General features: G+C 43.9%; 1 non-coding gene across 1 annotated transcript; it reads left to right on the top strand.

The window, feature by feature from the left end:
- The first annotated feature begins 21,478 nt into the window (after nt 1-21,478).
- On the top strand, nt 21,479-21,551 carry Trnat-ggu (transfer RNA threonine (anticodon GGU)). Its single transcript has one exon. It is a non-coding gene; the product is annotated as a tRNA-Thr (tRNA).
- Nucleotides 21,552-55,799: the final 34,248 nt, after the last annotated feature.

The raw sequence follows: 55,799 nt of genomic DNA, 5'->3' as shown, positions 1-55,799 counted from the left end.
ATGAAACCTGCGCTGACATGCTCGGGCAGTGTGCAGCGGTCGAAAGTGAGAATTAGATGTTTGGTGGGTATTTCTTTGTTATCTCTCCTAATGACGATGCGCCTTACTGCTGTCACGCCTTGATCTTTTAGGCCTTCGAGCAGATCGGTCTCTGTCTCGGTTAGGAGGTCTGGCTCAGATATCACACCCTGGGAGCTGTTGAGGCTGCGGTGGGGTGTGACTCTGATATCCAGGTCTGCCATGCGGGTTTGGCTCATGAGAGTATTGGCTTGCTTCTGTGAGTTAACCTCAACTAGGACCTCGCCTGTTCTTAGTTTTTTAGCATTGTATGTCTTGCCAAGGATGGATTCAACAAACTTGGATACAAGGAATACAGATTGTGAGGAAAGAGGCTTGGATTTGTCAACCGATTCAACTATCAAAAAACGTGGGTAATTGTCAGGTTTCGGTGAGTTGATGGCAGGAAGAGGTGGAAAGGATTCTTCGGTGTGGACCCTTTTCAGGGTCCGATCATGTTTGGAGGGGGTTTTTCGATTTACCATATGGCATAGGAAAAAGCAGGGGACGGGGGTACTTTCTTCACTCGGTTTACCCTGTTGCCGAGAGAGGTCCCGGAGCTGCCTGCCTGGTAAACAGACAGGGAGCCCATCCGCCGGAGCTTGACCTGGGCTCCGACGGCCACCGTTCGTGGTTTCTAACCCTCCACCTATAAACACATCGCCACGGTTGGATCCAGCTTATGTTTGGGGGCTCGGGGTCCGCGGTATCGCCAGTACCGTCACCATGATTGCTCAAGGTGCCCCGTGCGGGGCTCCCTTAAAATTTCAAAATATTTGTAGAACACTTTTGAAGCAGTTACTAGGTCACTAGTTAGCGCTGTATTTTAAATTGGGTGAAATATAAACACGTGCCGGCCCACCCAAAATAGGCTGAGAAAGTGCTCCTCATAGCTGACCAACTCTGTGTGATCGCTTATCTGTATTTATTTTGGAAAGCACTGCCTTAAGCTTACAATGTTTGGCATTCGGCAGATTATTGAACAATCTGCCCGCAGCACGATAAAAAAACGAGAGGTGATGAGAAATATGGATTTAATTACCCGCTATCTTCAAGGAGACAAATATAGAAACAAGATTGTTCTATTTCCCGGATTTTCCTAGTACTCAGTTGCCTATGGACAAATAGTGGTTTTCTATGTGTCGGTTTTTTTAATACTTTCGCCATTATATACTAATATTTACCTCACCACATAACTTTTTGTGCGCGGTTCATGAAGCATTCTGTGCCAGTGTTTACCCTAATCGCTGTAAAAAACAAATCTTTAAGTTGAAGAACACGTATACTCTTTTTCTCATTAAACTGCCTGATTTGTTTTATTAAAGCTCCATCAAATGTTAAGCAGTTACAGGTTTAACAGTTGCAATCGAAGCGCCATAAAGCAAAATATTGTGACAGACTTTTTCACGGCGTTGTCACGTGACAATATATAAAACTCGGGAATTTTTATTATAAAAATTCCAACTACGGTAAAATGTACGGTGATATTTTATTAAAAATGATTACTTCGCCCTTCCCTGTAGCCTCCCCTGTATTGCTTTGGGTTTGCTCCTCCGAGGAAGGAATTCTTTATGAATGAATATGGACGTGGTATTAACTCATGTAGACTCCGTTTCTTTCATTATGCAGTCGGTGACTCTCCTCTCACGTGATTGTGGCTGCACACACTGTAACAGTGTTTTCTTCGGCACCCAAGAGCACGCAATTAACCCTCTAATACTGCAGCCCCGTTGCGAGGCCCGATATTTGCCCAGCTCCGAGGGCAAATAGCCACCCAATCGATTCCTACTGCCCTCTGTGAAGATGTGACTGCTTTGCCGTTTTGATTAGGCGTGCAGATAGGTTATGCGGTGGCTGCGCATTCAATGAAGGTTGCCCTCGGATTCAGCAACGCATTGTTAGTTGCCGAAGCTCCTTTGCAGCAAGAAAACTCCAAAAGCGCTGCTGAATGCGATGCATTACAGCACCCAATCAGTGCTTACGACACAATTCGGTACTCTCCATGGATACTAGTGTATTCGACAGCCACGTATTAGGCTTTCCCGGTCACTACAATGAAGCTGGTCTAACTGGCGGTGTTTGGTTTGTTGGAACGGTCACCTTGAATCATGAAGAGGGCCTGGTACACATATATACCGGGCTTGGATATTGCAGAAATGGCAAACATCTTGGTGTAATCTCGTCTGAAAAGGAACAAAATAATTTCAATACCTGAGCCCACTCCATATGTATTCAAATGACGCAGCACAAACAGACGATGGACAGGAGACCAAAGCCCAGGACGTGCACGGACTCGTAACTGGTATTTAGTTCATTTTAAATTTTCTGTGATGAGGCTTTACCACTAAACCAACTTTCCATATTGTTACAGTGCATGCAATTTTTGCCCACATATATGGTTCTATTACTCCCTGTAATGGTGTTGAGAAACCTAACTACTCCTTGCGAAATTCGGGATATATGTAAGGTTAATATAATATAGATAGAAAAAAATAGCAAAAACAGCAATGTTGTTAAAAACTCTTCAGTCCAGGTGCACTAAAAATATTCCCTATCACCGAGTATGATAACGATATTGCTTGCTGTGTTTAAAGACGAAGCTTGAGCACCCTCCAAGATTTATTTACCTAATCTCTATTTCCTTTTCAACTGCTGTAACTACTTCCGTGTGTGTCTTACGAACTGAAGAAATTCAAAAGTGATTTTGGAACCACTACTTAAAATTCAAGCAGTAATATCAGGACTAAGTAGTAGGATCCGTGGCTCTTGTTTTTTGCCCCAAAATGGCGCAAGGAAACAGCTTAAAAACGGGTTCTTTAAAAATGCATAAAAATGTAATATAATATCGGTACCCTGCGGTATACTTTTCTGCAGTCCTTTTGTGTGAGACTTTCGAACCAGCCAGACAACTGGCTTGTGGGAAGCCGAATAAAGTAGAGCCGAGACAAGGGTCTTTGAAATATTCGGAATGTGGTACAAGCAAACAAAACCCCCCTCTCTAGAAAGCGTTTACTATGAATGACTGAATTCTCTCTGCCAAGTAGCTGCAGCTGATCGAATGCGTTCAGACGGTCGGTTGAACCATTTATGCCAGGGATAGAGACCTCCAATCACGAAAAACGCTTCAACTATACTTTATAGCTTTCTTCCCAAGATAAAAAACGCAACGCATAATTTAAAATACATTTTTTTCATGACTTGTCATGTCCAGTAGGCGGATACCGCTGCCCGCTCAGTTCTCACCAAGAGGTCCCCCTTTCCAAACGCAATCTCGGAGCTTTGCTTATCGGCCCTTTCTTTCCATTCGCTCTTTGGCTCACTGCTCTTCTTTGTGTTGGTGTCAATGGTTGCACGGCACAGAACTTTACTTCCACGAACACGTGCCCCTCCCACACAAATAATATGGCCGAAAATATATGCTTCCCAAACACTCCTTGCTGGGTACACCATAGAAAGTCGATTCCATACTACTACGCTGCAGGTGTATTCGGTGTAGGCTGCCCTGACCACAAATGTTATACGGGGGACGAGGCGTTGCCCGGACTGTTACAGATGAAAAGATATGAGCGCCTGTTCAAAAAGGGGTGGCTAGGTCTTGAAATGGTATTTGCATGTGACCTTTAAAGCAACGCCAGCGAAATACCGTAAAGCAATCTATACCTACAAAATTACCGCGTATTTGCTCCTTTTATTGCAAATGTCGCCCAATGACGATAGTCGACTGGAACTTCTGTCAAGTAAAGGCCTCCCTTCTCTTTCGCGGTTACCTCTCATGCTGTTCCCTTCCCGCCTCCTTCCTCCCAAGATAACACGCTAGAAGTTTGCTTGTCAATTTAAATTTACCACGTTCCACTGCTCCGAGGCAGGGTATCTTGATGTCAGCGCTGTCATACGATGGAGATGCGCGGGAATTGAGGCCGCCTACTACAATATCTATAGAACCACGTTGCCCTACTCCACGAGCGTTCCAAGCGGAACGTGGATCCCATTTAGTGGAGCCTTTCGTTGTTATTGCAGTTTGATTTCTTAACAGCGCCAGGATGCAGCGCCCGCAACAGCAGATGATGGTTTTCTGCCGCTGATGTAGTATTTCATTTGCTCTTGCAAAAACCAAGCGTACTCGAATTTTTTAATAAAGCAACACTGCATGTCATTTATGTATTGGTTCGCTGCCTTATATCAGGTAAGGGCTTGTTCTTGTTCAACAATGTTGACAAGTATGAACACCGACACTGGAATTACACGGTCAGATTTGGCTGCGAGTATATAAGACCACTGCGCAGCTTTTGTTTGTGTTTGGCCTGAAGGCTGAATTGAGTAAAAGACAGGCATACAGACAGACCAACATTTCTGCGTTTTCGTAGCCCAAGAAAGACTCTCGTCTTTAAAAATAAGTGTCCGACTGAATCACTGACCGGCTGGCTGAGTCATCTACGCCCCAGCCAAAACAGAGGCCTGAAATTTCGAAAGTGCATTTGCATAATAGCGTAGGGGCTCACTGAGGCAGCATTTCCGGAAATTGCACGGTTAACCTAGGCAAAAAACGAAATTGTGTTTTCAAAAATTCGTGATTATCTCGGTCACCCGTTCACATATCGAAGTGCTTTTCGCTGATATGTCTATCTTTTAAGCATATGTATAATGTAGTTTTAGGATTTAGTCCTGACCAACACTGTCAGGGCGATTCCGCATTCCTGTCACAATGGGTGGTCTAGTGTTCTAAAGATTTCTAATAAATATTCCACTGATTCATTTATCCAATTTGTTTTTCACTAACTGACGTTATTCATACAAATGCACAAAACTAATTTTAAGGATTTAGCGCCGCAGCGCCAGTAAACAGGTCATATGTTTTTTTCCCGTAAGGACACGCCTGATGAACCGAAAAGACCTAACACGTGACGCCTAGCCAGACTGCTGGTTCAAACTGCTTGAAATTTTATGAGCACCTTAGGATTAGGGTTTCGGAGATCAGTATTGCTGAAAAATTTTGAAATTACATCACGGAGAGAGTGAAAAGCGGTGAAATAATTTTTCATATATTAATTTCGTCTCGGTGGCCATTGGAGGTATTTTACGGGTTATTTTGTTATATAGGTAGCTCACTCAGCTATCTAAGCACTGTTCTCGAAAAGTTTTCCATGGCACCAACCTGATAGGAAAAATTATGATTTCGGGCAATCGGCGTGTTTTTACGCATTCCTGAATAACAACAGAGCCCTTTGATATATCCAATTCGTTTTTACTTAAAAATTCTTCCTATCTAGTTGCCTAGAAATCAGTTTCAGAATTTTGTCCTAACATGCGTATAAAATGGCCAAGAAAATTGGCCTGCGGAATGAGATTTAATGACGAAACAAGGGTATTTTCATTGGCTCTCGTGTAGCCCCAGAACTTTGCAACGTTTTCATGGCAGGTGGCGATCGTGATATGAGTGAATGGTTCAACCTGACATAGTTTTTATTTTTTTTTAGATATGTTGATGATTTTTTGGTTCTTTTGAGAAGGCAGGACCAAGTAGCTTATTCTAACACAGTCACATAAGTTTTAGGTGATTTTTATCGGCACGGGAAGGATTTAAATTTTACACATGAGCTGCCCCTTTACAGTTGACTCCGGTTTTGAGATATTAAGCTTACTTTTGCGGACGACTACTTTTGCTGGGAATATTCATCTAGAACCTCCAAGGAACTGTTTCTGTTTCATTCCGCGTATTCTAAAACTGTAAAGCGTGCCGTCGCCACTTTGTGCCTTCACTCTGCCCTGCATAAATCTTGAGAGCATGCTATGGGAAGCAGGTTTGACCATCAAATGGCCAGGCTTCCCGCTGCTGGCTTTTGGAGCTTAATCCTTACCGCCGTGCTGGAGGGTTTGCTATTCCAAACGAAAGGTGCTCCTCAAGGGGCTCCTGCTGAGCGCTTGCCAAATGAGCCGAGAACTTGCAGTCATATCGTACCCGCACCGAGTTGCGCACAACGTTAAGACGGCACCGTTCAGGCACTACGTACCAGTTGTGTTTTCAGCCCCCTTAAACCTTGCCCCGCTGTGCTCAAGAACAGCGCCAGAAATGAAGGGCAAAAATGCGAAAAGAAGCATATCAAGCCTTTAATTAAGTGTGCGAAAGGTGCTGCGTGTGAGATTCCTTTGATTTGTGGTAAAGTGTGTATCGACCAAGTCAGTCGATGCACTAATGGCCGCCTAAGGAAACATGGCCGTCGATAAAAAATGGAACTTGTTCGCACTTTTCACAAAATTGTAGGAATTGTGATTTTGTTTGTAAACACTACCTCGACAAAACTAAAATAATTGAAGAAAGCAGATATGTGAGTGCATGTGATTTTGCCGAGGCATTTTTCATAATAATAAAGGGGCCCATATGTGTCAGTGTACCTTCACTTTCCATCTATAATGAAGGAAATGCATCTCTACAACATTTTTGCTGATGTTCTCACTCTGACAAATGCCCCTGGTGTATCGTTTTTACTCCCTTTCTTTTTTATTTAGTTCAGTGCATATTTATTATTATTGTACTTTTCAAAATAAACCAAGTTGTTAGTAGCTCCTGTCGCGTCTTCCACCATCCTCGTCCTTTTTGCGCTAAGCCCCATTCAGTATGTACCAACTAGCCCGAGGGCACGTTTTATTGAAGATACACTGGTCCGGACGGATAATTCGGTAAATTATTCGTGCTGTGTAAAAACAAAAGAGGCCTCAGTCAGAACCTCGGGAATGACGAGGCATTCACTCCTGAACACTTTGGGGATGCTTGGAACCAGATTAGACACGATTAAAACTAGTTATGCAGTTCAGTCATGATTTATTAGGTGCTGCACAAAGTTACCCAAAGAGCTTTCAGTGGAAATGGCGCACAATGACAGAAAATGTAGAGGTAAAAAACGTATTTCATCCGCTATGACGCACCACTTTTATCTCATCTTCTAGGTTTCAAGTCATTTTACTTTTTCAACAGATGTCATTGAAGCAAAATACGACACTTAATACTGATTACGTTTATATCGCCTTAACAATTTACTGATAGGCTAGGTTACGATAAAATAAAGGGTCACTGGCTGAGGAAAATTTACACGAGCCGCAGGATAGTTTACACAGTAGATACCAATTGAGGTTCTTCAAAGAGTTTCACATTACCGAAGCGTGGGAGAACCTTTCTTGTAGTAAGGAGCCACTTTTTCTGTTTAACTGTTGATTTGTAGAGACTGTTTAGTATTAAGGACTGAACAGAAACATCTAAAATAAATGCTTCACTCAGTGCAGAAGAAGACACCAGAAAGTATAAGACAAACAGAAAGCATGGAACAGCGAGCTGTTTGCGTGTTCCTTCAACCAAAGGCTGCCACTGCAAAAGCGGTTTGAGCATAGCACTAAAAAGACTTCACATTCACTTACGCCATATTCTCAACAACAACGCACTCAAAAAGAAATTGACATCACGAAAAAGCATAATCATAATACATTAATCGCATAATACTATACATCTGTCCAAGGGTAAATGTTTCAACACTTAAAGCCGTCTCTCTCATGGTGTGCGCAATAAAGAGCTTCGTTTCACGCTGCTGAATATTCAGCATAACAGTGGCGGCACGTCTGAAAACAATTCCAATTCTGGCGGGGGGAACGCGGAGGCGGCGTTGAAACCATTTTTTGCAGTTTGATATTTTCCCTCGTTTGCACGTTCGACCATTATTGCCCAAAACGAAAAAAAAAAATGTATGCGTCCAACAATATGGCTGAAGTTCAACGAAATGCGTCGTATAAATTGTGAAATATTTTCCCTGCTTTGCATCACGATGTCATTGCGTTCTTCATTGCGAGAAGCGTATAAATGACGGCAAAGGGACGCGCATGGCACAGACCCCATGTAATGGGCTCGTTTGTATGGGTGGGCATTTGGTGCGTGGTCGTTTAGGCACGTTCAAAAGCGCATTGCAAAAGTGTGGCGCAAATTGCCATCTGGATAGTGCAAGCCATGCTACTGGGGAAGCCGCCGCATGTGGTATACGTTACAACGGGTTTTCGCCGCTGTTCTGCACTTGCTTGAGGCCATTTTTAGGTGTCGCGGTTTTGGCAAAAAGCAGCATTTCAGACTGAAAACGCTAGGCATGAAAGTTTAGAATTTGCTCTTGACAAGACCTCAGGCTACATAGGTCGTCATCCATTGCTCTTTTGGCAGTGACCACATAGTAAGTTCTCGGCAACGGAGTACAGTTTTCTCAAAGGTTGATTCGTTGTCTAATTGCATCGTGTGAAACTGTAACGGTTTCGCCTAAACGTAAATCAAACACCAAGTTCCACAGAAAAACTTTGTCACGGCCAGGTTCTCTATCGCAAATCACACAATGAATAAAACAAAAAAAAACACGGCGAAAAAAGTTTTGAAGATATAAATAATGTTACGTCACATTTATCAAATGGTGCTCATTATCCATCATCAAGGACAACAAATCTGCAATTCGCAATGTATGACAGGATATATCTACCCCAACATGCGCTACGCACTTGCCGGTGCACACGCAACCGCCCCGAGTTTCACACGACTGTGAACTGGGTCGTCAAGGTGAATAAGACGGCTCACGCCTTAGCACGAGCACATCTTCATGATCCGCGCACCCATTTCATCGGAAAGCCACAAATTTGGCGTGATAGGGCTGCGTATGTCTGGGGGCTCCTGGAATTTCTCCTTCTTCGTGAGTACGCAATTCAATGCGTTCAACTGCTTTTTTAATATTGTAAGTATGTGGTATTCTACTTGCAGTTATCATAACAAAAATGTCTGAGCGAAAATTTGTGCTCCTTTTATTTTGTACTAATTGTTACAGTGTCGTTTCGAACTTCCCGTACACATCTTACGTTTTGTACCTGTGTAATGACATCTATGACGGACATGGCTGCCTTGAGAAGCATATTGTGTGCAACGGGGAAAGGCCAGTTGTACACTCGCACTAGCTAATTTTACTATCCAAGGTGCGGTTGAAAGCTCTTCCGGATATTGCTGGTTAAAAGGAGTTTGCGAGCAAACCGCCCAATTGTTTCAGTCACGTGCACTTGCGGCGCGCTGATTTGTCGAGTCCTGTTCGGTAGTTGTACCATGTTAAGACTAACTGCTTTGAAGTTTTGCTGTTTCGGGAAAAGTTGTTTTAAGGCTGTGCTGTTTTTTTAGCGTGCTGTTTTCACGATGGGTTCATTTGTCGCATGCTCTTTTCACGCTGCGCTGTATTGCAGTGCTGTTTTGTCTTGCGCTGTTTTTACAATGTAGCACCCGAACTACACCCGCTAAAGCAGTAAAGGGCCACTTGAGCAGGAAGGCGGCATCGCTGCTTTTATTAGCAGTAAACCGACTTTTGGGTGTCCGTCTGCAGTGTTTGCAAGGTGTCCTGTGGGAGCCACTGCGAGTGTGTGCGTAACTAGTCGTTCTGCTGCGAGGCGCTTAGTGGCGCCGGATGAGGATATGCTTCCACCTGACGCCCCAAAGTCTTGTTCTTTTATGAACAAATACATATGTCCACTATCCTAGAAGACTAGAAGTAGCCTTCAATTTAACGAACATTTAAAAGAAGTTAAAAGAACAAAAATACTTGCGTGCGCAGAGGGTATTAGAAATATATATTGATTAGTTAGATGATGGTGATGCTGCGAATTTAGTGAGGTACTTGCACAATTAAAGTACGTTCATGTTTTCATAGTCTAAACCCAAAGTAGACAGAAGAGATACAAAACGGTACTGCGTGCAACACTTCTTAATATTCCCGCCTTTACGACCGGTATTTAATGCAGCGCAAGGTGACGATGTAAAAACCAATATTCAGTGTTTACACAAACTCCACAACACTACATTTCTCAAAGTCCTGAGTACCTTTATTTAGGCCTTCGGTCTTAAAAAACCTACCGCCAAAAGCGACTTCCCGATTGACGGCATCCTCTTTGGCGTAGAATTAGGTCAGTAGGCAGTTATTACAAAGGAAATAAAGGAAATTATACTTTATTATGATTTCATACGTTGCCGAAGTTTTAGTTTTTGTTTATTCCTGTGCGCCACGTACGGCTCCATCTCTTGTCATTGACGAATCGCGCGTGTCTACACGGCTCAAAATGACAGGAAGCAAAGCATGAGCTCCGTGCGGCGTAATAATCAAACATCTGCCTCTTTTTGGGACTGCTTGTAGTGAAATCAATTAGAAGGATTTGTTTCCTCTATTTCCATTGTCCTCTTCCCCGTTAATAGTAGTTGAACGCTTTTTATTGAATGTATTATTGAGTGTATGGTATGTATATTGGAATGTATTTGTCAAAGGAATTCCAGGCTATTTCCCTATATAACTTTGTGCACCTTCGTTTTTCTGGCATTTTTATTTCAACGTACACCTGCATCGTCGTCATCAGGGCTAATGAAAACGGTCCCTACTGCTTACTTCCTTTATTGCTCGTGGCGGCATCGATCCGTAGCCGACGCGGCTGTTTCCATTACATAATTTGACCCAAACTGTCAACACACTACTGCTGATTATCGCGGCGGGTCCAGGCTTCTCCGCTTCCAATATTTCCGCCCTCTAACCGCTCTTTTGTTGGCATAGTTCCGCACTGCAACATTTTCACCACTTTGTATTTCACGTATTATATCGACGTAGGACGCTTGTACATTTTTCCTTGCTTGTTTATGAAAAAAAACACCGGCAATAGTTGGTTCACCACTGACTTTTCCACAAGACTTCACGTAATTTTTGGGGGGCCATCTTATTATACGCATAAGCGCTGATGACTACAGCCCCCCTGACAGCGCAGAAACGCGTGAGGGGCACAAAGTGCAATATAACTCCTATCCCAAAAGAAGAGGATGCCGTCAACCGTAACTGACGCCCCATTCTGAGTGCCCAGATTACGCTAGGAAAAGGTTCCTTACATCAAGCCAACTGAATGCAAAACAGACGAAATCTTTTTCTTTCCCCCATTTTGCAGCCCAAATTTCGTTTTCGCCAAAACTGGTATGTTTTTACGGTACTGCTGTGCACTGAAATAAATATTTTTAGAGGAACAAGGAAGCTTGTAGCTGCAGCAGTGGTGACATCTAAGGGGACACCGCAACACATTTTTCAACTTCTCTTGAAATACTAAAGGCTTGCAGAATGTAGTAAATGAACACACCCAGTACATAGATTTGGGGATCGCACAGTACCCCGTCCAAAAATTACAATATGCCAATCAGAGTACTAAGCCTCCGTGTTCCGGTATTTATTTTTGGTTAAAGACTGGGGTTGCTTTTCGGAGTTTATTCTTTAACAAAATTTTGGTGTTCTTTGTCTTGTCTTTTGTCTTGTAAGTAGCCTGTTATCTTGACATTCGAAGTAAATTCCGCTTCATTTTACATACACCCAATCTTCAGTGAAATGATAGCGTCACACGAATACCTCAGATCACCTGGATGAAATGTTTCTCTCGAAGGTTCGAATTGCAAACACAAATATATGTACTGAAATCCGAATTAGTAACGGCGAAAGATTTCCGTTGCTCCTATTCCAACCTCGAAGCTCATTGTAATAGACCCTAGCATACTTTACAAGATAGGAGATTACTAGACAAGCCGATGGAAGCGCGCTGTTAGGAAAGCCCGTAGTTAGGAAAGCGTCATGCCAGCACAGCACCTTAAAATATAAAAGTCATGGGTTGTACGCAGACGTTAGTGTAGATACTGCGTTGGGGAATCGCCTGCAGAATAAAGGCGGCAAACGTACGTGGTGGTCTTACCTAAAGCGGTGCCTAGGAAGCTTTCAATGGTGCTCCAGAATGCGACGTTGGGCGTCACGTGCAAGCTACGTATAGAAAACTTCGGAATCTCATGACCCAATATTGAATTTTCTGAACGATCGAATAAGCAAACGCTATTTCGGAGGCCCTTTGTATCGTTTGGCATGCTGCCAACGTCAAGGAATAATCATTGGCGTGCACAGCTGCAAGTATCCCCATACTACTGGAGGAAAGCTGCTTCAGTTGTCAGCAGGCGTACTGCTCAAACATCCCAAATTTTCTTGGAAGTGCTGGTATTATTTCTGTTCAAAATATTTTTCTCGATAGTTTTTCATGGGCAACAGGAATACCTTGAGTTCTTCGGCCACTTGCAAATCCTCAAGATATGTGACGTAAGTGACGTACCTTTGAATTTTAGCACTAGAAGACTTTAGGGTTATCGGCACTGTTGTTTCAGTGAACTAGTGAACAATTGCTGAAAAAGGACGAAGAGGTGCTTCAACGTATGGCTTCAAAGGAGGAACTTGCGGTTGTAGTGCCAATACTGAGTCTTCCCTCATATCGAAGTACTAATTTGTCCGTTTGATTATATTGTCACGGGGCGCAGCGGTCATCCCCATAGCGCCATGACCCCCAATCAATGACGCTCACGTCGTGGAGGAAGATGTGGGGGGGGGGCGCATCCTGCGCGAGCTCTTGAATGGCCGCTACGTAAATAATGTAAAATATCGTTTCACCCCATCTCATCGTTCGTTTCACCTCTGTCCTGCCGTCGCGTCACATTTGGTGGAGTATACGGGTCGATCATCCTCATCCTGGCCAGCGCTTCGCGCTGTCTTGGCCTCGACGCGATCGTCGCTCGTACGTGGGCCATGTCGGGCAGCCCCAGCCTCACCGCGACCAGAGATCGACCAAGTTCCCCATCTCGTGCCCCCCCGCCCATGAGACGCCGATGAAGACCTGCCGAGACCAGCGTGACGAGACGAACCGACGATGTGTATCCTTATCCGTCTCATCCGACGCGGCTCTGACAACCTACGCCGTTTCGTCGCCGCTAAAGACATCCGTGTTGCGGGGCCAGGCATCACCAAACACGTCATCGTCATCCCTGGCGGCAAGCGATTCCGCAATGTATACTGCAATCGCATAGTCAATCGGCATCTCATCACCTTGCCCCGGCCTCGACCGGGACACGCCCTCGACCGGGGAGGGGGGGGGGGGGGGTAATCTCACGGGACGCGGCAGTAAATCCCCATGGCGCCATGGCCCACCATCAATGACGCTGACGACGAGAATGAAGATGGGGGCGCAGCCTGCGCGAGCTCTGGAATGACCCCTTTGCAACTTATGCAAAGGACTGCACATTTCGTCTCACCTCGGTCCTGCCGCCATGTAACAATATGATGGCATTACCCTTGGTTGCCACACACAAAGGCACGGAAAGCAACACTGAGGACGTTCTTGATGTATAGAGGTATACGAAAGAGAGAGAGGGGGAAGGCTCTTTATTAGAGGAGAAAGCGGAGATGTTTGCTGCCGGAATTTCGACACCCACATGCTACTCGGCGGGGGAAGGGGGAAAGGGGGAAAGAAAAGTCCCGGTAGATTACAGGGCAGAAGAAAGAGGAAGAAAGAGAATAAATATAACAGACAAATAACAAAAAGATTACGTTCAGTTCGTGTCAGTAGTGGGATGGAAAGTCTGTTTTTTTTTAACTCTAAATCACCGCAATGACGCCAATCCTGTCCAGATAGGCGAACAACGCCGACAGTACTTTACGTTGCGCTGGTGGTGGGGATGACCATTGACAAAGGAGTGCTTTCAAGGTAATTGGTCCTGGGATGTAGTGCTCTAGTTCTCGCTCAAGATTGCATCTTGCGTTTATATGTGCGGGGCATTCCAACAGCAGATGTTCCATGGTTTCCAACGATCCGCAGTTGTTGCAGTAAGGGTTTTTTTTACATCAATGTGAAAAAGGTATGACTTCGTAAGAGCTGCGTTGAGACGAAGTCGGTTGTACAGCGTCTCTAATAGGCGCGGAAGTACCTCTGGCAGCATCATCTTGAGCTCAGGGTCTATGTGCCACACGAAGGCATGGTGGTGATCTGGAAGGGACCAGAGACGGTTCCGTTCCATATGAGAATTAGTTGGTTTTCTATACCAAGCTAAACATGAGACCAGTTTGTTGTTGAAAGTTTTGTGCTGGGAAGAAAAATCCTTGCTACACAATAGAAATAAAACAAATTAAAGTTATAGCTGTCACCTTACAGGTTGAAGTCTGTAGTACGCCCACAACGTTTAATATCACCTGAAATATTTGTTCAGCTCAAAATGAGCAGCCGGTATCGTAGAAGTTCAACAGTTCTTAAAAGCTTTAAATTAGTCTTTTCTTCTAGTACTGCTCAAGCTACAACAGACGAATTTTGCCTCTAAAACTGGCAAGCATGTCCAGCAGCAGGGAAGTGTATCCGGAAAGGAAAGATAAAATTTTGAACTTATGGAGTAGGGGGGAGGGATATTCTTTTTAAAACCTAAATATATCACCATAATAGGGTCTGGTCAAGGGGTTATTGCTTTAAGCTACCGCGAAAGCACCAAACGTAACCTGCATGTTTTCTCCCGGGCTACTTTCCGAAATCGAAGCATAAAATAAAATGTGGTTACGAGTGAGAAAGCAACAGGGTTTTTCCTTCCAACCTAACACAACTGAAACAAGAGGCAGAACAGTGCCAAAATAAAACGTTCTCCGTAAAGGTCAAGCCCTTTGTAATTTGTGGAAACATTTTTAGACAGTCATTTCCGTATCAGAGGCTCAAGGGTTTCTATTTCAGGAAACGTAGAAGAGAAGCTTGCAAAATTATGTAAAAAAAACCTAGTTTTCTGTCCATGACTCTCGTGAGAAACTCCTTGAGTGGTAGAAACAAAATCGAAGCGCTAACGACATACGCCGAAAAGTATATGTTGCTGACGAGCCAGTGGCGAAGATTCTATAGGGCGAAGATTGTCACAACTCCGTCAAGAAAGAAACCCAGACGACATTCACTCCGACCAGTTTCTGTTGTGCCGCTGGCAGCTGTTGCCCTAGGGACTCCAGAAGGATATGAAAAGACACCGAAGCGATAAGCAAGTAAGTGAACAGATTTTGGGGGGAGATGTCTCGACGTGCCCGGAAAGTTGAACCTGTTAAGGCGTACTTTTTCTTGACTTTTCACGAGTGTCTCGATGACGGCCGCATTTTCTTGAAATTTGGTGGACTCCACTGTGAGGCTGACTCAAGCGTTCATAACTGGCGCTGACAGTGGTCTTTGTTGTCTCAATTCTGTCTGCCTTCTGATGGCGTCAGCTGGAACGCATAAACTTTACTATGAACGGTACCAAAATATAAAATGTGCCAATGTTAGTTCTGCCGAAACGTTTCCCTCCTAATTGAATCTTGTGGTCGTAAAAAGAAAAGTAAATTGCTTTTTATATTATAGTTTTAAAGCGAAGCCCTCGCGTCCTCACTGATACCGTTGTACGCCAAGACACCCTAAACAAAAGCAAATTTTCTCCGACGAAGAAGATGAACGATCGTGGCCGAAGGGAAAGAAAAACACACTACCCGTGGCCGGAATCGAACCTGTTTATGCAACCCCTTACGCGGCCGCGTTTTCCCTCGTGTTATGCAGCCGCCGTCTTTCCGACTGCTTCATTTAGACATGGTCGCAGTGGTCTGAAAAACACAAACAGCAACCAACGAACCCGCCGCGAAAAGAATGGCGTTGTTCCGGGTGCCGTAAAGCTCTTATCCACAAGAACGGCAGGGCTAATTCCTTATTTCAAAATTTAGGGAGTTAGTCCTAACGTCACATCTTGGGGTATAACACATCAAACCACCACCTACTCAAAAAAATGGTTCACCGATAGCCAAGCAGCAGGTACCGATTCGCGCTGTACACACCGTACCAAAGCGTCATGACCACGGAGTGTACCACCCAAAGTTGCTGTGGGTATTCTAGAAAAGTGGTTCTTACCTCTAACGTAGCACATTCTCGCAGTGTGAGATTGGCCTAACAAAGAATCGTTCGTAAGAAAGCTTCGCATTCAAGCATAGTCGTCATTATACGGAAGGGTACATAATTGTTTTCTTCTGTGCGATTTACGTGCACTAAACGAAATAAAGGTTCGCGGGATATTAAAAATGGTGGTTACTCTGGGACGTCCAGCGTTTACGCATTCTCGACGCGGAGGTTACTTTAGCTTGAATATGGTCTCAGACAAAGCGGTATACTGGCCCACGTAAGTCAGGTTTGTCTGAGTGAGGTGATGGATAATGCTGAGCTATGTTGGTACAGGTGAGTACGTAGAATTGAAGCCGCAAAAGAAGCGCTCTCAGATGCAACTTGACTTTGTTTGGAGTGCCGACTCCAGAATACACCATATGCTACAAAAAAGTAAGTGTAAGTGATATATTGTTTCGCAGTACCTTAATACTACTGGGAAGAAATATTAGGTGCAAGAAGCGCACGTCTTAGACCTCGCTTTATGAATTTCGTCAGCGCACCTCTAACGTAGGTAAAAAGTTTAGCCCTTTCGGGCTCAGAACGTCTGAACTACGGGCCGGACAAATCGATCGCGCAGCTGTTTGTATCTTCAAGCCGTATCGTGCGTGATGGTGAAACGGAATTTAGCAAAACGTAGCCATAGCCTTAGGAAAGGTTTTATTGCCGTATTTATTGTAAGCACCTAAGTGCCTCATCTCGGGATTCCTGCATAAAATTCTGCAACACACGTCATAGACGAATCACCTAGCATGGTGCTTACTGCGACTTCGACCAATATTTACATTAGCGTATATTTACCATAACTGTTCAAAACTAAGGTGATATATAGAGGAATTCGTTGATTATTTCAATTTTAGATTCCTCTTCAGTTTCAAGAAGGTAAACTACGGGGATTTATTGCGTTTTTTTATGGACTGCTTTTCATGCATTCTGAATTTTTCGCTTCCCGTTGTATCTTAAACCTAGCTTTTGGCCTTTCGACACTTCGCGGAATGTTTTCGCGGGGTAAGGTGGAAGAAAAAAAAATACAAAAGGGTTTTTTCTTGTGGACTTATAACGATTACAAAAGTAATCCATGACGTTAACACGAAGATTTTTTTTTCTGGTACGTTCAACCGAAACTTAGATTTTTTAATTGGTGATATTTATAAATCTTGCAAATAAAATTATTCCTGCTCTAGTACAAAACACCGACTTGACACGTTTCTCTGGAGGAAACATAAGCACAAGGCCCCTTTTAATTCGTTGTTGGGCAATCTGGCGCCTAAACATCACCGGTTCGACTGTGCAAGAAAAGGCATCGGGCGAAAGGGAAGACCGGATACCTAGGCTGTGGCCCCTCCCGTTCATCGGTTTCGTTCAGTGCCTTTTCTGGGCATTTGAAACCATGATGACCAACCTACTTGATATATTGCAATGATTAGAAAAGTTGGAGCTCGGCAACAAGGTCTGCTGAGTAGGCTGCTCCGGATGCGGCGAAAATATTTTTTACGAGACAAATTATTGACGTTAACTTGATCCATTAACGCCAAAGTACCGGAAACGTATTCCACACCCTGCACTAAGCAAATGCCACGCTTGTTTTCGAAAATTTCTGGAGGTACTGCGGAAAATATTTCAACTGATTGACCCTGTAAGCGGCTTCAAGTATTGCTGAAGAAACAGAAAACAAACGGCGAGAAAGTTTTGTGTGGTAGGTTGAGTTCTCGTTCTCGTTTCTTGTTATCGTTTTCGTTTCTCGTTCTCGTTCTCGTTCTATGAGGTCTCGTTTCAAATTTTTCGGTTGATTTTTATCGTTCCTCACCTCTTGTTTGTCATGTTAAAGCGCTTTAGGAATCGTGCTTGTGATTGCGCTTCCGACCTCGCAACACGTTTCTATGCCCGACTGTGCCTTCTAGTGCCAAAACACTGCACCAGGGCTACGCCAGCCTATTTGCTATACTCAAGCAGCAAATTCAAAGGATTGCTACATAAAATAGAATTTACCCTATGGTTAAATTGTTTTAGCAAAAGCGGCGCGAAAAAAAAACGGATCTTTTTCACTCATGCGAAGCCGGCGGAGAGGCGAAGCATGCAGTTTATAAGTGTACTCATAGATTATAAGTGTCTCTCTTTCCACACGGCACGCTGATTGGGCACCAGAGGAAGTGGAAGGAGCAATCGAGTGCTTGCTGAGGCGGTGGAGTCCTCTCTTGCGTTTAAGTGGTTTCAACAATTCGGGCGCCCCATCTGGCACAGTTTGGGGTAGCGGCATGGGCCAACCCGAGCGCAGTGCAATTCCCTCGCCTCGCGGTGGGGGCTCGTCATCAACGATCAATGAGGCCCCGGCAACACGTTAGTATGCATTTTCTTGCTCCGACGCGAATCGATCAAGCCTAGCGTCGACATCCATTCGGTACTTGGGTGTAACACAAATTATAACCCGTCTACAAAGAGCTTCTGCGTGTGCTTGAGTATTTATGAAGCGGACAGGGAGTGCTCCAGATATCTTTATATCATGCTGGTTTATTTTTAAGCGGTTATAATCATTACAAACTTTTCTCTTATTACGTGGAACGTTCTAGAGCGAGGCGTTGGAAAACGAGCGTCCCGGTGTTTTAGTACCGTGACTACAGAAGATCCCGACAGGAGACTCCGACAGCCCGAGCCCCTAACTTGCTTTGCCCCTAAAACAGATAACTGAAACAGATCACCAATAAAAAACTATCGAATATTCCCATCTAGGAACAACGGCAGTTTCAAAATGCCTTCTTATTCAATTGTCTGTCGTTTCTGCAGATAGTAAATTTATTTAGGCATTTTTCATGATTTAACCTAGAAAGCACAGACCAAAGCTTTATTTTTGTGCTGGCAAGAGAGCTTCAGATTTTTGCCTCAGCGTCTGCTTGGAGAAAAATGCCCCAGGGAAGCGCACTGCTGAGTCGTAAACCATTTTCGCTGCTGTTAAGGCGACATCTTCCTTCACCGTTGATCGTAGGTGAAGAAGTACGAGCTGAAGGCTTCCTCCAAGTACTGGCGATTGATTTTCGCAGTAAGTGCAGATTTTATTTTCCTGTTCAAGCATGTAACCATTCTCTTGCCGGCAGGGGGTAAGAGGTTGTATGCTGCAGTTTAGTGCTGAGGAGTGTAGAAAGTGCGGAAAAGAGGTTGCTCGGGAATTGCCATCTGCAGTGAGTTGTTATGCAAACAGGGCAGCCGAAGCGTGACACCCATGTCTAAGCAAATCCCGGTGGGGCAGTCTCCGCTGATATATTCGGAATAAGTATAGCCTCGTACCTCCGGCTGCATCTGTCGACACATGTGAGCAGTTATGGGAAACCTTGGCAGTGTGGTAGCGCTCTCACCAAGTCGAGGTGAACGTTGTCGAAGCGCGACTCGGACGCCCGGAATTCCTGTAGAAGAGCCCCACTGTAGCGAGTCCCATTCACCTACTGATACCTCTGACATGTACGATCTAAACTTTGCACGTGCGTGTTGACGCCGGGCCAAACGATGCGTTCTGTTGTCATCCGCTGTTTGGCGCAGAAACCTCTGCGGCTGATGGAATGGAAAGTGGTGACTTCGACTCACCGAAAACGGTGGTACGGAAGGTTGTGGGGTTGCGTGGTACGTATCTCAGGTTATTGTGCTTTGTGCGTAGGAAAGGGCAACTTCCGAAAGCACAAGTGAAGATCCCCCGCGTCTCTAGTGAGCTTAATACCCTTCCGCTCAGCCGCGGCAAGCGCGTCCAAGTCCCTGACTTCAGTGCCACAGTCGTTGATGCAAGACAAGGCGTCCGATGTCCTTTTTCTTTCGACTCTGGGATTATGACCGACTTCTTAAGGAAAACTCATAGATAAACGAGAGCTTTCGAAGTGCACGTTCGGAGTAGGAGCAATTGTTGTTGTCGAACACGCAGTTAATGGGCTTGCGGTCATTCAAGGTTTAAAACGCACGATCTTCGACGAAGTAGCAGAAATACTTTGTGGCGCAATTTGGGAAGCTGGGGAGACTATGGGGGGTTTGGTTAGACTAAAATGTGATGCTGTTTGGTAATATGGCGGTGTACAAGGGTGGATACGGGGGGTGGGAAAACCTACGCTAGGGCCAGCGGTACGTTTTCTGTAGTTCTCGGAGGATGAGTGGTTGGGTATAGCTGCAATGTTCGCTTGGAGATTGCCTCGGCTAGTTCGAGAACCAGGGCAGTACCACTGTCAGATGTTTTGAGTGTTAGAGTTCCAGGAAATTTTCCGGATTTAAGGTAGGCTGCAGCAGGTGTGAGTCGATTGGGATGTGTATACTGGTGTTGGGACCTGGTTGGGCAGCTTTGGGCTTAAGAGGGTTCAACACTGGTCGACCCCTCTCGACATGTCGTAGACACTCGAGCACGGCCCGGGGGTTAAAAAGAAGGTCCCCTTCACCCCGAATTGTCCGAGTGGCGCTGGCTACCACCCCCAAGTGCAGGAAGCAAAAAAAATTTCCCCGCATTTCTCCGAGGGGAAGAATGTGAAAGTGCGAATGCAGGAGTTGAATTTGCGCGGTTCGGTAATGTTCGCGAAAGAGAGATCACACACACACACGTTCGAATCCCACCCGGCGGGCATTTTTTCAGCACTTTCTTACTCAAAAACTTCTTCATCTGTTTCTATGACCTACCGCATTCCCGCTTTGCTTTCCAACGTTTTCTTGACTCCGAAAGCTTATTTTGTCTCAATTCACTGAGGCCATCATTTCCAATTTCTGATTCGCTACATTCATAGCAAGGGCCTCTGTTCTGGCAGTCTGGGTGCCAAAGGTAGCTTAAGAGGGATCAACGCTGGTCGACCACTCTCGACATGTCGTAGTCACTCGAGTAACGGCCCGGGGGTTAAAAAGAAGGTCCCCTTTACCCCGAGTAGTTCGAGTGGCGCTGGCTACCACCCCCAAGTGAAGGAAACAAAAAAAAATACCTTTACATAAATACCCGAGAAAGTGGTGGGGAAGCAGCCCCACCGGTGGCCGGTATTCTGGAGTTCGTAGGTTGGGATCGCACCCGGCGGGCATTTTTTCACAACTTTGTGACTCAAAAAAATTCTTCATCTGTGTCTTTAAACCTACTGCATTCTCCTATATATATATATATATATATATATATATATATATATATATATATATATATATATATATATATATATATATAAAGTAAAGGTTGGCAGTCAAGAAAACCTCGGAAAGCAAAGGGGAGGTTGTGGTGGGTCATAGAAAGAGATAAAGAATTTTTTTAGTCGAAAAGAAAGTGGTGAAAAAATGCCCGCCGGGTGGGATGCCCACCACAACCTCCCCTTTGCTTTCCGAGGTTTTCTTGACTGCCAACCCTTATTTTCTGTCTTAATTCACGGAGCCCCTCATTTCCCATTTTCTGATTCGCTACATGCTTAGCGAGGGCCTCTGTTCTGGCAGTCTTGGTGCCAAAGGGAGCTTAAGAGGATTCAACGCTGGTCGACCACTCTCGACATGTCATAGACACTCGAGTCCCGGCCCGGGGGTTAAAAGAAGGTCCCCTTCACCCCTAGAAGTCCGAGTGGAACTGGCTACCACCCCCAAGTGCAGGAAACAAAAATACCTTAACATAAATACCCGAGAAAGGGCTGGGGAAACAGCCCCGCCGGTAGCGTAGTGGTTATCGCACCAGACCGGTATTCTGGAGGTCGTGGGTTCGGATCCCACCCGGCGGGCATTTTTTCACCACTTTCTTTTCGACTAAAAAAATTCTTCATCTCTTTCTATGACCCACCACAACCTCCCCTTTCTTTCCGAGGTTTTCTTGACTGCCAACCCTTATTTTCTGTCTTAATTCACGGAGCCCCTCATTTCCCATTTTCTGATTCGCTATATATATATATATATATATATATATATATATATATATATATATATATATATATATATATATATATATATATATATATATATATATCATTGTTTCCTTGGAACCCGGGTATAAAGTGCCACCAACCTATGCCAACAATTGGGAATTTACCCCAAGTGAGCAACGAAAATTAATGGCGGCGCTCGCATTCTGCGGGCCAATTATTTCTCTGCTGATACTCTTAGCGGAAAACACTACAATAGCAGTGCCATAAGAAAAGCTCGCGGTGATAATCTCTAGACCTTGTATGATGCCCTCTCTTTGTGGTCTATAGAGGTAATGGTGATGGAGGCGAAAAGCAACAACGCCCGTGTGTAAGAGGTTTCGGCGTACTTTAAAGATCCTCAAATGGTCAAAATTAATCCAGAGCCCTCCACAACGGCGCCCCTCATTGCCTGCGTTGCGTCGGCGCGTTAAACCTCACAATCAATCAATTATAGAGGTGGTGGTTTTTGGAAGGCGCAAAGAATTCAGATACTTGCGTTATTATTCATAAATTGCAGCTCTCTCGGACATCAGCCGCACTACAGCGCAATGAAGAGCGTAACCCAGGGCAGCCTAACATCGAGCTCCTTCCCAGCCCAGGTCCTGAGCCTACACAAATAATAACCACTTCTCCCACAGCAATTATGGCGTTTTCCCCAAGACGCACAAAACAGCAAAAAAGCACGGATTGCAGCTGCGCGAATGCTTAGTGGACCAAGACCAAGGAGTTTTTTGCGGCTATAACCTAAGCCCTGCAAAGTGGAATATCTGAAGCCTCAACTAGTGCTTGCGATAAACTTTAGAGGGCACTGCGGCTGAAATAATTTGACTCTTACGGAACTTCTTCCCGAAGAATAAAATACAACGGGCGACGTTCCACAGGATTGCTTCATTATTAGAACAATAGCGGGAAAGCGAAATACGCTCCTGGTGAAAGGCAAATTTGCCCTTTTTGTTTTAACCCGCTGCGCAAACAAGGCTCTCGTTTCGATTTACCCTCTGCATTCCATCACTACTCTTCAGGGAACAAGTCACCTTAAAGTTTTTTTAGAAGCAGTTAAGGTGGTAGCAACCAGAGAGCAGTTTTCTGTTGAAAAGATCATCGTGAACCTTGAACAAAACTTTCGTTTCGAAGGCAGGTTGTATGTTTTTTTCGAGGTGGAGTTTGAGGGACTGCGACGAAGGCATGGTAGTAGATTTAGAAAAAAGGAGGAAAGTCGATTGCGGAATCTTAGCTTCACCTTGCCTCGAGCGGCTTCCTCAGGTGCACTTTGTGTGCCTTTATACTAGCAGCTCATAAGAAATGATTCAGAGGAAGGATAGCAAATAATAAGGGATGAAACTACATGAAGGAGAAATGCGCAAAAGAAACTATACAATAAATCAATACAACGATGATATTGTTTTTGTATTCCGCCTAACAACACAGAGTGAATTCCGAAATCCCAATAAATAGTCAAGTGAAACCACCAGAAGAGCACACGTACTCAGCTGGTCGACTAACAGCCCACTAATTGCAGTGGTTTTAAACTGATATATCTGTGCATAAAAAAGCAATACTCTCGGTTGCTTGTTTACGTATTTAGTAGGAAATGACTGCTTGTACGCTTTCCCCGTCTTAATATTGTGTGCTTATTCATATTGTACCCTCCTTCCTTGTGAGAGCGGGAATATTCGGTACTTGGCGTTCAATTACACTGCCATCAATAAGTCACAAGACGGTCCCATTTCCATTGGGTTCATCAACAATGTCAGAAGCCAGCAAAAGAATATTCTTTTTCGCATCCATACTTTCGTCGTAAAGGTGCTGCTGCTGATGCCAAAGCGACGATCACCGATCACAGAGGCGCTGATAAAAACTTTCTTTTTCACACCAATAACCCAGAACGCAATCCGCAGATCAATTTCAATGCGAAAGCAATGAATCGCCGATTGTGTGAAAAGGCCAGCGTCCGGCGAACACGTTTGCGTTTGGTACATTATTACAGCATCTTGAGGAGCGTTGCACAGACCGATACGTTCCGCGTTCATGCTCTGCAGTGCAATAAAACAATTTCAAGACACGCTGCTACGCAACGCGGAGCCACGTTGAAAGCGGAGAGTTGCGGCTGTGGCTGTAAGTGTGCTCTCCGGCACCATATCAAGCAAAACCCGCCAACCTGGCACAAGGGCGCAACAGTCCCCATTCTCTCGCCGCGAAAGAATGGAAGGAGCACTCAGCGGTCTACAACACAGCATCCATGCTTCCACATTCACAACTCATTACAAGTCCTTAGGTGTCTCGAAATGCATTACGGCAGCGATCGTCTCTACACTGACCTCCCACCGAGAGACAGTTTTATTGCCAACGTCATAGCAAGTGTTCGGTATCAACAATCCTCCCCAAATAGGTTTGTGCTGCAGTAACGGCAGCAGTGTAAGCATGCAGCATACGCACTAGTTCTGTTGCTGATAAAACTGGAAAATAGTTTGGGAAAGTATTCCCCTACAACGCTGTTTACCTTATTGCGCTTCTCTTATCGTGGTCTTTACTTGACGGTTATATTTGCGTAGCTAAGTGATATCGTCCAAAATGTTCATAGAGTCAGAAAGGCACATTTTTATCTATTGCTACGTTCAGTGCAAGAACTAAAGAAAATCAGATAAGTATGGGCTTTGCCGGGCTGCGTGAAACGGTACCGGGTAGAAAGAAACCCACGCAAATAGCTGGAAATTTATTACCTGTTTTTACTATAGAAATTATTTATAGCCTTCTGAGCCTAAAACGCATATCAGTTGCAACAGACAACATTTTGTTTGGGTGTTTGAGCCTTAGTGAATAAGAAAATACAAACGTTCAAAATACACAGATGGTATTGCGCACATTTAAAACTTAAAAACGGATCTTAGCCGGCAGGAATTGCAATCTCCGCATGCAAACTGCTTAAGTTTAAAAGCTAGTATCATCGCGTAACCACTGCTTCCCGCGCTTTCCAAATAGGAACTGTTGATCAGTTTCACCAAGGCCGTTAAAGGTGCCGAGGTGGTCAAAGTTAATCCGGAGCCCTCCACTACGGCACGCCTCATCGCCTTGTTGCGTCGGCGCGTTAAACCCTACAATCAACAACAGTTTCGCACAGGCATTTGTATATGATAAAAAACAATAGTAATGCATACCAGGCCAACAGCAGCTCTAAGAAATGTCGTCCCCAAGTGCATATCACTATTGCGGGTAACTTGTTTTTTGTATTTTTATGGAACATTTGACGGTTTTAAAACCTTTGCACAAAGCAGCGTTCCTGGCAATATTATTAAAAGCGGCCGAAGCTGATTGCATGGAGGTTTAATCTTCAACAGCTTTCGTGCTGTTTGTTGCCTTTGCGTCGGTGTTTTTGCAGTGTTTTTCTATAGAATATTTATTCAAAATCAGCCTTGTTTAGAACCGCTAGAGCGCCGAAGCCAAAAAAATCATTGCTCTTCTAGTAGAGCATAGTGAATACTTCACCGTAACTTATTCCCGTCCAGCCTTCGTTAACCTAAAGGGTTGAGAACCATCCCTGCAGTAAGTTTTCATTACCCATGCCTCCAGGGTGGTTCTCTAATCATATTCTCCGATATTTGAGCGAATAACATACAAGCGCAAAACTTTTGTATTTGCAACAAAAGAGTTTCCACGGGAATTCTGAACGCAGACAGCCCAGCCCGCCGGGACCCTTGTGTTATCGTTGAATTGCCTGCACTTGTTGTTCTACCGGTTTTCTTGGTAAGCGCTTGCAGGAACTTGGGAATCCTTCTTTAATTTTATGTTCACCGTACTGCTCTCCTTGGGTCGACTTTTGTTATGTTTTTGGTGTAAATGTTTTCATTATAAAATCAGGTTGCCCTGTGTGCTTCTATCGCCCTTATCGCATTATGCAGAACACACTAGCGCTATCCGGGTCTTCTGCCGGTGCCCCACACACCTTAAATTATCTTCAAGATGCTGGCTATACGAATGATTGAAGAAATAAGCTCTCTTATCAAAAAAGAGCATGATTCTGAAGTGTGCCCAACATAGGTTGAAGAAGCGACATAGGGATAAGGAGGGTGGAGTTCCAATGGCACCTTGCAATAATGTCTCGAACGGGAAGTTTCATGGCTGAAGCACCGTAGATTAGGTGTCCCACTTGTATGGTGCCCACTCGAAAACAAACATAACGAGTGGTGGTCTCTGTTCCTGTACGTATTTCAAAGCTTCGAGTGTAGCACACCACGTCTGGGATATGTGGAAGCGCCCGAGTGTAGAAGATGGTACATCTTGCGTACTACTGTGATTGTGTAATGAAACGCCCTGACACCTTTGTTGACGCATCCCTATCTCAGTTCCTTTGGTAAACCACAAGTCCCTGCAGGTGATTGCGTCGGAAATAAATTGCTGAACGTGAAAACAGAGCTTATAAGCGGTTACTTTCTATCGCTGTTGTTCTTTTTTTACTGCTCTCCCGTGACAAGTGGGGGAAATCCTAAGGAACGACAAAACAAAAAACACAGGGGTGCGCCCCATGTATACTGTTTTATGGCGTAAAATATCTGCATTTGATTTCACCTTCAAGTTGCAAAATGTGCTTTGGAATTATTTCAGCATCTACAAGGATACTATCAGTAGTTTTTGAGGATCTTGGGTAAGTGGACGAGGCGAGAACCATGCCTTATTTATGACACTTCAAAAAACCTACATAATGCATTTTTTTCTCCCCTCGTTCATTAAACGATTTGCTGAAATTTATTACTGCATATGGACTTGAGAGTTGATAGTTACGGAAGCAACTAACAGCCCTCGTAGATAACGTTTCCTTGCGAATAGGCACCTTATGCCTGCATTACAGACGATCACCCAATCGAGAACAGCCACTTATGCCGTAAATAGTTTTTGAGGACTAAAATATCACTCGTTCCTTTAGCAGCGCTAGTACTGTGCGTTAGGAATGGCTACATGTATTCGCATTCCTTCTGGGGCCAAATATGGGAAGTAGATGTATTGGAACGTCAGTAAAATAGACAAAGCACTAGATCAGGAAGAAACAGAGGTGCTGCCTCAATCACACTGAACCACAGCGTTTCCCTAATCATTTATAATTCAAACTTCATGGCTAAATAACACAGCAGCCACGTCAGTACTCCGGCACACCAAAGGTTCATTGCTCAAAAATATAGGCCACATAAATATCTAGGGACTTATACTCGCGACAAACATCTTTTGGAAGGTTTAATCTAGTGATAGCTAAAGTAGCAAGATCGCCAACAATAATTACATAAAACGAACAATCATGCAATCTGTGGTTGTCCATTGTTAAACTACAGTTGGAATGACGAGAACATGGGGTCACGAGTAGATGGGTTCACCAGGTCACTTATATTTATACGCCCTCCACACAGCCACCTCCCTTCGTGCTAATTTCGCGGATTCTGCAGAGATCACTGCAGGAACCCAACAAGGCCACTCGGCATTTGCACCCAAATAATAAAAGCCGTCAAGTGATTTGAATAACGGTAAACTAACAGATACACTTGTATTAAATACAGAAGGGTATTCGTAAATTCACATTACATCATAATTTTGAAGAAAATAAGGCAGAAATAAATGGTTGTCATATTTTTACAAGCCGTCAGCGTTTATTTTAAATTTTGAATTGTTGTATGAACCGCCCTTATGTTATTATCAACACTAGCCAGCGACGTTTTGTGGCGCTTTGACCTCTTTGAGACCCTGAGGCCCTGTCGCCAGTAAGAACTCTGAAAAAAAGATACCAAACATCATTTCCTCGTAAATCTTTGTAATTTGTTACTCATACAAAGTATTTTTTATTCATAAGTTTGGATATATTACATGTAGATGTTTTCTCCCAATACCACTCGAAAGTTGCCCTGTTTCCCTTTGTGTATGCATCTAACTGCTTCAGCCACCTATAAGAGGAGAGAGAGAGCTATTTAATGGGCAGATGAGGTGAGCCAGGCGAGCCGCCCGACTTGCTGCGCCAAATGGGGCGAACGAGATTTGCGAAGGTGTGGAAACCTCTCGCACGTATACATGAATATTCAAACGCACAGACACATAAGAAAATCACACAAAAACACAATGAGCCGAAACACTTATTTGACCAAGGGTTTGCAGCTCTCCCTCGCGTCATATATTCCGAGGGCACATTACGAAAGTCTTTGTTGCACAACGTGACATCCCCGTTGTGAGCGACGGATCAAGAACATCCCGCAAAGCGATCAGTGCAGAAATGGCTGGGCCCAGACAAAGCTTAGTGGTGGTGCGTTGAAGTTCGGAGCGAGGACATGTGCAGAGAATATTCTCCAGTAGCGACCTTTGTGTTCTAACCTGGATTCGTAAATTATCCAAAGTCAAAGTTGCAGAAAAACATCTTTTAAATATTTTGCTTTTTTGAAAAATAAGGGGCATATATCAATCGGAGCAGTTCCATGCACATTTTTTGGAAAGCACGTAATTCGATGCTACGTACAACGGCTTGGTTTCGTGGCCTATCATTAGTTTTTAAACTTTTAGGCAGAATGATCACAGTTTTTAAAACCATACCCAATAAATGAAGAGCCTATCGCCTATTTTTAGCAAACATAATCCAGAGACTCGCCGTAGACGGAATAATGTTTCGTGATCACTTCAGAGTCTACAATGGTGTATTGACTCTTTGGCGGGACTCGAAAGTTTAGGGACAGCGTGAAGAATATCTGCGGCAACATTCTCGGATGCCACAGTTTGCTGTAGGTTCGCCGTCGTTGTGGGCTTTTAAGTATTTCTACGTGAGCAATAATTGAGAAAACATTGATGTCATTTGCTAGGAACGCGTATAATTAGGAATATACCGTCGCCCAGGAGACCACTATTGGCAAAGGTTTTCTCAGCGAACATGGGCTCCTATTTCGTACAGCGAAATCTTGGCTACAATTCAAGGCCACATTTTAGGAAGCTCAAACGAATAAAAAAGAGACAAAGCTATCTTCACTAGTGTAAATTGCCAAACATACATACACTGAGGAAACCACCAAAGTTTTAGAAAAAAATTCCCCCGCATTTCCCCGAGGGGGAGAATGTGAAAGTGCGAATGCACGGTTGTCGGCCCGCTTGCGGCGCTTGCGCTCGGCCCCCGCAGCCCACCGCCTCGCCGCCTTCTCTTCCATCTCTTCCATCGGGTTTGTAGTATCACGTGTACACCACGCAGTTATCAAGCCGCTATAACGCCGCTGAGTCGCCAACGCACGCCGCTGACGACGTAGTTTGAATGCGTTAAAGATATAAGGCGCGTCACTAACACTGATATCACCGTCGCGTCCGTGGCTTGGTCGGTAGAGCGTCGCGCTGCGGCCGCAAAGTCCTCGGATGGAAACCTGGCGCCGGATGCTGTTTCTTTTTTAAATATAGAGGAGCACTGCGGACGCCGCCGCCGCCGCCGCCGCCGCCGGCGGTGGATGGTTTGGGGTCGCTTATAAAGTGCATTCGCACTTAAAACATTTCCACTTAAGGCCTTTTTAGGTTATCGCCTGAACTCGCAGCCTGAAGCGATCTCTGTGGGGCCGTAACCAACCTAATGGAAATAAACCACCGTAGTAAAACATGCAGCCTTAGAAACAATTCAAAGTAGAAAAAACTATCCTATTCGTTCAATGTAGTTTACTAAACTTCTGTCAATGAAACAGATCTAAAACTTATAAAAGCACACCTCCCTCCAATAGACAATATCTGCCATCATAAAAAGAGGCGTAAACGTGCCCCGAATGGTATTTTTACTCTCTAAAATTATTATATAACAAGCTTGTCTGAACGTTTCTGGGTATGACGAATACGAAAAATACTGTTTTCTCCCATGGTTGCTAAGGAGCCCAAACTATTTTTTTATTTATTTTTAGGAATGATGCCCGTAGGCGAAACTAGTGCAAATGCATGCTCACAAAATTCCGCCAAAGGCTATGCACACGTGAACAAAGAAAATTAAGACTCGCAAGAAATGGTACGCGGCCGAATTAGCGCTTGTTTTCTTTAGGGCTACCTTTGAACGAGAAGAGTTTACTATTGCGGTATTTGAGTAACAATTTCACAAACTGGGCTAACTGGACAAATCACTTCATACCTAACATCTACGAGAGAGCTTCGTTCTAACGAGTCCTGACTGTTAAAGATGAACTTTACAAGGTCTTCCCGTTCCTTGCGGTAGCCGTTTAGATAGAATATGGAGAAATTTGGTGTTCTAAATAAAAAAAAAACTCACACTGTCGTGACTCGCACTGCAAACGGGGAAGAAACTACATAGAGCATGTGTTTGAATGCATTGAATGTGCTGCAAAAGGGGTGAGAACTGGCGGACTATGCCGTTAGAGATTGTATGTGTCACCGGCACTTCGTGATTCATCACCAGCAAAGGGCTCTATGGCACTGCCTCAGGTCCAGCAGCAGGCCATTACAGACTCTCTTCGACGGCGAGGTGCAACGTTGCAGAAAAGCTGGAGTATTTAGCCAAACGTCTGTAGCCGGAAGTCCAGGGGATTTAAGGAATACCGTTTGTCCCCTCTGTGGTGTTTAGCGGCACCATGTATTTAGGTAGAGCAGCCGAGACCTTGACTGCTGCGCAGGTGGTTCAGTGAGTCATACCTCTTTACTAGAAACGATATATCATTTTCGCTCTTGATGTAAAGCTTTTATAGTTGATTACGCAAACATTGTCCCATTTTGCACTAAAGGTGCAAGGCTGGACAAACAGCAGAGTCAGCGGCCCCTCCCCATTCGTCGCAGACATGTCTATTGTACCCCACATGGATTTGCGAACTTACAACTGAAAGGTCCTTGTGACTGGCGGGCCCAGATGGGTTTGTCCGCAGCCTTTAACAACTCACCCAAAATGTACCAGCTTAGCATGCTAGAACCTGAGTTAACCAGCTGTGCGAACTCGGGGTCTGTAGAGCGAACTGTGCTTCTGTGCTCCCAATTTTAGGCAAACGCACATGAACTCGTGAAGAGGACAGCAGGGGAGTGACCACGCCACGAACGCCAGGCAGAGTGTTCTCAAAGATCGAGCTGGACAGCGCTGGGCGTTCCTTACGAGGGACGCGCTTACGTACGCTGAGTACAATTTTTTTCGTGCAGAGCACTATATGGGTCCGGCTTGTCGTCGTATCTCGTCTGCTGTCACGCTGTCAAGACACCTCGTTCCAGCGGCCTAGCAGTCCCAAACGGAACCCCGTGGCCTTACTCACAGAAACAGATGCTTCGAAAATATACCCGCTTGTTTCCTAATTCAGCCTTCGGCCAGTCTGTTTTGTTTCTTCATCGCCAAACATTGACACAACGCAATACACAAAGCTTCAATGCTAAACTTCTGGCCAGAATATGACTAACAAAGTAACGGCTACACTTATTTCATGTTTGTTAGTGTTTCAAACATAGGCAACCATTGTGGTAGCTCGGGCTGAGTCCTCCATACTTCAAGATGCAGATGAACACACTCACTAAAGTATTCTTTGGGCCGTTTCGCATCGATGTCGCGATGGCGTGTGGCCTTGCGCGATTTCCCAATGCTGTGCAGGGCCGGAACCTTCCGGAGGTCATACGGTACCCTGTCGTCGCTTTGAATTGTTAGAAACCTTATCCCGTAGGCATCCAGGGGGCAGTCCTTTTTTTAATGTGCGATGAACAACAATCCCAAAAGAAAACCTCATCCCATCAATTCAAGAAAATATGCTCCACCGGCTCGGGCTTTTTGCACTGGTAACAGTGAATTCCCCGTCGAATGCACAGGTACAATACCTTTCAGGGTATCACGTAATATTATAGAAATAGTTGGAGGGTGCTGGCACCGCCTCACCTCGAGCTGATCAAGGAGGAAATGTCCACGTTCAGACAGCTGCAGAAGAATTCACTGATGACCCCGGTCGTCATTAAACACATACAGCCTGAACCCTATACGGACGACACGTGCGTGTTATGCTAAGGCCTCGACCGCCAACTTACTGTGGGACTGAGAAGTGCGACCTTAAGAGGCGGCAACCAGGACAGACCTACCGCCGTGGATCCAAGAAGCAGTGCGCAGTTGTGAGAAGGACACCCAACTATCAGCCGGCCAGCAGGTCCTGGCGGCCCTCGAAAGGCGGCACCTGAGCGAAAGCTGCGGGGCAGACGCCCTCCCTTACGGGGCAGTGGCGTCAAACCCCGTAGCGAGTAGCGAAGGGGTGGTCCGAGTAAGGGGGACGTCGGGATCGATGTGTGGCTACGTCCGGGCGCAGTGTACACACTGTGTCTGTTGCAGGCATTCAACAGTCTTTCTTCCTTCCTTCCTTCCTTCCTTCCTTCCGTAGAATTTAAAGACCTTTCTCTCTTTGCCGGGGTTTTCTAAATGGACACGGATGTGCAGTTTAAAAAGATTTCAAACCATGGCGGCACTGCCATTCTTTTCATTTCTTTTATTACGTCTTGTCCAGCACCTGCGCGGTACATGGATCCGTACAGCAGCACCGGAAAACTATTGCCGCAAGGTCATGTGCATTCTTTGGCGGGTCATGCTTCCCAAGTAGTAAAGTGTTTTGAGAAATAATAAAGTGTTTTTTTTTCGTATATGTTCATTATGCTAAGAGTTATAGCGAGGGGGGAGTCGCCTCATCGAGAAGCTACCTCCACTGACAGAAACATAGACAGGCAGCCTTTTAAACCCTTCTTCTAGTGCCCTAATTCCTTCAAGTATGTTTCTAAACCCACCTGACAGGGCTAAGGGGTTCCAGAATTTTAGGAAATCTAAGACTAGGTACGAGCTTATTTCGGTGGTAGTACCTCCCACTTTCTTTACCTCCTCTGGTGTTGAAGCTTGTCTTTGGCCGTAAGCTTTTTTGCAAGTTCAGTGGGAGAACTTATCAAGGCTCTCGTCAAGATGTTTTTCACCAGCGGAGAAAAAAATTAAGCAATTTGAATCAACGCGTATTGCCCTTATTGATAGTAACTCTGCACTTTTACCCGCCGCAGTGGCTCAGTGGTAAGGCGTTGCGTTGCTGATCACGAGGTCCCGGATTCGATTCCCGGCCACGGCGGCCGCTTTTCTGATGGAGCCGAAAAGCAAAAACGCGCGTGCGTAGGAGATTTTGGTGCATGTTAAAAATCCAGAGCACTCCACTGCGGCGTGCCTCATCGCCTTCGTTGCGTCGGCACGTTAAACACTACAAAAAATGAATCAATCAAACAATCAATGAACTCTACACTTTTATTCTGAAGTCGCTGGCGTCATGGCAGCAATATAGGCACACGGACCTTGCAGGCGTCCAAATTCCAATGGCCTAAGTAACAGGCCTTGAGAACAGATTTGGTTTTTCAACATCTTTTTTACATGAGCAGTAAACATCGTCGGGTAATATATCCGTTCCTAATGTCCGCTTCGCAATCTTTTTCACCTCATTTGAAAACCCCAGTGGGAGGTTCGGCTTGCGTCTGTCCCTGTCCGCTGTTCAAACCTGAAGCGCACCTCATAGATTCCGCTTAGTGCCCATCAAGGATTTTCGCGGCCACGTATGAGCCAGCGTGTACGGGACATTACCTATGTAATAAAGACGGATTGCGAAGCAGGCGGAGCGTGCGTTATGGAGCGTAAACAGAGCCCTGTGAGGGTTTCCTGAGTCATATTTATATGCCCTTGTGCACTTTAGCTCCTATATGGCGCGCGTGGGCCGGAAACACGCCAAAACATGCGGGTGTTGGTGCATCTTCTTGCATCGCAATGGTGGAAAGTGCCAAATGCAGGGAAGTGTAGCAACTAGACCTCAGACGACTACTTCTTTATGAGCTTAGTTGCTTTATTACTCACAAAAGTTTTCATGGCAATGCTGTAAGTGTTTCTCTTTTTCTCTTCGACATAGCAAAATCAGCGATTTACATAAAATGACCACAGGGATTTCGGCGGCGCTGTGATTGGATTCGGTGTCTATAACAGTAAAACGGCTGCCAGATTTAATGTCATTACAGCAATCTAAAGCGCGAGGAGGCTTTTAGCTCGCGCTTTAACTCTCCAGTAACAACTTCCTGCTGCCCATGCCAATATACGACAGATCCAGTGATTGTGCGGGAGACCGCAGACAAGCCCGCGATAATACAGACAGCGAAACCCATCCTCATCAACTGACCAAAAAAAGCTTACTCAGTAATGACCTCCCAATCACACCTGCCATCCTCCGCTACAAACAAGGATAACATCTCACAATGAACCTTCAGGATAGTACCATGTGGTCACTTTTTTACCCGTGAGAAAACTAACTGCTGTTGTAAAACAAATTTTAAGCTTTTTGGCAAACTCGTATTGCAAACTATAAAATTATTTTTCCTAAGCCGCAATGGGTTCATAACCTTACTATTTTTAAAACCCTCGGAAAAGGCGTTTTGACCTTTAGTGCAATTTTCTTAGTTCTCTAACATTCTGATGGCCGATATTGATATATATTTTTATCACGCCATTAGTATAATGCCCCTAAAAAATGAAGGAAGCCCACATTAACCCGTAAGATCGAAAGGTAGCGGAACTGTACGCAACCTTCAGTATAATAACCATGGTTTATGTCCACTATCGCAGGCTATTTGGTTTTTCGCTGCCGCAACAATCTTTCATCCATCTTTGCTGCAATAACGGCGAAGAAGAAGCAAATCGAAGAAGCAAAACGAACGACCGGAACGCGCACAGCTAAACTAGGCGTCCGCAGGTGCAACGTGCACCCTATGAGGTGGTATGTGTCGAGCAGGTGTCTTGATTCCTCCCCCTAGACTCACAGCTGACTGAGTAAGCCGTTTGACTCACGGGTAGTAGCTTACTGTCACAGACGAGTGGGTACGACGAGTGACTCTAAACCTGTTATCTACCTGGCACAGGCTCGAATACTCCCGTTGGCGGCAAACCTTTTCTTTATACTGTTATTACACAAAACGGTGTTATAGTGAGTTTTGCTTAACGCCGGAATCAATGAATTCCTAAGCAGGTTCACTGTTAAAAGGGGCTCGATGAACCATATTTATTTCTTTCTTGCTATAGCTTGCCTGTTTTGTGTAGGTACCCTATAAAACCAGGTTTACAGAAAATTTCCACCATCGTGGCGATAACCTTGCCTCTTCTTCATGAATAACTTTTGTCTTGTGTTCCACGTATCTCAATATCTAACACAACCACGGAGCGTAACACTTCTTGACCGCTCTAAGCGGTCCAACCGGTGTTACAGTACAACAGAATACACACTCCCTTTAAGGGCTTGAGTGCTGCTTCTAGGGTGTCTTCCACTCTGCCAAATATGGAGCATTCATTCTAAGAGCTATATAGACGCCTTTCGCTTGTTTGGCAATAATAAATCAGCATTTTGTCACATGTGAAATAGCATTACTAGTGAGAATTCATATTAAACAATTAAGTCTGCATGCGCCAGTAGGAACATCGGGCCGAGATTCAAAGTTGTATTAAAGAACAAAACTTCTGTCCCCCTTCAAACATTCCTGCTTCTCTTTTTTCCCTCACCTCCTCTTGCTTTTCTTACCTCCCTGTCGCTTTTTTCAGCCTCTCTAATACTCATTTCTCACCTGCACTTCCAGCGAGGACTCACACCAATAGCAATGACGCCGGCACGGTTTTGCAACTAATACAATTCTCATGCAGTAGAACTTATAACACGCAGTCTTTTAATCAAGTTCCAAAGCAGGGCATAACGCAATCACTTACAAATCCAACAAACAAGTTTCAGAGTAAGAAAACAAATTATTTTATAGAGTCTGTCCCTGCCACCTTGAAAGATGAAGAAAACAGTTACGAGCTTCAATAAGGAATAAAGACCGGCGTTGGTGAGTGAAGAATGGTAAGAAGTTGTACCAGAAATATATAAGTATACGAGGTTGAAGACACGCCTCATCAAGATTGGCCCATCTGACTGAGCAGGACATGTCGTTACAATATACGGGCCTTGCAATATAGTGTGTGTAAGAAGGCGGAAATACAAGTAAACAACTTTTTCAAGGGTTTTAGCGAGAAGAATTTTTTAAAATTATTCTTCTGTCGTTATTTCAGAAATGTGATGTGTTCGTTTAGATTGCAACATCACTAGGCACCTCTGGCCTGCTCTAAACCTAAAGATAGCTTCTTAATGAGAAACTCCTTTCGTAGTACTCCCTCTAAACATAACCTGGTAATGACGGGATTCGGGTGCATCCCTTACGGAAAGATTTACTGAGATTTGACAGTGTGTTAAATGTGAAATGAATCTTTCTTGAAGCTTTCCTGCGCAACCTGAATGGGCATGTGTGCATTATATCGTCCCTTTACCCTAAGTCTAAGAGAAACATAGGGCCGAAATTGCGACCATTTTTTCAGGCTGTCGATAAAAAGTGCTTTTTTCTATTTCCAGACGCAGTAGAATGGCGCCGTATCAACTTACTTATTTACGCTGTGTCACGCCAGAAACGTTTTTTGCCGCTCTTCATCAGTGCGCGTTCCTTTCCTTTGTCGTCCGAATGATTCCATTTTAAGGGAGGCTCTTACGCCTGGACTCATTTTGTTTTCAGGCAAAACGTGCTAGCACGCTATAAAAGCTCTGAAGCAGTTTTCCTTGCGTTAACAAGAGCACCAGGGTATGATGCTCTATTTCTAAACGTACTATGGAGCAATTACGCGAAATGAGCTATAGCGAAAAGCCAATTAGAGGGTTTTGCAGAATTTGAAGGGTATGCGGGCGTTGGGTTGTTGCTTTATTACGAACCGTAGTTAAATAAATGGTGTACTTGCGGACGGACTGAGTAATGTAGCGATTTTTTGAAGCACCCTTGGGTTAACTGTCCCAAATTTCACAGTTACCACGCAAAAATAGCAAAAGAGAATTCATGCCTTTTTATTTAAAAATTAAAAAAAAAGAGGATTACACAAAAATCTATTGAGATCCACTTGGCGCAGTAGCTAATATAATTGCAGTCACTGTGCAAAGAAAATATAAACTCCGCAAATTTCTCTTGAATGGAAATCCTATACCGATATGAATGCCCAAGAAGTGAAAATATCAGCGTATGTGTGCGTGCTCCCAAAAGATTGCAACAAATTCCTAATTCCTATGGAGACCTCTAGGAGCTACCGAAAAAGATAAGATCTGATTAAACCTTTATTATAACTAGTAGCAGGACGGGTGTTCGGTAGGGGAGGCGAATTTCTAGGGCTTTTTTTTTACCAGCGGTTCGGTTGTACAAGCCGTAAGGTCGCTGTTGCAGGAACAAATACCAAGAAAATGCGGAGCGCACTTGAAGGACTATCTCGCGGCGGCCGCCGAGCGTTCCCGGGAAGCGTAGTGGCTTTAGCATGAGAAAACTGGCAAAAACCATGAAGAGCGAAAAAATGCTGAGTGCTCGTGAGCGCGTGCCTTGCGGCGTCCGCCAAGATCCCGGCCCGCGGAGTAGCTTCAGTAAAAAAAAAAAAAAAAAAAAACTCTAGCTTGTCATCAAGCACCACTACGCATGCAATGCTTGGAACAAGGAACACGATGATATCGATGCGTGTGACTAGGACTACTCTAGCATAGTGCAAAGCAATGGCAGAAAATGCGAATATACATTTTAAAACTTATACAAATGTTCATTGATGGGTCCTTCGGTGCTCCCGTTTAAAGATATCCTGCAGCTTCGCTTTGGTTCAAGCTTCGGCAGTTGAGATCGAAGGAGCCTAAAATCCTGAGGTTCACTTTGCATCCACCCCTCACCGCAAAGAAACCATGCGGCCTGTTCGATGCGTGTGACGTTGCTTGCTATTCAAATAAACTTATAAAATAAACAACGATACTGAATGGGAAATATGTGTCCGGGAATGCTCATTTACAATAGCTTCGCCATTTAAGTCTGGTGCGTTCGTGCAAGCTTCCCTGAATTTTCCTTTTGTGATCATTGCTTTGTGAGGGCTTTTCATACATTAGGTGTCATGTCTCTTTCTTTCCTTTGAATATATACTGGTTTAGAGCAACCTGTGTGTTCTAACAAACCTGTGTATTTTTCTCATTAGATGCGCCTATCATGAGCAGTATCCTGTGAGTATTCATGTGTTGGTATGGGGCTGTTGTCGTAGTTATATTTCTATGGTGACACACAGCAAAAATTTGGGATCTGTCGGGCGCTGTCGGGACGGCAAGCGAAGGTGGGCGCAGTGCAAGGAGTGAACAAAACAAATCACGTTTGTTTGCAACTTGTGATTGAGCGTAATTTAAACCAGTTAGCTTAATGAAACTTTGAAGGATTCGGAGCTGCTCAACGAGGTAGGATTTAGGACGTCAGCGGGGTGATATCCACGTTCTGCGGCACAGTCTTTCCGCTTTATTCGCACCTATTCGCTTTTCCGTACGCGATGACGTTCCCAAATTAATGTTGAGCCCTCCACTATGGCGCGCCTCATCGCCTGCGTAGTGTCGGGGTGTTAAACCCCACAATCAATGAATCGATCCTGCAGTTCCTGTCTTAATTCCTCGGAGCAAACGGCATGCGGCCGTCTTTTAACGAGTTAAAACGTGAAGGAGCAGAGCTTTACTCTAGCGGACATACATGGCGCTGCTGATTTCTCTCCCACGTCGTAGTGACCTGACTGCCCGTTAACAAACTTCACAAGTATGTTAACAGAAGTGGCACAAGACGTCAAAAATAAAGTTGTGTGGCTAAAAAACTCTGAGGTACTACACATCATCTTGACCTCAGTGGCGACTTTTATCCGCTTCAGACCGAACTAAACCTAGAGTCATTTTGAGTCGCAAAACTGGATTTGAATAGTTTATTCCAAAGCCAACTCTATAACACCTACAAATGGTGTAGGGCACAAGCACAGGTGTGGTATTTCTTCAAAGGAACCACGCAAAACCTTCTGAATAAATTTTGCTGTTGGGAAACCAGTAACGAACACTTGATGAGTTCCTTTGAAGGCGTATGCACATCTCCTCGTTACTTTCTGAGTCCAAGCCTCTTGGAGTAACTATATTTTGACTAGAGAAGCTGGGAGGGGCTCGCTTTGAGTGTAGGGTTTTTTTTTTGCGGTAGGGCTGCTAGGGAGCGCATGCCTTCTTTTAAACATTTGTTATATTTTCGGCTAGCGGGGCCTTGCAGGATGTGAGGAAGTCAGGAATATGGTTTATGTTTTCATTGACTTATTAACTTTTTGAGATAAATATGTGTTTAAGCTATCAAAGTTGAGATATTTATGTGATAAGGTCCTTTTTATTAGGTGGCTACTTATATAATCTTCAGGGGCCACACTAGTTTTCCTATTCTGAGACATTACTGTTTTGCAAAGTTTCACAATGAGCAATACTGGAGAAAGCTTGGGTTGTGTGCCATAGCGTGGTTCTAAAATGTTCGGATAGTTCTGGGGGTGCAAGAAATACATTATTGAGATTCGCAAATTAAAAATATAGAATAGCTCTACGGGGATATTTTTGGATAATAGCAATAAGATTAGGCAGTACATCCTTCCCGCCAAATGTATCGTGTATATACGAGAACTCCTGCATATTAAAAACTTGTAATCATCAAATTACAATTTACAAAGTATGTTATGGGTTTAGAATATTTTATTGACCACCTAACCACGTTTTTGTGACCGAGATCTGGTGTACCACATATTTTGTGAATTATGAAACCATGCATGCGTATCTGCGACGCCTTCAGCTGCCGCCGCATGAACGAGAGTACAAGCTTGCCATTGGCCGGATGCATCAATCCAAGCTTGGGCACGGACTTCGGTTAAGCGCAGAAAATGATAAAAGCGCGAGGAGATCGACAGCACTAGAAGGTCCTAACCACTGCCTCGTGATCATTAGCAGTTCAAGCTGCTTCCGTGCTCTTGTTAGGCATTGCAGTGCACAAAGCGTGGATGTCTGTACGTGCGCGGTTTTTGACAACTTTATGAGGATCAGCCAGTATGGTTCCTTGAAAGAAACTTCTTGAAATTGTACCGTCGGTTCATTTCAGAACCTAAGAAAATACGCTTGACTAAGTAGGGTCAGGACCATATTATGTTTACCACATCCGTGGACCCCACTAAGTGCCTGTCGTTTAGGTATGGCATGTACTCTTCCTCGAGATACGCAAATTGAAGTCACTATGAAATTCACGCGAGTGGCCCTCCCCTTTCCCCTGAGTGGCCGACCAAGCTGCTCGCACGTCTGTCGCAGCAATACGTAGCCGTGCAACACCATCGATTAGTTAAGAGGGGATGCCTCTTTGGACGAAGTTGTAGTGTGTGCGGACTAGCACAGAGCTACCTGCGCCCGTAACCACTCTCAAGGAAGTTCTTGGGCGAATCATTCGATAGAGCGAATTCGCTGCCATGACCAAATCTATAGGCCACACGTTCTGCATATGCATGTTGCACAACTTTTGCTAAAAAGAGCTGTCCGTAGCGGCGGATCAATCAAGAGTGCACATCATAGCAGATAATGTTCCTGCGAGGACGTTCCTCAGATTTCTGCCGCTGCTCAGCACCAAGTTGTTCTTAGACGCCGCTACGTTCGCAAGATTCCAGGCGAAATTGTGTATGGTACGCGTCTGCGTGAGTGAACCCTTATGGCGGAAAGCCCAAACTCTGTTCACCGAAACATAGTCTCGTGATGTCTGTTGCTTGCACTTTAACCCAATCGATATTTTCCTTTCCCTTTCACACATGGGGAATGGAAGATGATTCGACTGCGCTTTCGCATTTTGTTATCTTTTTAATCCGGGGCGAGGACACTGCTTCACGGAATATTGCAGTGGAAGTGCTCATGCTAACGCCACTGTTGTGCCTGTTTCTCTTTTACCCACTGCGGAGTGTCAGTGGCTAAGGCATTGTGCTGCAGAGCCCAATGACGTGGGTACGATCCTGGTCGCAGTGACTGCTTTCCAGATCAAGGTAAAAAACAAAAACATCCGTGTCGCTAAATTTCGCCCCTCTGTAATGTTTCCCATGTTGTTAAAACTAATACGGAGTCATCCACGGCAGTGCGTCTCTTCGCCCAGGTGACGATTGGGTGTGTTAAACCCCATTGTTTAATTTTTCTACATACAGACATTTTATACTTCTCCTCTTATTACTAAATTTCTGTTTTCAGCATGTTCACTGTTTTTTATTAATGAAGCCGTCCCTACTTGTATCACATAAGTACAGGGATATGCAAAGTTTTCGACTCTGCTGTTTGTCATACGACACCATAAGAAGCTGGCAATCGACCATGAAACAGTTATCAATAACAAAGCCGCGACATAGGTTTACGGGCTATGGGGCACAAATTAAATGATATTTTTTTATTGCGTCAAGGGGTATGTGCTTTTTGCCAGCTAAGTGCAGTTTTGTGTCGGAAAAGGATCAAACAGTGCTGTATTCCAGAAGAAAATTGAAAGTTAAGGCTCTTGAAACCTTCCCTACAAAGAAACCCGACACTGTTTACTTTGTCTATTGACTAGAACAAAGCCCAGAACAAGGACAAAGATTTTGCTTCCCAGCGTAGTTAAAGCGTGCACAAATACAGTTTTTACTGTATTTTTGTGATTTCTTGGTCCATAAGCAGATGCTTATTTCCAAGTTGCCTTTTGTAATTTACAGAGGGTAGACTTGTTGAGGTTATGGAGGAGCTTGAAGACCTGCACATCAGGATGAAGAATGTTTCGGTATTTGGAAAACTCCTTGCTCAAATATAGTGTGACACCGTGACCTGGAGGTACTCTTGACACGCCTTAGCCTGCCTGTTGGTGAATACTATATAAACTGCCCTTTTCCTCATTCGACGAATTCTTTCAAAGTACTAACCTGTCCTACTACTTTTATAAGAGCCCGGCGTCCTAAAAGACCGGTGTCTCAAGAGTGGCGTTTATTAAAAATGGTATTTGGAATGACCAAAGTTTAAAAATTGACAGGGCGTTTGGTGCCGTAACCTGGCAGCATCCTCCGTGACAGAAGCTCGTTTTAGAGAAAGCGAGCATGAGGAATTATTGCTGGGTAAATGGTAGTTTACTATTCCCTCTTTTGCAGCTGAAAAGAAAGCTAACAGCCACGCGAACTACATTAAGAAACAGGAGGGCAGTGACATTAAAGCGCTTTTTATGGATTCCCTATGCACACACTTAAAACGCTCCTCCTACATTTTATGTATGTAAGTGAGCAATAATAAGGTTCACGCGACTCAAGCGACTTGATAACAGTAGCAGTGCCGTAACAAAGTACAGCGACCTGCAAAACTATATCTTTCGGGACTGGTATTTAGAGAATCGCTGGTCTTTGGGTGCCTGAAAGTACTTGTAAAGCAAGGTTGTACAGCTTTCGTCGAAACGTAAACAGGGCTCACACTTTCCGCAATAAAGGCTGCACATCTTTTGCTCTGCTTTTCATACGCACGTAGGAACCAATATATGAGTTATAAATCCTTTTATTTGCCAATGAATCGCTCGCCAAATCGAATGATTGTTTTTAGAACCAATGCCAAAAAACAGGAGCTTATCACAGTAAATATTGTGTCTAAAATATCTGTCTATTTTGTGGTATGTGGCCTGAATAACCACGCCAATATTTACTGGCACATAATATTCATACCAAAATCTTAAGAAAGATCTGCGTTCGCCGCACAACTCCGCTTCACCTTGCCGGTGATTATTATAGAGATGGTGTGAAAAACACATCCTTCGTATTTTTAAACGTTTAACTCTGTGCAATCCCTGAAGTATTGACATTTTATTTCTTCGGAAAATTTCTACCACACGGAGTAAAGCATGGTGAGCCCACGTGTGCATGGGCGCCATCCATAAGCCTAATCGCGTAGAAGACGCGACTGTTGAAGCAGATATAGAGGGCTGATAGCGCTTAGCCGGAGCACCGCGGTAGATGATTGCATAAACTGTGGTGAAATGGACTCCTCAGGACGCAGCCGCTTGATTGTATTTACCCATTGCTGTCTGTGTTTCTCAGTCTCATGTGCTTCTCAGTCTTTTTTTAAATTACAAGGATTCAGGAGCAGGAGTTGCGCAACAAGTTTAAAAAAAAGCTCTACGCAAACTCGAGTGCTCAAAGCCCGAAAAGCGGTCTGGTATATGGGCAAGTTGAATATTTCATTTGTCAAGAAATCTCTCTACCCCTGTTCGCGGGTAGATGTAGGTGCTGTTCGCGCAAATGAACTAATTATGGTTCACCTGTGGGTTACTTAGTGCTTATCCAAAATCCTTGAAATCAATTACCCTATACATAATCATCATCATCGTCATCACCACACTATGTACTCCCCCCCTGCACGGAAAGGCCTCTCCCAATGTTCTCCAATTACCCTATCCTGTGCTAACTGCGACAAATTTAACCCCGCAAACTTCTCGATATCATCTCTCCATCTAACTTTCTTCCAACTCCTGCAACGCTTGTCTTCTCTAGAGATGCACTCTGTTATCCTTAATGACAAATGGTTATCTTGCCTTCAGATTACCTTCCCTACCTATGTCCATTTCTTCTTCTTAATTATAACTAACATGTCCCTAATGTATCGTGTTTAGGCGAGCGAGCGTCCCCAGGCAGTCCACTGCGCACGCTATCTCTTTCCCTCTCTCTGCATTGCACTGTATAAAACGAGCGCACAATAAACCAAGGGTATTCTTCGCTGGGAGACGGCTGGCATCGGTTCCTGATAAGCACGAAACACTTAACACGCGTTTGTTCCCTGACCCACTCTGCTTCCTTCTTGTCCCTTAATGTTATACCTATAACCTTCCGTTCCATGGTCAATAGTTTCTAATTTCGACGCGAACGATCTAGTTTTTGCAGTGAATTTCGATTTGTGCTCCAAATTTCGAAGCATAAGTCTGTTTTTTATCAAGAACTTTGCCTTGTGAAAATCAATCAAAAAGCCACGTGAGGCGGATTACGTCAAAATACCATAATATTATTCCAAACCCAATGAAATTTCGGCCTGTTCCCTCACTTAGCTTTAGTATTATAAGCACTAGTATAAACAAATCATCAGCGTAATGATACAAACGATGGTTTGTAAAGACAGTCACAAGGAGCTGTGGAAAGTGTCAGCAGAATTAGACCTATTTTGTCTATTACTGTTGAATATTCTGCGGAAAAGTTGGTCATTCTATTGACTGCAGAGAATGAAAGATAATTTACAATTAACTAAGCAAAAAACATCGGTGCTGACGGCTTCCGCTGTATAAAAACTGGTCATCTATTTGAAAGTGAGCCCTAGAAGATTGCTTTATGTACGGAGCAGGTAGTGACCACTGCCATATAAAGTATTCAATACAACTGATGAGTACGCCAGGTTTTACGTCACCGAAACGATATTAGCGTTGATTGCAACACTATAATACGTAAAGTGGTGTGGGAAAATGACATGTGTTAAACTAAGTGATGTTCAACAAACATCACAGATAAAAACATGTTAGTGTAGAAGGTTTCTGAAGTCATACACAGAGGAAATTGTGAAAGTCAGTGCCCCACTGAGCACTGACTCCGAAAACACGTGCAGTCAGGGTGTGAGACACTAACGCGTGAAAGTTAGCTTGACGATTGTTGTAGAGATAAGATAAAAAAGTTGGGCTTTGAGTCCGGCATTCTGATACAATTACGGAAGATTGCAGCATTCACAGTTTTTAGGAGAGGCATTCCCAGAGCTGGTGGCATAAACATTTAAACCCTGGTTTACGAATATTAAGGATGTTGCGGCGTAGACGGCGAAACTGACAGGCACGAGATTGATGATGGGGATGATTAATACATTTGTAAATACGTTTCAAAATGTAAAGTACCGCCTTGAGTATATTGTTACGTAAAACAGCAGTGGACAGTGGCGCGTAGCGCGAGGGCAACCCACCAGCGATGATGATGAAGCACTGGATGCCACGAACACATTGCTTGAGCAATCATGGCCGCCTGTACAAAAGTCGCGTCGCCTTGTAAATGCATCCATTTATCGTCTCCCATCGTTTGTGCCTAGCCGCTGGTAACCATAGATTATGATTTGGGATGAGTGGAATTTCTACGCGTCGACTCGATAACAGCGGTCCTAAAACCTCATGGAGAAAGCAATTATAAAACTTCCAAGTAAAAATCAGCTAGATAAAAAGCAAAGAGAAGAACAAGAAGGGCGTCTTTTTAAAGTAAATTATGTGGTCAGGGTGAACGAACCAGCCATTTGCTAAATAATATCAGGCGAGCAGAAACACTTTAGGAGTACGTTGGCTTTTGATTCCGATGTGCTTTGCAGTGTTTTCGGCTGTTCTACTTTATTAAAAGTAGTATGGCCGTGTACAAGGGAATGCAAGAAGCGTACAGCGCTCTGAGATGCTCTTTCCATAAATATAACAATGGGGCAGAATGGCAAGCTAAACAACTCAATGTGTTCAATGAGGCTTCAACGCAGGGCCCAGCCGCAACATTCGGCACACCCGTTAAGCGAGGAAACCGCTTGCTTTTTTCTACGTGCGCTTTCACGTTACAGCTTATTTCTTTACATTATTTTCTGCTTATCACCGTGTTTCTTCTTCTGCCACTTGACTGCTTGCTGCTCGTTAAGGACGAGGATACGCTGGGTAATTTAGCGGAACGCCAGCTCTGCCTGGAAACGGCGCCCGTTTCTTGTTTGTGTGTGTGCGCGTAAGCGGCTTTCTACGAGCTAATTCGAGAGTTGCTATTCAATTTGCTGTTGGTGCCTCGTTATTACCGCTCTGTTATCAAGAGCAGCAATTTTTGTAGCATTTCTGTCTATAGCGGTGCAGTGTTACAAGGAAAAGGTTGTAAATAGGTAATGGAGTCAACCTAGGACAATCAGGAGGGACAAATAGCAAGCTTTTTCCAGCCGCCGTGTGTTTTTTCCTGTGGATAAAAATGAAATGTTTTAGTGAAGCAACATATTATACTCACATTTCTATTAACACCGTTAAAGTAGCCGTTCCTCATCTCACAAAATAAAGCACATTTACGGACTCTTACATGAGGCAGGTTTGTATGGGTGTGCTTTAAACGCTCACAACATACAAGTAGACGGCGAAACACTAAGCTAAATGGTGATTAAAAATAAGCCAAGGAGTGGTTTCATATTTCCACTAAACACAAAAAAATAAAAGCCAGTTTCGGCATAGGGCTCACGAAAATGAGCAGATCTGCTAATATGATCGGGCAAGATAGGCTGTATGTGTAAGCGTCTGATAAATAATTTACTATAGATTAATTCCTTTTGCAAAATAAATCTTCACGGTGATGCCAGTGTAATGTGCCAAAATACGACTCTGTGGATTTTTCCACAAAGGGCACTTAAGACCTTCAGATTAAATGTGCATTGTAATTCCTAATAAACGGGCCGTGCTTCTGAAGTGCGAACGCCTCTTTTCGCTAAACCGGAGAATCATGAGGTGCACGGGGCAGTTACAATCATTCTTCAAATGTTGGCTAACGGATATGCCCATGAATAGTGAGGTTTTGAGAACTACTTTTTTTATTTTGCATTGATTTTTGCTTGTTAACTGATTTTTGCCTATTGACTGAGGTTCATGCCCACACACCCTAACGCGTTCCTTTGTCTTTCGTTCGGAAGGGAGAGGCGGTGGGTTATTGATCCTTCGTGCGGATGGGTGTCTCTGGCGGCTTTAACTACTGGGTTTTCTCACCCCGCCTGTATTTGTTGGCGTAACGATAGAAGCAGTCGCTATGGAGTGTTAGCTCTCCCGCCCTTCTTGTGATATCAACAGAAAGCTCTCACAGAAACTTGCCCTCTTTTGCGTTGCCACGCTGAGACAGCTCCATTTATATACTTATCACACGCCCTTGGCATGAGCAGACAGTCCCAATCAAATATTAGTCCTTGTTTAGAGCTCTAAAGTTTCAAAATCTTGCGTGTTTTCTTGCCTTGGCTAACTGACATGATTATGTGATATCTTGCAATTTCATCATAGTACACTTATGTGTTTTCAATTACATTCTTGGCGCTTGAATTGTATTTTTTTTTCTGTTTGCACAAAAACGTTTTTTGTAACTACGTCTGTGTGATATACTTTTAAATATTTGAATTGACTTCTTTAGCGAGGCTATTAGAATTTTCAAGTCAATATTCTGTCTCCGGTGCTTTGGCAGCAACATCCTGCTCACAATGGCCTGTGCATCTACCACGGATGCGTTGATAAAACTAAGCAGCTTATTATGCGACAGCATTCAATTCCGAACAAATACGTGCTCACCTAGTCTGTATGCTGCCTACGTCAACGCCTTACCTAAGTAATCGGAGACTGAATGGTTTTACTTGTTCTGTGTGGTTATTAAAGCTGCCGGTCACCTCCTTGTGTCCTCTGCCGTTTTTTGTGGCGCTACACGAAGTCAAGGATTACCGCTGCCAACTCTCCCATACCCAAACCATAATATGGAAATCGAAATTTATTGTGATTTTCTGCAGTTATTGAGCAGTAATCAGGGCGCGTACGTTTCTAAAATACGTTTTTACCCATCCCAAGGAAATAAAAAAGGCGCGTTTCAAGGAGACTTCGTTTGTAGCCAACGGATTTTCCGCATGTTAATTTGTTCTAAGAAAACAAGAGTATGGGTGAGCAATGCGATACACGCACACAGCAGAATAATTTACCACAAAAATACTGACCATTCATTTCTTGTTTTCATGAACGCTTCGCGAACCTCCGAAATTTTTCATGTACAACATGACATCGTCTAAAGCATCTTTGCTCTCCCGACGTTCAGCGTACTGTAATCACCGATTTTACGCAATCCGATACGCCGATCTTACTATTGTGGTGGCGCTACGAGAAACATTTCACACTGGAGACAAATTAAAGAACGCTACGTAGAGGCTTTGCACTGCTGCTCTTCTCAATTACAGTTTGTGCACTTCCAACACACTTTAATGAGCATCTACGGAATGACGTTCCAAAGAGTTGCAGTGTTCTTGACCTTTACTACCACACAAGCATATGGTTGGTGCGTTATTGCTTGAATGCAAAACGTTAATCTTCTGCCAACTAAACCCTCTCCTGCGGGAACATAATTTGCTTTACAAAATGCGTGCAGAGAAGTAAATTTGCGTGTCTGCACGCACTATATCTCTAACTGTACTCTCGAATATCGCGGTTGTATCAGCTGTATATTGGTGGTTGGTTGACTATAATTACGTCTGGTTGGAGGAAAGACCATGTTGGCTAAAAGTTTTCATTTCGGAGTGGATAAATCCGGCATTTATTTGCACTATATTTTTATCAAGGTATTTTTCCCTACTTGCGACAACACATCCATTTTTTAGTTCAAAATATTTTTATCTGTACCCTCAATAGTTACCGTATCCTAAATTTACAAACTTTTTTCTGCCGTAAGTGATATCTTTTTATTCGGCTTATCGCGATTGTAGGGGCGCTTGCCTAATATCTCGACAACTAACCTTCACCTTTCCCTGATTGGTTATGAAGTTTTGCGGCTTTGTAAAGGCATTCTTGCAAATCTTGGGTTGTGAATATGTTATAGTAGTACACGCCTTATATTTATTAAGTTGTAGTAATAGTAGTAGTAGTAGTAGTAGTAGTAAGTAGTAAGTAGTAGTAGTGAGTAGTACACGGCTTTGGATTTATTCGTGCCTATCTGCCACCAGTGAATTTGTGGTTGCGGTAAAGCCCGACATCAGGTAATTAGAAAACTGGGCAAACGTACAGCATCTGGAAAAAAAAGTTCAGGCAGAAGTAAAGAAAAACAGTGTTATCCATGCAACCATAAAGCAACCAATCAACCGTTATTTCCGAAAAAAGCGCGGTAAGCGCACCTTAACAGGGGGGTGGCCGTAAACGACGCCTGAAGTGCCGACCTATACAACAAAAGTTTTCTGATGCCTGCCAATGTATTTTGCTCTCGTTCGTTTGCTCCTGGATTACGCTCGCCGACTTCCACAGTAATGCGTCGAAGGCTGCGCGCAAACGAAAGTTTTATTCATGTGAGTTCGTAATGGAACTGACAAATGTAGCCTGCATCTAATCATCGATTTTTAAGCGATAAGAAAGAAAAAGATTGTCGTCCAGAGAACAACTGTCGAGCGCCTTTTTTAAAGAAGTATCCCGACATGCTACACGTTGCATGACCTAATCAGCTTCCAAAATTACGGGGTTAGCGTCTGAAGTAGACAAAGCTGGCGCGAAGCGAAAAATTCTAGGAAATGAATCATCCCGTTTGAAGCTGAATACGCTGAGAAATGCATGCAAAACCGGCGTGTATTCACGGTTTCAGTCTGTATGCCTGGGCACGTCTCATACACAAGAAAATATTGCAAATACCCATTGCGATAATATTGCTTTCAATAAGCCAGCAGCGCCTTCTAATGGTTTCTTTTGTTCCCGAGCATGGACAGGGCATTTTTTACCAATTCCTTTGAGATTTTCTTTAGATACTTTATTAAAATATTGTGGTCCCAGCTGCGAATAGCGAAACAATAGTCCAGGCGGGTGCTTCCCTGCTTTACGCGCGCTCTTAGCACAGACTCATTGCATTGATTGCGAAGGAATACGACAAAGGAACGGTGAATTTTGTAGATGCAGCTTGTTCATCTACAAATTGTGATGTGTAGGGACCGCTTGAAACATTGTTAGATAGGGCGCACTATTCGTGTATATTACCGTTGTAAATATTACGTTTTCTGCTGTAGAGAATCATGGATGGGTATTGTTTTATTTATTTAATTATTTAGAGCACCCAGGAGTATCCCATGTATAGCCATTTTAATGCGTAATCAATATATTACGCGCTCCTTGCAAAATGGGACGTTGTTGTTCAATGAAAAAGCAGAAAAAATGGTCTACGACTCAAAGAAACAAAACGTGTGGAAGATTGCTTAGATTGACGGGAGGGTTTCAGCGAAGCTTCTATAAACAATGTATTTAGGTGTAGACAAAATATGGTAGAACTTTGTCTGGGTGACATTCAAACCCTAGGTTTCAGGATTGCGAGACGAACACGATCGTTTTTATAAGGCCAGATCCATAGCTCTAGGACATATTAAAGGGGTAAAGATGATAATAAACATATATATTTGGGGGTTCGAACCCCTCCCGAAATCTTTTACAGGCAGCGTGTAAGCAATACTTACTGTTGCTTTCGGCAAAACTACCCCCTTCCCGAAACCCATAACCCCCTCCGAAAAAAATTTCTGGCTACGGCCCTGACCTTCCGAAAATTGCAATTACTGCTTTCGCATCGGTTGTCCTGGGCAAAAGTGCAACTTTCCCTACTCTTGCAACTCCCCTTACAGATTTTGCCCCACATTACAACTGCCAAAGCACAATAGAGTCGACAAGTGCGACAAGCTTGGAGGCCGTCAAGAAGCTCTGCATGCCCCATCCGCGAGTGCGCTTTGTTCATTCTAGCATGTTCGTGTCCTTTCGGGCGCTGAGGTTGCGCTTATATTTGTGCGCTGATCAAGAAAAGAGCATCTAAGATCAATTCGACAAAAAAAAAAAAAAAACGTTTCCGTGCGTATGCGAACGAAACAACAGCCAATATGTAATGTTCGCATTTAAACGTCAAGAAAGGCTGGCACGCGTCCTCGCGTCCTCGTGCTCAGCAGCACAACGTCTTAATCAGGAAGCCACCGCGGAGGGTCAAATAGGATACTCAAGGGGAACGCCTAAAGGGGCAATTATGTCCTGTTTTCCGGAGAATAGAAAGATTTCTAATTGCGCAAAACGCTATTTTTTAGTTTCTTCTTGATATCTTTTCCCGTTCTTAGCAAAACATGTGACCGCGTAAGCTTCAGTGAACACCGCTTATGTCTGTGCCCATTGAAGCATATAGATCACATGCCATTAAGGGAACGTAAAAACTTGCTGCTCTTTAACGCAAAAATGATATGTCACCCGAGGGAAAAAACTGGCACCCTGAAACTAAGTACGCGGCTGTGTTTAAGTGTAACAAGAATTTAGAAGGGTAACTTCTGTGGAGAATTTTTCTACTACTTGTGTTTGAGACATGCCGAAAATGCTCTTCCGAAATTTTCACGAAAAATAAGTGTATGCTATACGGCTGCGCTCAAATTGTACTTTGTAAATGTAGGGCTTTGCTGTTGCCGTTCTTCCTTTCGACAGCCATAGGAATAAACATATCAATCCGCGTGTATGATGGCTTCGCACGACGCAATAGTTGCTCGCATTATTCAGTGCGAGGGCGGCATGGCACAACGCGTTTACTTGCGGCAAGGCAAGTGGACACACGTTTACCGATGACTAAAGTGTTACAGTAAAGGCAATACGGGGTATAAGCTGAGATGGGATACGACGACCGCATGAGCAGGTCTTATTTAAGCTGTAACGAAAGGTTTCTTCACGTTTCAACGCTATACAATCTGTTTTGCTAAACGTAACTGCACCTTGTTGTTTTTGAATTCGGTAGTGTTCGCGCACTGTTTTTTCGTATTTTCTACAAATGGCACTTTATTTTGGACTGGGAGTAACCATTTAAGTAATCTTGCATAAAATTGCAATACAATGACGGAAGCATTGGAGCCGTGAGATATAATGTCAAATGTTCTGGAGCAATAAATACTGCTTCTCTAAACTCTGCGCCTTTTCTTGCTGTACATTAACTGGCCCCCGTCAACTTTTTCCAATTTCGTCAGCGCGAAGGTGGGGAGTTCCAATTCGGAAAAATCAACAGAGTGCACCATTAACACTGTTTGGGGCACTTTCACTGGTCTCAAACGAGAAAAAAGTTTCACTTGTTTCGCTGAGAGGGGAAATACAAACAATTCAGGAAGCTCTCTTCTGTGTAATGGATGCGTTTTGATATCAATCATTTGTCCCTGTCTGCGTGTCTGTTTTTACATTTGACTGTGGTGTGAAAAACGTCATGTATCGCGGGTTTTCTCTTGGCTGTTAGACGGAAACCAGCACTCGGCTTATTTTTTAACCTGCGTCGTTAATTGTCAGTGTCAGTACTTTTGGAACCTTCTCCTTAAGACTATGGGCAGGAGGATTACAGGCAGTTAACTGCGACTCAAGGAAAAGCATAAATAAGCCATAGCCTTGTGATTTTCTAGCAACTTGTGACCTATACGCAGCAGAAGCAGGCACAGTTGGAAGCGTGCATTCCCGGAGTCAGATCAACTGAGATATTATGCTCGACGAACCATAGGTAACTCTTCTTAGCTACTAGTCAAGAGGCTCGCCACATGGGTTTCTCCTAGCGAATATGTTTATTTGTATGAAAGCCTTGTGTGTCCATTGAGGCGAAAAATGTAGTGTTGTTTATGGTTGTATGCTGAACTCTAAGCGCCACGTGCTGCCACCCAACAGAAAGAAAGAACAAGCCAGGTACCTGCTTGCTTCGCTCCGAATGTCGAAAAAAGAATTTAGCTCTCTGCCCCCCCCTCCCCTCTAGCCACGTAAAAACCATCTTTCCCCATAAATCCGCCCAGCTCCTACAATAACGAATGGAATTGAAGTTTGTTCAGTGGATTTCAGTTTTTTTAGTTCGCATTGTTTCCGACCATCTCTTTGTACATTGCGTGTATTATTTTTATTTTCTTGGAGGATATAGGCGGAATTTTTTTTAGTGAGTTTACACGCATGTGAAGATGATTTCACGCCCAAATGAATGTGTTTGTCTCGTTCGAAGAGATTAGGGCCCAATTACAAAATGTGGTGCTTCATTTCAGACAAACTGGAAGAACACCACTTCTGAAAGGAATAAAATATTTGAAATATTTTGAAAATACATTTGCTGTTGCCGGTTACTAGAAGGTGACTGAGAATTAGGGGAATAATGGCAGCAGATTGAAAAAAAGAAATGTTTCAGTTACTGAATGATTGCAATATAACCAAAGCCTAGAGAGAAAACACGCACTTCCAAGGCGCTATGCAAACGCCTTATCTACACAGGCATCTCACGTAGTACACGTCGTGTGAGAGATTTCTTAACGACGATGGTAAGCCCAGAGTGCCGAGCTGACAAAGGCGGAGTGAAGAAAAATAATAAAAACCAGCCGGCCTTGTCATTCCTTGCGCTAAAAATGCATGTAAACAAGGGCGGATTTGCGGCATCAAAATGAGGGCGTGTGCTCCATTTCTTCTGGGTATTATGTTAGCCATGACAAAACAGATCACAAAGCTGCCGTGTCTCTTTATTCTTGAAATGCTCCTTGCGTCCCAACAAAATTTATATTCTCGGTGACCTAAGACACTGATAATTTTATAATAAAATGAAGTTTGTAATAAATGAAAAGACGAAGCAACTCCTGTGCAAATGCATTATATTGCAAAATAATTAAAGCAGCATTGGAAGTATGCTTTGGTTATTGCTGTAATTTAATAGTGATTAAGAAACACCTCGTTTCTATCTCCTGAGCGCATTGTCTTAACGGTTTGATCCTCTTGCCTTACTGTCCTTTTTAATACCCCGACATTACATTTTATTCAAAGCTATTCGGTCTCCTATATCAAATGGTAATCTGTCGTAATTCTCTCATATTCTTTTGTGGTAATCTGTCTTAATTGTCTCATATCGCCTGTTTGGGTTTTTGCTTTACCGAGCGACTCCCAATGAGCTCTTCATGCGGCATTTCAGCATTATTTGGCATCTTTTTCAGAGACGTACTTACTAGAGTAACCACGTTTCAATGCGGCCGCTGAGATCCACCCTTTGGAATGCTTGGACGCACAGAAAGCAGCGACGGTAAAAACGTCTCCAGCGGTGGGATGGTCCTCGTTATCGACATCGTCGCATTATTTCTCCTACTGGGTCGTTTTCTTCTTCCTGCGGCTAGAACTGACAGCCTTGACCAATCGCCCGTGTACGCTTCTGCGTTCACGTGCTTGCGTACGTTTGTAAATAGCATCTTCTGATTGCACCATGACATTCTGATTCCAATCGCCATAAGCCCGGAACCACCGGGGGATTCAAAGTTAGGCTTCGTTAAATTTGTTTTGTTAAAAATTCCGTATACGAGCGTTTATAAAAATAGGTGTTGCGTGAATGAGTAAAACCCAACCACTGTCTTGAGGGTTACATTAAGTGAGAAAGCGGGCTGACAGTAAAGTTCAATAAAACAGGACGAAACAATTTCCATTTCTGTAAGAGGGGCTGTATCTTCCTATGTTTCCACTCTGGAGATAAGGTTGCATCTACATGACTAGACCATGCACTCGTGAAGGTGCTGCTTCCAACCCGCTTGTAAACTTGCATCGCTGCTTTTACTCTGTCCGCCGAAATAGAAGTACCGGTCACCCTTAGTGTGGCAAGCTGAGTGTTTGGCATTTGGGATATGCGTTGAGCCGACATGCAGTTTCAGTAAATGTCAGTCGTTATTTTAATATACCCATAATAAGTATCAACAATATAAGGTAAAAGTCATCATTAGGTATTCACAGCTAGGAAGAGTAACAAAGAAGCAGCTGCGACAGGACAAAAGGTGTTGGCTTGTTTACAACACCGATGGACATCCTCGCAGAAAAAAACAGCCAAAACAACAAGCCAAGAAAGTTTGTCTCTGTTTCAATGGGGAGTGATAAAAGGAGCGAAGCAAGCCGCTTTTCAAAGAACGTAAAGTTTTTCTTCCAGATGGTTACATCGGGAATCGGGCTCAGGCACTTCGTTTGTTACCGAATATCGCTCTTATCTATAGCGTTGCAACAAGTAGCGGAAATCTCGGCAGTTGTGAAGGCGAATATAAAAATAGGAGCAGCATGCTTCTGTGCAAACGAGAAAGAAAAAACAAAGTAGGGTAACACAAGAGGCGTTCTTCCCGCATTTTCGGGATAGATCTGTGGCCTGACAGGTGGCGGAACGTCTGTACTTGGTGAACATGACTTCTAGGTCGCTTACTGGGAAACACACAAATTACAATGGTAGGTCACGTGCGGAGAAAACGGGGTGAGAGCTGGTCAAAACAAATGAGGGTGCCAGACGTGCGTTACTGAGAATGTGCCAGCTACGCTGACAGTAGTGAGACCTTTTGGGTAGGAACAAAACATGCCACCTCGTTCACGGAACTGTCTTCCTACTAGAAAAACTTTTCTGTTTAAGAGAAGCCACAATTCCACATGCCACCTGCCAGTCACGTTTTTTTAACAGGAGAAGATGCAGAAAGCGTTATCTGAAAAAAATTGAAAATAAAGCATAAACGTGCACACTTAGCAACCACAAGCTTCTTCACTGCTTAACGTTATATGCTTTCAACAACATGAACACCCTCGTATAATAAATTCCCTAAAAAATGATGTCAATGTGTCAGATATACCTTTCCCAGGGAATAACGCGGGGTTCAATTTATTATTTTTTAAATAATAACGCACTATCATAAGGTACCGTATGTTCTCGAATCTAAGCGCCCCTTTTTTTTCAATGGTCGTGATGCCCAAAGCGAGGAGTGCTTAGACTCGAAAAACCTAAATTTTGATTTCGCGGCTACTACATGAGGTAGTAAATGAAGCCTCCGCAAAAGCATTTGCGACGCCATAAAGATGCGGACGCGGCGAGAGAAAGCCCCTCTGAATAAATCAGACATATGAAAGGCAGGAAAATTGGCAAGGCGCTTTGAATTGTTGAGGAGTATTTTTGTTCTGGGACGTTTCTGAAACGTCCCCCCCCCCCCCCCCATTCTGGGACGTTTCCAAAATACGGTGGTAGGGTAGTATATGCTTACTTCAAGTTTGAAGTAATCAAATTAGTTCGAGTGTTCGATTGCTGATTAAAGGCTCTCGGTGAACTAAATAGTAGTAAGCGCACGAGTAACAATACTATTGATATTGATCCCGCAAGAGTATGTCTTCTCATGACCCTGTTTGTTACGTTTGCAGCTGCTGTAATCTTCCGCCCCTAGTTCAGACGGACCTTTATTGCGTATTATATTTGGGCACAGAAAATTGGGTAGCTTCAAAGAATCACTTCTTCAAACAAGAATGTTGATACATCTCTTTAAAAGGCAGCCATCTGCTTACAAGTATGTTTCTTTCGCCATCTGCTTACGCTTCGTATTTGCTTTATTTTGCCTTAAAACAGCCTCAAGCAAAGTAAGAATACAGCGCGAGGCGAGCTTGCTCGCCATGGACTGTTGCACTGCTACTTGACGGAAGCGTAGCTTCCCCTTGCTGACC

The sequence above is a fragment of the Haemaphysalis longicornis genome, unplaced genomic scaffold (assembly GCF_048455015.1).
Source record: "Haemaphysalis longicornis isolate Haplotype H1 unplaced genomic scaffold, Haemaphysalis longicornis Haplotype H1 scaffold_9, whole genome shotgun sequence".
Taxonomy (NCBI): domain Eukaryota; kingdom Metazoa; phylum Arthropoda; class Arachnida; order Ixodida; family Ixodidae; genus Haemaphysalis; species Haemaphysalis longicornis.
The sequence above is the reverse complement of the archived record's forward strand: the minus strand, read 5'-3'. Positions and strand labels throughout refer to the sequence as shown.